This window comes from Myxocyprinus asiaticus, chromosome 28 (genome assembly GCF_019703515.2).
Source record: "Myxocyprinus asiaticus isolate MX2 ecotype Aquarium Trade chromosome 28, UBuf_Myxa_2, whole genome shotgun sequence".
In the NCBI taxonomy this organism is placed as follows: Eukaryota; Metazoa; Chordata; class Actinopteri; order Cypriniformes; family Catostomidae; genus Myxocyprinus; species Myxocyprinus asiaticus.
The window spans coordinates 5,231,318-5,303,406 of NC_059371.1; the positions used below are offsets into that span (position 1 = coordinate 5,231,318).

General features: G+C 39.9%; 1 protein-coding gene across 3 annotated transcripts; it reads right to left on the reverse strand.

The window, feature by feature from the left end:
• Positions 1-6,346: 6,346 nt before the first annotated feature.
• On the reverse strand, positions 6,347-54,326 carry LOC127418898 (cytoplasmic polyadenylation element-binding protein 2-like). Of its 3 annotated transcripts, XM_051659794.1 has the most exons (11): positions 51,326-54,326; positions 43,900-44,160; positions 25,413-25,503; positions 22,597-22,647; positions 17,028-17,051; positions 16,300-16,473; positions 14,930-15,019; positions 12,903-13,021; positions 11,809-11,923; positions 10,674-10,855; positions 6,347-10,278 (listed from the first exon to the last, which is right to left on the reverse strand). In XM_051659794.1, the coding sequence occupies exons 1-11, from the start codon at positions 52,181-52,183 to the stop codon at positions 10,051-10,053; spliced, it is 2,193 nt and encodes a 730-aa protein (XP_051515754.1). In that variant the 5' UTR covers positions 52,184-54,326; the 3' UTR covers positions 6,347-10,050. The 3 variants fall into 3 exon arrangements, with proteins under 3 accessions (XP_051515754.1, XP_051515755.1, XP_051515756.1); XM_051659795.1 differs by lacking the exon at positions 17,028-17,051; XM_051659796.1 differs by lacking the exons at positions 17,028-17,051; positions 22,597-22,647.
• Positions 54,327-72,089: the final 17,763 nt, after the last annotated feature.

A 72,089-nucleotide genomic window follows, 5' to 3' on the forward strand; every position in this document is an offset into this window, starting at 1 on the left:
TTGGTCACAAGAGTGACATATGTTGAAAAAATAATTGATTATCAGGAGTCTTCAGAAAGGGAATTATCTACTAATCTGCCGTGTCCAAAACAGACTTGGAATGCATTTTGGAAAAACTGGAATATCTTGAAAATATGAGCCGAAGGAACAATATACGAATTGTTGGAATTCCTGAGCATGAAGAGGGCAGAGATATGGTGAAATTCCTGGATGAGCTCTTCCCGAGTCTGCTCGACATAACATGCCATAAACTGGAAATCGAGTGAGCTCACAGAGTCCTGGCTCACAGATCTGCTGAGGGAGACAGGCCCCGATCAATTCTCGCCAAATTTCTGAGATCATCCGATAAAGATTTCATGTTGCACCAGGCGAGGAGCAAAGGAAAACTTTCTTGGAATAATCACAATATTTTCTTGTTCCCGGATTTTGCGAATTCGACAAGAGAGAAACGTAATCGGTTCAAGGAATGTAAAAAACTCTTACATCAACGGAAGATCGCTTTTGCACTGATGTTTCCGTGTGTTCTGTGAATAGACACCAAGGATGGCAGCAAAGTATTTTTATGCCCCAAAAAGGCACTGGCCTTCATATAAACTATGGGTGAGTAAATCATCAGGTGTTTCTTATGTGAGTGGACTGACTCACTGTTCAGTGTCTCGACTGTCTAAGGAAGCTGGGCGCCATTTTTTGTTTCTTTTTGCATTGGCTCCACCTAGCGGCTGGAGTTTGTTTTTGTGGCATGACATTCCAAGAAACATTTGCATTGACAGAAGATAGTTTTTACACTGAAGTTCCCGGCCAGATTGAGAATGCACACTATGGATGACTGCAAAATATCTACATGCTCACATAAAAGATGTCTTTTATAAAGTTGACGGACTGAGTAAGTCATGGTGTATTTTTTTACGTTGCCTCTGAGTGAATTTGACTCACTCAATACACACTTGATCATCTGAGGAACCGCAATGCCTGTTTTTTTATTTTTCGTACTGGTTCCGCCTAGCGGCTAGAGTTTGTTTTGTGGAATAACACTGCTTCGGGACAGTGTTGTGGATGAATCTGTTCATTCTTTGTGCTTATGCCTCCTGTTGGCTGGAGTTTGTTTTGTGGAGTATTTTTAAGATTTATTCTAGAATATATATATATATATATATATATATATATATATATATATATATATCTAAGTCGCTCATTTCATCTGTTGTTGATTGCTCAATTGGAAACATTTTAGTCTCAGATCACGCCCTGGTGAGTTTAGAGGTGTTGCCACACACAGAGAAAAAGAAATCATATAGCTGGCACTTTAATGTATCCCTTTTGCAAAATCCTGATTTCCAACAAATGTTAAAGACCGAAATCAGTGTTTATTTGGAGACAAACTGGTCCTCAGTATCCTCTGTGGGCATGGTTTGGGAGGCACTTAAGGCTGTTCTTAGGGATCGGATCATACAGTATGCCTCATTCATCAAAAAATCTAAAGCACAAGAACTTGTGGAGTTGGAAGGGAATATTAAAAGTGCCGAAGCAGAGCTGAAGCGCCGAATGTCATCTGATGGCCTCAGAGAATTGACCTGACTGAAATATAGATATAATACTATTTTGTCACAGAAGGTGGAGTTTTGGTTATTCAGGGCAAGACGGGGGACAAAGCAGGGGAGCTTTTGGCTAGATATATAAAGCAAAGAGAGTCTTTTTCTACCATTCCCTCAGTAAAATCTGCTGGTGGTGATTTTTTTTACCTCGGCCATTGATATTAATAATGCTTTTAAAGAATTCTATCTTGATCTCTATAGTTCCACGTCTTCGTCTACTGATGAAGATATTAGAAACTTTGTGGAACCATTAGAACTCCCTAAATTGACAACTGAGCAAAACAATTCTCTTGATTCCGAGATAAACTTGGAGGACCTTGATGAGGTAATTAAGGCCTTGCCTGCAGGCAAGGCTCCCGGGCCAGACGGCTTTGCCGCTGAATTTTGTAGATCTTATTCAACAGAACTGGCTCCTCTTTTGTTAGAAGTTTATACAGAATCATTAAAGAATGGAAGCTTCCCCCAACCATGACACAAGCCCGGATAAGTCTGATTCTTAAAAAGGACAAAGATCCAAGCGAATGTAAGAGTTACCGTCCAATTTCCCTGATCCAGCTAGATGTAAAAATGTTGGCAAAAATTTTGGCTAACCGATTAAGTAAAGTTATGACATCTCTTATACATATAGATCAGGTGGGGTTTATTCAGGGCCACAGCTCTTCTGATAACATCAGGCGTCTAATCAATATCATGTGGTCAGTGTCAAATGATCAGACTCCGATCGCTGCCATCTCACTTGACGCCAAAAATGCGTTTGATATGGTAGAATGGGATTATCTTATTAAGATTTTGGAAATATACGGGTTCGGGAATACTTTTATTGGATGTATTAAGTTACTTTATAGACACCCAGTAGTGGCAGTACAAACAAATGGATTAATTTCAGATTATTTAACTCTGGATAGGGGCACCCGGCAGGGTTGCCCTCTTTCCCCATTATTGTTCTGTCTTGCCCTGGAACAATTAGCAGCCGCGATAAGAAAAGAGGATGATTTTCCAGGGGTGATGGCGAGAGGAGTGGCGCATAAGCTTTTGCTTTACGCAGATGATATTTTATTATTCATCTCTGACCCCACTAGATCTATGCCGTGCCTCCACAGAATTATCAATTCCTTTTCTAAATTTTCGGGATGCAGAGTTAATTGGTCTAAATCCGAAGCTTTATCTCTGACTGCTTACTGCCCAGTAACGGCTTTTCAGCCGGACGCCTTCCAGTGGCCCAAACAGGGCATTAAGTATTTGGACATTTTATTCCCAGAAAATTTATGTGATTTAGTTAGAGTTAATTTTGAGCCTTTACTAAAAAGATTTTCGAGTGATGTGGGCAGGTGGGCTTCATTACATTTATCGATGATTGGGAAGGTTAATGTTATTAAAATTAACTGCATTCCAAAATTTAACTACCTGCTGCAGTCTCTCCCTGTATATGTTCCCCTCTCTTATTTCAAACAATTTGATACATAGTGAAGTCCTTAATTTGGAATGGTAAGCGTCCCAGGTTACATTACAATAAGTTACATAGGCCGAATGACAAAGGTGGGCTAGGCCTACCCAAGATTTTTTTCTATTATTATGCATTCGGTCTCAGACATTTGGCCCATTGGTCGCTCCCACCTGAGAGAGCCCCTCCCTGGTTCTATATTGAACAGGAAGTTCTTGCCCCTATTTCGCCATTGCAAAGCCTTTCGATCAAACTAATTGGAGAAGTTAAGTCACACCCCGTTATCTCGCATCTGTACCTGGTTTGGAGGAAAGTGTCCAGAGTGTTTAATTCTGACATTTATTTAAGTGTTGCCTCAAGCATATGGCTGAACCCAAAATTACTCATGAATAATTCCCCTTTCTGTTAGTCAGAGTGGATTGGGAGGGGGGTTACTACACTCGGTCACCTATATGAGAGTGGAGTACTGAGATCTTTTGATAATTTGGTTCAACATTTTAAGATTCCTAGATCCCAGTTCTTTAGGTATTTACAGCTGCGCCACTTGCTCTGTACTATTTTTGGGAGTAGTGTACACCCCCCTAAAGCAGCAGATACTCTGGAAATGGTGATTACTGCTTTTGGGAAAGGTCATGAAGCATCAGTGTATTACTCCCTGTTGAGTCAGATTCTGGGGGATGGAGCTTCATCTTCTCTCAAGAGATTATGTGAGAAGGATTTAAATCTGGTATTGGAGGAGGGAGTGTGGGCCAGGATCCTAAAAAGCATAAAGTCTGCATCTAGAGATGCAAGGGTCTGTCTGATGCAATTTGAGATTTTGCATCGGTTCTACTGGACCCCCTCTAGATTGTATAGGTTGGGTCTTAAAGACACACCCACCTGCTGGCAGTGCCAATCAGAAGACGGGGACACAATACATGTATTTTGGGGATGTGTGAAGATCCAAGAATTTTGGTTGAGGGTTCAGAACTTTACGAGTAAGGCGTTGAACACTGAACTTTTATTTAGCCCCAGACTCTGTATCCTGGGTGATGGGATGGCTCTGGACATGGGGGACAGTTATTTAAAAAATTGGGTCCTAGCCAGAGTCATGATTGGTAAAAAAATCATCCTCAGGGGATGGAAGTCGGCTGGGGCACCGTCATTTAGGGAATGGTGTGGGGAGATGGGCGAGGTGGCGGCATTTGAGGAGATGTTTTTTAGAAGGCTGGGAAAATGCGATTTGTTCGTCAGGAAGTGTGTGGGGGGGGGGGGGGGGGGGTTATTTGGCTTTTTTGGATGGTTCTCAGGGAATATCTGTGGAGAGGGATTTGTAGTTTAGTTGGGTATGTGTTTTATTGATTTTGTTTGAATGTATATCTTGTTTTTTTATGTATTGTTTTGTATTTATTTTATTTTATTTTGATGATCTAATTGTTGGTGACCACAGTACTGCATGTTTGTGTTTGTATGTTTTATTTGTATGGAATCAATAAAATTGTTAATAAAAAACATGCTTTCATCAGTGAAATTTACCGCTGACCCCGTAGCATCCCCTTGCGGCCCCCTGCGTGTCTGAAAACTCACGTCCTCCAGAGGGTGATTGGGGAAAGCCGTATCCTCTATAGAGTCGCTTTCAAATCTCAGGATGTTTTTGTCTTATTGGAGATATTTTCACACTAAAAAGTATAACTGTGCACATGTAAAAAATGCATGGTGTTGTACCTGATACACCTAAATGGAAATCCACTCCAGTGATCTTTAAAAAAGAAAAAAAAAAAAATCACTGGCCAGTAATCACAAACTTTCCAGCGCTGAGAAAAGTAACATGTACCATGTGTTGCCACTGTCTACGTGCTGTTTCAGATATTTAAGAGCTCCTTGGTTTCAGCAGCAGTCTGGACAATCACTGCAACATGATCTTAATTTACAACTGAATGATGACACTGAGAAACTTTAGCATTTGAATAGAAAATGTGGGGGTTTCCTAAACTTTGGCCATATTTACGTCGCAGGGATTGATTTTTTTTATTTATTTATTTTTATTTGGAATGCCCAATTCCCAGTGCACTCTAGGTCCTCATGGTGGCGTAGTGACTTGCCTCAATCCAGGTGGCGGAGGACGAATCTCAGTTACCTCCGTGTCTGAGACTGTCAATCCATGCATTTTATCACATGGCTTGTTGAGTGCGTTACCGTGGAGACATAGTGCATGTGGAGGCTTCACGCTATTCTCTGCAGCATCCACACACAACTCACCACACATCCCACCCAGAGCAAGAACCACATTGTAGGGACCACAAGGAGGTTAACCCAACATGACTCTACCGTCCCTAGCAACCGAACCAATTTGGTTGCTTAGGAGAGCTGGCTGGAGTCACTTAGCACGCCCTGGATTCGAACTCCTGACTCCAAGGGTGGTAGTCAGCATCTTTACTCGCTGAGCTACCCAGGCCCCAGCAGGGATTGATTTTTTAATTAAAACGGACAAATTAATTTTTTCTTTTTGTTGTATGAAGGTCACATTAAAACTGTCTTAGAAACTTTTAAGCATGTCTTAATCCTCGTTTTACCCTTGTCACTGACACCGATTTTCAAACATAATTTAAATCCATTATACAATATTGTTACATTATAACTTAGAGAGAATTAATCCCTTTCAATATTTGTGAAAATTAATGAGAATATTATAACTGTATATTTACAGTTGTTGTGGCATCATTTACACCATGAAGCAACAATTTTGCCCAATTAACCTTTTCTCAAAAGTTAATACTATATACTTAGTTACCAAGGAGACAACAGTGTTAGTGAAGAGCATACTTCAGATGAAATGAGACAAGTGGTGATATGTGGAGAAAACAACGAAAAATTACTTAAAAGTCTTCTTACAAAATTTCCAGTCAAGCTGCAATTTTGTCAAACTATGCAAAGTGGAAGTGTGGAAATATAATTTCATTGTATTTAGGATACATTAGATGCTAGCTATGAAATCAGCCTTAACAAGAAAAGCAGTGAGAAACTCTTTTACCACAGGATGCTATTAAACATAAATACAAAATTTGAGATATGGTGGAAATGACATTATGGTGAAAATGTTCATGGCAAAAATGACAGAATTCCCCTGTGATTCATGTATGTTCACTGATGGACACTGAATAAACTAGTGAGAGTGTGAAAAGCGTTTTTATAAAAGTTTATTTTCTAAAAGTCCACATGACCAAAGGTAAAGCAGGGCCCAAGTATCAAACAAGCAGGCAAACTGTAAAGCACACTGCACTCACTATATATACCTCAGTCAAAAAGAATACAAATAAAACAGCTGAGACGCAGCTTGTGTCTGAACAGAATGGGTCTTTATTCAGGGAATGAAAGAAAAAGATTGTAATCAACACCCCATTTAAATACAAAACAAATCAAAATAAAGAACAACATGATATTCAGTTTGCATATCAAAGAGCCATTCAGTAATAATTACAGTCGGAACACTTCATAAACCACTTGTGTGAATCTATACACAAACTTGATTTAGAAACTAGAACATTAACAATTTTACAAAGATTTTAGCTTTAAAAATAATTCGAATCGAAATAATATTTTAGCAGTTAGCATCATAAAATTATATATTCATAAATTTCCACATAAAAATACAAAATAATATTAATGACATATAATATGAAAAATTATCCCAAATATTTTGCCACTATCAGAGTAAAATAAAAACAAAAACAAACAAAAAAGAAATAGAAATATGCATGAAAAAGTTTCTCCTTTTGTTAGCAAAACACTATCCAAAATAACTACAATCATTTACATCAGTACAAAGATATCTGGATTTAAAAATAGTTGCAATGAAAAAAAGGGGTTTCATCTTTTCTGACAGTAAAAAATGACACTGTGAATCAGAAATTTGCAAAATATGCAATGAAAAAAATAAATCTGCATTAAAAAGGTATACACTGCAATTCTTACTTTTTTATACAAACATTAGAAACAGTATTGCACGTCACAACACAGATTCGAGGTTAGTAAGCCTTTCAAAATGTGTTATATTCAAGTTTCTGAGTATCAGTGAGGGGAGGGCTGATACCCCTCCATTTAAACGGGGAAAGTCTCAAGTGTTTTCCATGAACATAGTAGAACCCTCAATGTTTCCTTCCTTCAAATAAAATAAACGACCAACTTAAACAGTAATCAAATCCATGTGTGCTAAGCAATAATACATAAATAGATTCATTTACACGTAACTGCACGGGTGTTTCAAGAAAAACAGGGTTTTACGTCTTTCATGTCGACACGACCATAAATACGTTGGGAAATAAAGTGAGTGTCAGACCTTTATGGAAATAGAAAAATAAAATTTAAATAGTCAAATAAATACGATTTGTTTTTTAAAAAATGACGATTACGAAAACCCACACATACATGTACAAAGCAACAATGTTGAACACAGAAAACAGAACACAGTACTCATCACGAGACAGGTGTTAAAAGGTGTAGATGACAAACAATATAGCGGCCATCTTGTTCAGAACAAGATCATCACACAACATTTTTTGTCATTTTGATGGGATAATGATTCACGTATTCCACACGTCGTGGCGTTGACAAGGTCCCAGAAACACCTTCGCTATTTCATCCGATTACACGTTAGATTACCTATATCATTTAAACAGACTCTGGGTCCAGCGTCTTACACAATACATCAAATAAGTTACTATGTAAAAAATAAAGATATTTAAATTATCCGATAGACTTAAAATAGGTTGTAATTCTTCAAGAGTGAAAGAGTGAACAAAAAAAAAACATGATGTGATACAAAACAAAAGAGATTTTTGTTTTGCGTTCGAGTCCAAACGTCGTTGGCGGGCCGGACTGCTTGGGAAAGTGGGATTGCTTTTCTCAGTGAAGAAAGGAGAGGAGAGAGGGGATACACAAGGGTAGTGCATCACGTCCTAGAAAGTGATTCAAGATTTGAAAGTCTGGGAATAGCCGACGTCAAGAAATAAATACTTAAAAATACAAATATGCAATAAATAAAACATACAATCTCAGCTCACTGTTGACACTTGAAAGGTTAAATTACACATCCGAACCGATTTCTTCGGATATATAGAGTGCAAAAAAGAATGCAAGAGCAGACAGACAAATAGAAATAGCAGTACAGTACCAAATGACTGGTTTCGGCACCAGCATCCATTGCTTCTGTATAGATTGTCCAAAAGACTGATCAAACACAGAGAATCCTCTGATTCCTCTGAAAACGAATCTCAATACGGACGTTACGCTACAAAACTATTCTACGAAAACCTGACAAAAGGGTTCCTTTTGGAAAATCTCTCTCCTCTCTTTTCTCCGTTCATGTCTATTCCTAGTATTTACCGATAATTGTTTGTCCAGAGAATCTACTAAACGTACGACTAAGCTTGGCCCACACACAGACAATTGTCACAATTACGATTTCGTCTAGAACCTTTTGCATGAATTCCTATATCTACGTAAATAGACGACAACAAGAGTGTAGAATGTGCCTTCTACATTCTTTTTCCACGACAGAACACGTCGCTCGAGTGACTATCTTAATAAGAGGGGCGGTGGAGGGGGGCGGTGTTCAGGGGTGTACAGGAAGGGCAAAGTTTAAATGTCGATAAACCGAAGGGAAACCTCAATTCATAACTAGACTCACACGGCACGAAGACAAGACACAAAAACCACAGGACAGCACACCGTCTCTTGACTAATTATCGAGTTACAAAATGGCAGAACTCACTACTCTAAAAACTAACGTAATTTCTCTCGTAATAAGTTCGTAAAGGAATCATCACAACAATGCATGCAAATGTTTTTTTACGAATGATTTTACACTGTTTGTTTTACTTTCGTTATTATTTATTATCTTATATCTAAGAGTCTGACCTTTTTTGCCTCATGCTACATAAATTCCTCTGTTTATCGTTAATATGCATCATGTTTTGTTTGTTTTTTATCTTTTCTTTTATGTGCTCTTAACTTTTACACTGCATGCAAATGATGTACAACCACAAACATGCACGCAAGTTTTCACATTCTGTGTTTCCATGGCGACGATCAGCCATGCCTTTTTGAGATGGTACAGACTTCACTTCTGTTTGCGAAATCACCATTGGCATCACAATGGCATCACACAGAACACCTACACTATCTATTCGGTATATCCTATATAGCAGCAAAGCTTCTATAGCTTGTGATTAAATTGCAAGAGTAGAGCAATAACAAGCCAGATTTAATATTCTGAGGTATTATCTTTTTTTTTGCCAGTGGAAAATGGAAAGTCTCAGTAATTAATTATTGAATCATTCCTATTCCTGCTAAGAGCACATTGGAGCACATCGAAACAAAAGAAGAGGGGAAAATATGATGTTTTTTAAATTTTTATTTTAATTATTCCGCGGCAGAAATGTCTCTTTTTCAGGCCGCATGTTTTGCTACCTTTGGTTCGAGAAACAGGCCAGGCATCAGAGATTAGGTTATCAATGTTTTTCCAGAGACAACTGCCCACTTTGCCCACTGGAGGGGGGGGTGGGATTTAGCAGCAGACAAACACACAGACAAACAAATGAACGAACAGAACGGACAGGCTGCCCCCCCGCCCCAAGCGAAAACATTCTCGTTTCTACTTTTTAAATCTCACATATAAAAATAATTTGAAAAAAACTACAAAAATTAATCTCTTTTTTTCTTAATCTCCTTTTAAAAAAACATGAAAGTACCACAAAAACGCTGTTCTGAGCCTGAGATGTGCATGGAGGGAGAAGAAAGAAGTGGTTTGGTGAAATAAACTGAGGCTTGTAGTGTTTCTGGCTGCTACAAAAGATAAAGATATATTTTTATATTTATAGTCATATATAATCTCTATATACTGTATATGGTCACATAAGTCTATACTGACAGCTTGGGTTTAAGGGCCAACAAACAAAGCAACTCTTTTTCCACTGCAGACATGTTGTTTCTGTGACGTCTTGCATGCTAGCATTCTTGGCTCTCCCTGAATTCCAATCTTTAGTTCCATCGGAAGTGGATCTGGCGAGGACGGTCGGCTCCCTCTTTCACGAGCGGCTTGTGGAATTCGCGGCCGGCACGGGAGTGGATGTTCGCCCAACAGAACTCGCAGTAATACTGCAGGCAGGTGACGTTAGCGCAAAAGAACGGGGCAAACTTTCCGCCGCAACGTGCACCCTGACATTCGTCACATAGCTGGTCGTCCAACACGTACGGTTTCACCTCCACCTGCATCACAGAAATAAACCAAACGTGGTTATCCTTTGTTCATTTCTACTTTGTTAAAGACAAGTAAATACAGTCATAGATAAACAGCACATCAATGCCGACAATATCATATAATTCGTTTAAAATGATTTGTGTGGATATTAAATTGACTCTAACACAGCTCTCTCTGTTGTAATGCCTGAAATAATAATAAACGTATACCCTACAACTGAACATCATTATATGATCCCAAGATTTTTAGGATGTAAGAAAATATGGTTTGATGAATAATCCAAAAGTGATATCAGCCACAATTTTCAACATCTCTCGAAATAGATATGTTATTCTGAACACTCGTTTCCCTGTCAATCCAAGTGTTATTCCCAAACAAAAACAAGTTTAATATGTCTGGTTACCCGTTTGTCGATGTCTCCATGCTGCAGCTGGACGAAACGGGCGCTGATGGCAGCGATGTAGCTCTGCTGATTGGAGAAGGCCACACGCCCCGCCCCCTTTGGGTACTTCAGTTCTGGATCAGTGTCAATACCTGCGTAACACACCCCACCATACAAGCGGTCCATGATGATGGCCAGCTCCACTGCAGAGCGGGACACAATTAAACAAATTCAGGTCTATTTCCAAAAAGAATGTATACATTAGTAAATTAAAATATATTTAATAATAAATAAAACATTTATTAATTTTACATCTAAAAAGTAATTATAACCAAAAAAAAATCTACTTCCTAAAAGAACATTCATTAAAACATATACATTTGTAATAGAGTCCCACAGACACCCTATACCAACCCCCACCCCTAAACCTAACCCTAACCTTCCCTTACAAAAATAAGCATGGTTTTACTACAGTAACCAAAGTATCATCATGATATTTTGTATTAAAATCATAGTAACCACACAATTAAACATGGTTACTATATTAACACCATATTACTATAGTGACACCATGATTAATTGCATTAAATCTATGGCTTCCAACAAAAAACATGGTTACTCCAATATTACTGTAGTAAAACCATGGTTAATTTTACTCAGATCAAACCTTTCTCGCAATTCGCGGACCATCACCATGACCAAATCACTGCAAGGAAATCAACTTTTATATACATTTTTATTTATTATTATAAGTAGTATTAAAGGAAATATTAAGAGTGGAGACAGGAAACAGGATGGGACAACTGGGAAAAAAGGCGGAATCAAACTCGGGTCGCCTGAATGAAAAGGCACATCCACACCATCTTTACACCCCACGCCACTGCAGCGACACTAGGGACGCAGTTTGTCTTTCATTTCTGTGTTTCCACCAGACTATTGGAGTTCAAATAGCCACGCTGTGTGGCAGGTGCTGTTTACACCTAGTGCAAATAGTCACTCCGTATTAAAATACCTTGTACTTTTTAGAACTTGTTACAAAAACACAACTACTCTCACATGGTTTTGTTTATTAGCATAGTTTCACAAGGCTGTCCATGGTTATCTCTCATTTCAAACAAAAGCACAACAAAAATGTGTAGTTGAGTCATTGACATACCTGCTCTGAGTGGACGTGGCACTCCTCCGACAAAGATGGTCTTGCGAGGGTCCAGCGGCTGAGATCCGTCCATCACAAAATCACTGTCACTCAGATTCCATGGACGAATCTGGACCTGATCCGACATATAAAACAGTGTACACAACAACAGAAAAAAGAAAGAAAGAAGTCTTATTTTCAATATAGTGCCACATAAAGTAGTATGTCATGTATCCAAGGCAACAAAATATTTTTATGGCAAATATAGTGATGGCATGTGTTAGATATGTTGATGTTACACGTAGGCAGGAGAGACAGTATGAACATACATGCAGATTATAATGTGGTGTTCTCTATTCTGAAGTGCTGAGGATCTATCCACACGAAGTGCAAATTTGGGCGATTTTCTCAAGCAATAAGCTGTGAGAGGCTGTGTGTTACAGCGATTGCGCCAAATTGCTAAAAATAGGCTTCATTTTCTATATGCAAAATATAATGTCTTATTTGTTTCTTTTCATTTTAGAGTAAAATATGACCAGGACATTTTCTTGACAGGTTGAGAGAGATTTTTTTTCTGTTTTGAATTTCAAATATATTAAAGTCTTTCTCTAATCTGTAGCTCTCAAATCAAACATGCCAGTAGACACATTATGTCAGTTTCTATGTCACTGATGTTTGGCCATAAGACACGCAAAAACCAATGTTGTTCGCCATCAGTGGTGTCGAAAAATGTTGTCATCCATATGGTTTTGAAGTCCAGCTTGGAGTTTCAGCAGAAGGGAAGATCTTCAGTGAATAACTTAAACATCGTTATTTTCCTCACATAATGCAATCATGTGATTATCTTATGAATGCAGGACACAAGCTATGTTGACCACATTTATGACACTTTTAAGGTGCTTTTTTGTCATTTTGAAGCTTGGCAGTCACAGTCCACATTCAGTTTCAATATATGGAAAAGAGCAGCCAGGATACTCTTCAAAAATTCACATTTTGTGTTCCACAGAAGTGAGAAAGTCATGTGACTTTGGAACCGATTTGAGCGTGAGTAAATAATGACAGAATTTACATTTCTGGGTGAAACATTCCTTTAATGTGTTTGTATTTGGACTTACAGGCTTGTCTTTGATGGTGGGGCTTGACACACACAGGTAGAGTTTCCCATCCTCCTCCAAACAGGCTTCAATCAGGGCCTGAACTGAGGTCTCCTCTTGAAACAGGAGGAAGGCGTAACCTAGACAACAGAGTACACAACACAGTCAAAGCTGTAACCATGACAACCTGAGCTTTGTGTAACACATAGGATGTGGTTCTGAGAAGATGATGTATTGAAAGGAATAAAATTAAGGCAACACTGTATCCAGAGGTGATTCTCTGAACTAGTCAATCAATCAGTTTGAAACAAATAATAATAAAAAATAAAAATAAAGGCATTTTGCCCAGAGGCACCCTTAATTTCTCACCCTGTACTACAGGTGCATCTCAATAAATTAGAATGTCGTGGAAAAGTTCATTTATTTCAGTAATTCAACTCAAATTGTGAAACTCGTGTATTAAATAAATTCAATGCACACAGACTGAAGTAGTTTAAGTCTTTGGTTCTTTTAATTGCGATGATTTTGGCTCACATTTAACAAAAACCCACCAATTCACTATCTCAAAAAATTAGAATATGGTGACATGCCAATCAGCTAATCAACTCAAAACACCTGCAAAGGTTTCCTGAGCCTTCAAAATGGTCTCTCAGTTTGGTTCACTAGGCTACACAATCATGTGGGAGACTGTTGATCTGACAGTTGTCCAGAAGACAATCATTGACACCCTTCACAAGGAGGGTAAACCACAAACATTCATTGCCAAAGAAGCTGGCTGTTCACAGAGTGCTGTATCCAAGCATGTTAACAGAAAGTTGAGTGGAAGGAAAAGGTGTGGAAGAAAAAGATGCACAACCAACCAAGAGAACTGCAGCCTTATGATTGTCAAGCAAAATCGATTCAAGAATTTGGGTGAACTTTACAAGGAATGGACTGAGGCTGGGGTCAAGGCATCAAGAGCCACCACACACAGACGTGTCAAGGAATTTGGCTACAGTTGTCATATTCCTCTTGTTAAGCCACTCCTGAACCACAGACAACGTCAGAGGCATCTTACCTGGGCTAAGGAGAAGAAGAACTGGACTGTTGCCCAGTGGTCCAAAGTCCTCTTTTCAGATGAGAGCAAGTTTTGTATTTCATTTGGAAACCAAGGTCCTAGAGTCTGGAGGAAGGGTGGAGAAGCTCATAGCCAAGCTTCATAGCTTCAAGTTGCTTGAAGTCCAGTGTTAAGTTTCCACATTCTGTGATGATTTGAGGTGCAATGTCATCTGCTGGTGTTGGTCCATTGTGTTTTTTGAAAACCAAAGTCACTGCACCCGTTTACCAAGAAATTTTGGAGCACTTCATGCTTCCTTCTGCTGACCAGCTTTTTAAAGATGCTGATTTCATTTTCCAGCAGGATTTGGCACCTGCCCACACTGCCAAAAGCACCAAAAGTTGGTTAAATGACCATAGTGTTGGTGTGCTTGACTGGCCAGCAAACTCACCAGACCTGAACCCCATAGAGAATCTATGGGGTATTGTCAAGAGGAAAATGAGAAACAAGAGACCAAAAAATGCAGATGAGCTGAAGGCCACTGTCAAAGAAACCTGGGCTTCCATACCACCTCAGCAGTGCCACAAACTGATCACCTCCATGCCACGCCGAATTGAAGCAGTAATTAAAGCAAAAGGAGCCCCTACCAAGTATTGAATACATATACAGTAAATGAACATACTTTCCAGAAGGCCAACAATTCACTAAAAATGTTTTTTTTATTGGTCTTATGATGTATTCTAATTTTTTGAGATAGTGAATTGGTGGGTTTTTGTTAAATGTGAGCCAAAATCATCGCAATTAAAAGAACCAAAGACTTAAACTACTTCAGTCTGTGTGCATTGAATTTATTTAATACACGAGTTTCACAATTTGAGTTGAATTACTGAAATAAATGAACTTTTCCACGACATTCTAATTTATTGAGATGCACCTGTATATATAATGATGGGTCTGACTGATGTTACATTATGTACAGAAAGATGTAATGTGCTTTATATTTATAAAGTACCTTTAGGAGGAAAGTAAGACTTGCTCTCAGCTTTGTGTGGCCAATCAACAATCAGGTGACCAAAGCGTCTAAAACTGCTTGTGATTTCATCTGTGAGGAAGACCAGACAGTGAGAGAGTCAGAGAGAGACATTTGCAGGAACTGCTGCAGATATTCTTTCATCCAGGAAACATGAAGATTTTAATACAGAAAGACAGTACAATTAAAAATGGCACAATTATTTTCCATTGGTTCAGCCTGACCCTGATCACTAAGCAAGACCTATGCATCAATATCTGCAGTTGAAGTTTATTGAGAGATAATGAGTTCAAGTTCTGCTCTCAGCAGATCTTCACTCAGCTGAGGTTTTAGGTTTCTGTGCTATCAAGTTTTGGATCCTTTACAATCTCATATCACAACCCAAAGGAAAATGCTCAGAGGTTGCTATATCATGGCTCAGAAGGCTTAATTGAATGATCTGTTATATGCAGTGCTGACTAGAAACAGATTACATGCAATCTGGATTATGTAATCAGATTACAAAATCAAGTACTTGTAATCAGATTACATTACATTTAAAATACTCATAATCGGATTAGTTACTTTTTATGGATTACATGACTGCATATTAACTAGGCAATGGGAGTTAATTGTTCATAATTATTTATCCCCTAATTCATCTTAAAAAAAAAAAAAAAGACTACTTTTTTTCTCAACAGCCTAATACTGATATACTGTATGTTAAATACATTTTTTTCTTCCTCTTTGTATTTTTATGTCAAAATGGTACAAGACTATCCTACTTGAAGGCAAGTGACATAAAGAAAAAGAGTTAGGTCAGACATAAGAAAAAAGTAATCAGATTACTTAAAACATGTAATCCAAAAGATTACATTGCCAGTTACTATTTCAGTCATGTAATTTGTAATCAACAAGATTAAAATCTAGAAGCAATCTACCCAGCACTGATTATGTTTCATTTAAGTATCAATTTTGTCTCAGATTTTTCTTCATAACTTCCTTAAAAGAAATATATAAAGAATAAAGTATAAAAACAAGTGTTGACATACAGTAAACGTATAGAGATCTAAAATGGATTCTGAGAGTATAGCTCAGATAATTAGTATTGAAAGAATTTAATGAGAAATGTTTGAGCTCATTTTAATTTCTCTTATTTTTAATTGCAGACTTGGCAAATCTGAGCACAGTTTGAGACAGAAACGAGAACACTACAGGAGACAAGTGGGACATTACACATCTTTTTCTCATGAGAAAAAATCTGAGAAGCATTTAATCTCATTGCTGTCTAGGAGACATCATTTAGATTTCATTTCCGAAAAAAAAAAAAAAAAAATTTTTTATTTTTATGTTTTATACTCTCTCAAACGTACCTTCATCAATGTCTGGGGGTAGGCCGCCAACAAACACTTTGCGGGAGAACCTCTCGATGCGTTCCCCGTTCTGATGGGGGTAACAGTGAGGAGACCCCAGGACTCCCGGGATACCCTGGTTGCCGTGGCTGTCGTCAAGGAGACCGTCGTCAATGGGGAAGAGGGAGGAGCGTCCTGTGGAAAAATTAATGATAGGTGAGGTGACATCCTTAAACACACACACACAGGCCACATTTACACCTGGTAGTAACAAGCGTCTCACATGTACTGTATCTCCTGTGACCACTGATGATCTGATTTCAGGAGAGGGTGTCTAACTTTGTGACTTCATACATCACTCACTAGTACATCAGTTTATCGGCATGTTGATTTCAGGCACAGCTGTGTATGTACACTGAATTATGGGTACTTCCTAATTTTAAAGGTTAAAACTCTGGTGCATTGAATATATGTTACATTAGTTGGCAGTTTTTATGCATTGTCTAAGTAGCATCAGAACACAAAATGCACTGAACTCAAATTACTCCTGTATTTAGTACTGACCACTTGTTATCAGATCGCACATGACCTGATGCTCTATTAAACTAAAATAAATATTTGCTAGTGATCAATAATGTCACAGGGAAATGTCGCACAGCTTTTGAGTAAGCATACACACACATACACAGTACACATATGCGTAGAATTTTGCCATGCCAACACGTATAGCTGTACAAAGTGAAATTTACCTCGTCGTCTCCCATAGCTCCTGGCTGCATGTGAACAAAAACAATACAGAAATCTGTGAAACAACTGACTGAATGCTTTACCTTCAAGTATACATAGATAAATGTTTATTTATGTTGATGTCTCTGCCCCGTTGAAATATTCAGTAGTCTATTGCTGGTCACCATGGTGCTAAAAAAATCACGTACATGCGTTGGGATATTCTAAATCAGTGGTTCTCAACCTTTTTTGGATGAACGCCCCCCTCCTTCATTTCCTTACCCCAATGCCAATGGATGCAGATGTAAATTTACTGGTCTGAACAACAGTAAGACAATCTATAACATCTTTAAAAATTAAAGTGTTAACACCTAATTTATGTTGCTACATTATTCTGACAGTGTGACTGAGATGAAACTCCTTTCATCAGGTTCTTATTGATTCAAATTCTGTCCTCTCTTGGAATTTCTGAAGGCAAACAAAACCAGTTATATTTTCTGACACTAAAAAAAAATATATTTTAGCCCATTTTTTAAGATTTAGAATTTCGATTTCATCTTTCAAAAATGTAGTGTATTTGGCATTTGCCCTTATGAAATTTGAAATTTATTTAGTTATTTTTTAGTTTTAACAGTGATATTTGTAACAAGACCATAGTAAACACATGGAAGGATGGATCTTCTTCACTACCATGGTTAGATGTAACATGAACTCTATAAAACAAACTATGGCATTTTTGTAATTATAAACAGTAGGCCTACCCTAAATACATTTAAAAAACAATAAATATAAAATATTAACATTTATAAGTTGTAACAAAAATTCCCCTAATGATAGCCTATTACAAATTTAATAGAGCTGAAGTATTGATATGATACTATTTATTCTGAATCTATTTCTACCTAAAGTACAGTTAGTGTTCCTATAGTAAATTCAAGAGTGGTGATGTAGAATTCTGTGCTGAATTCAAATGGTTTCGGCGTCTCGTGTCGTGCTTCTCACTGGTTCTCACTGCGCTGTAATAATCAGCGGTGCACATTTAAAAGCTCGAGACCAGTCTGCGAGTAAAAACGCACCTGCTTTGCGCTCGTGCTGCTCTGTCTATTGAGCCGTATCCATCTACAGAGCCATACAGGTGCATTAGCGGAGGTTGTGACTCCACCTCTCTATTTGATGCTGCTAAACCAGATACTTCACATGCGTCACTAGACTTCAGAATCAGATGAACCGCGGTACAAATGCTTACAAACCCGTATAATAGAGAACTGGTATATTACAAGTCTAGATAAACGTTTTTGTGCAAAGAGAAACTTGAATATAGATTTGATTAATATGACTGATAAACGCCCCCCATTTGTAACCTAACACCCCCCACTCTACTAACTTGCTCTCAGTGCCCCCTGGCATCCTTTGAACGCCCCCGTTGAGAACCCCAATTGTAAATCAATCTGGATTAAGAAATGTTTTAGTGTTTGCAATCTGTGTCGCTAAAACGTTACCTGTTGGATGTTAGAACAACAATCAAGCCAGCTACGAAGAAAGTATTTGTGTGCGTTTATTACAAAATGATGGTAATCTCCATAAAGAACACAGATAAATCGCACTGTGAATTCAGAGAGAGGAGGTCGAAAGTTCTGCTGCCGAAATCGGTCTGCGCTTACTGAAAATAAACCACTGACCCCAGTGGCTGAAGCTGGAAGTGTTGTTGAATTGATATGTCCACAGAGTGGCACCAAAAGCGAGTTGTATTTTTAGAAATAAATTATGTTATACAGTCAACAGAAATACATATAATATTTTATGAACCCTAACACAGACCCCAAACCTAAACCTAACTGTCAGTGGAGTGAAAATGTAATTTTAGAGCGAAAATGCAACCTCCAAATCGTGCTCACCATTGTTTATGTGAACACCGTTACTTCCTGGTTTCCATAGGGCCTGAGGTTGGTCGTGCAACATGCTATCAGCAGCGCTAAGCGGAAAGGTGATATTGGTTGAACTGATGAAAATATTTGATGGCGGATGGTGCTTGTCAGTGAATTTCCAGATTGGGGTCAATTATTAAGCGATAAGCGATACATAAATTTCCATTGTGATCATGTTGGAAAACAGAAAGATGGTGCTGTTGATATCTGAAAACTTCGAGCATTCTTTACCAAATTTTCTGTTGCTTGTAATTTGTTTCTTTGCTTTCTTACTAAATGTTTACGTGAAAATGTACCTAAATTACGTAGCGATGTTTCCTGAGTTAAGAAATACTGGGAGGTTACATGGCATTGTTTTAATGTCAGTTGTTAAATAAATGTGTCCAACAGCATATTAGTCCAGAATCCTGATCACTGGTTCTGGCATCGAAAACTGAAATTGTGGTATTGTGACAACCCTAGTTAATATACAGATTAACTCTTATAATGGCGGTTTGTCTCGTCTATACATGTGTTCTTACTGGGTCTGCTGGTTCCCAGTTTTAAATTATGGTGTGCTGGTTTGCCAACTTAACTTGCCTACTCAAACTTCCTAGCCAGCAAGATCACATTGGTCTTCATCAGAAAGTCAGTGCTGGTCGATCAGCGTAACCAGTAAAGATTTTACTAGTTCTGCTGGTTTACCAACTACATCAGCACTGAACCAGCCCTTTATCAGCATACACCAGTCTGGTCTTTTTAGCAGGGTGAAGGTACAATATGAGGTTTTGCTCATATGAGGATTTTAAAATGCTCCCCATGTGTCACGCCCAATAAACATAACTCACAACACACGTTTCAATGAATCGCCTGACCAACATCACTGAATACTCTTAAACATCATGTGATCTACACTTACGCATGTCTGCTCGCTCATGTGACCCAAACCAGCTCCACAACCCAGTTAAACAACACAAGACAACAGTCATGTTGTTATTTCGGTTTGATCACAGTCATAATGCTAGGTTTTGTGTTTTTTAGCACATTGCTATGCAGTTGCTAGGGCATTGCTAGGTAGCTAAGAGCCCACCCACAAGTCTCTATGGTACTCTGGTCTCTAGATATGACTCGCACCTCTCTTTCAGTATAATTTTGGGATTTTTTGCCAGTTTTTTGCCCACCAGGCAAAAATCATTTGGAAAAGTAATAGCACACCCCACATGCCACAGGATTTAAAGTAGCATGTTCATAGCACAAACGGTGCAGGACGGGTGAAGTTTATTACAAAGGGTCAGGGGTTTGTTCAAATCTCTAAACCTAAATATGAGCGAATAGTGATGCTTCACCACAAATTAAAGAGACAAAGCACACAAAACAAAGTCTTTAAGCTTATATTTCTAAGGGCAAGTCTGTTCTTATTCTCTCTAAATACACAAGAATGAAACAAATAAAGAGTGCACTCTGTTGTGATCCGTTTATCCACAAAGAAAAGCAACAACAGCTGTTACTGAAGTGAATCTCAGCCTAGCCGATGACAACAAGCAAGAATTCAGACATGCTGGCTAAAATGAGCCTCCTGCCCTCCTGGCAGATGCTCCATCTATGCGAAGTGAGCTGATTGGTCAGCCCAGGATACCTTAACCAGTCCAGCGTCAGATGCAATTGCAAAACTGCTGAGAGTTTTGAAGAGACAACAGTAGAAATCCTAATCATTTAAGTTTCAGATAGGTGACATCATAATGGAATTTCAGATGGAACATTGGATGGAAATCTTGGAACATTTTTAATGGAACTTTTTTTGAGGATAGTTCAAACTGCCACAACAAACGGCATAATTCAAACATTCTAAAGCTGGCTGTTGGATTTATAATGTTGGGAAACTGCCATTTTCACACAGGCCCAAAAAGCAACAACAGGGTTAACAACACACTGATCCAACACAACCCAACAACCATTGGAATTTAGTGTTTGCTGGTGTTTTAGGCCAGTGTGAACAAGCCTTAAAAATGTTGAAATTTTATTATGATTTCATACATCATAAATAGCCAAGATATTTTATTCGTCAAAGCCCAAATATTCAATAAACATAAACTTTGCACAAATCTGCCTGCTGATATTGGATGATTAATAAAAAAAAATTGTCAAGTTAGAGTTATTAATTATGTTAGTACACATTATATCCTCAAAATTCCCATATTTGAAAATACAAAATGTACATTATGGATTTACTGAAGAAAAAAAAACAGATTTATTCAACATTAAAATCACAATATGATTTTTATTAAAGTGTATGTTGTTTTCTTAATGTACAAAATCACTAGAAATGTATATAAACTGATATCAGACAGCCTATCTTCATTCCGTTTTCCCAGTCACAGATTAGTTTCTAAGGATGAAGTAAAATAGTTCACACAAAAATGAAAATTGTCATTATTTATTCACCCCCATGTCGTTCCAAACCCATATGCTGTTTATATTTAAAGGAATAGTTCACCCAAAAATTTACTTACCCTGATGCCATCTCATGTGTATGACTGTCTTTCTTTAGCAGAACACAAATAAACATTTTTAGAAGAAGACAGAGCTCTGTAAGGTCCTCATAATGGAAGTAAACGGGTGCCAGGACTTTGACTGTCCAAATGTCACATTTAGGCACGATGCGTGACATAAGTGCATTGGTGAGTTCACGCGAGAATTCAGAAGTGGCACTTATTTACAACAGAAGAACGAATGTCATGTGAGAGTTCGGCTATTTCAAACCGCATCAGAGCCATGGAAGGAAGCGATGATTTAAAGTTAAAAACGTTTTAATTATGGACTTGTTTCTTACATAAACCTATCGATTAGCTTCAGAAGACATTCACTGATTGACTGGAGTCGCATGGATTATGTTTTTGCTGCCTAAATGTGACTTTTGGACCATCAAAGTGCTGGCACCTGTACATTTCCATTATAAGGACCTGACAGAGCTATATCTTCTTCTAAAAATCTTTATTTGTGCTCTGCTGAAGAAAGACAGTCATACACATCTGGGATGGCATCAGGGTAAGTCAATAATGAGAGAATTTTCATTTTTGGGTGAACTACTAATATTCACATGCTGCTGTTTTCCATACAATGAAAAGAGACAATGACCATGTGCTGTCAAGTTTTGTAAAGCACAAAAAAGCACCATAATAGTTGTCCATTTTACTTGTGGACTATAGCCAAAGTCTTCTGAAGTCATACGATAGCTTTGTTTGAAGAACAGATCCAAATTTAAGTCATTTTCATGGATAATTTAACTTTCACAGCAGTTCTCAAATCTCATTTAAACTTGCATTCAATACAAACATTGCACCTTTAAACCAGTCACTGCAGGTTTGATGTCACGGACACCAAAAGACAACGCAACATGCCTGTTTGGAAGTGCGGAAACCAAAATGAGATTTGAGAGGTGGAGGAAAATGACCTATATTTCATTCTGTTTCTCACACAAAACTATCATTTGACTTCAGAAGATTTGGAATATGGCACACGAGTTAAAATTAACTACTTATATGAGACTTTTATGAGACAGCCAATGGTAACTGTTGTATGGAATAAATTCTCTTTTGGAGTGACAGGTATATGGCTTTCAGTTTTGGGTGAACTATTCCTTTAAGAACAGAAGAGAAACAGAAAGACTAAAGCTCGCTGTCATAATTACCATTGAGCATGAGTAGGCCGTCAACACCTGGGTGGGGACATCCCACACGGCCTGAACACGAGACAGAGAGAGAGAAAGAGAGAGAGAGAGAGAGAGAGAGAGAGAGAGAGAGAAAGAGAGAGAACAGTATGAAACATGAGCATAGCTATGCCTGGTCCTCCAGTTCCTTAACCAGAGTTCTTGGTTATGTCTTGGTTATGTTCCAAAAGCCTACATAGGCAGCATTTTAAGGCATCATAGGCACACTCCAGAGACAAAGGTTGTTCCAAAAGCATGATTATGCTGACATCTATGATACCTCCCTAATGGAAAATCCAGATTAAGCTGGTAGCTGTGTTTTGGAACATGGTAGCTGGTTTCTAGCTGGTCATTACCTGGTCCAAGTTGGGAGACCAGCGTAAACCAGCTACCAGCTTTTTATACCAGCTTAAGTTGTCCAAGCCTGAGTGTTGTTCTCCAGTATCTGTGTTTAATATTTCAAAAGCACGGAGTTGTTTTCTGTTTTGCTTCAGCTGGAGTCAGCACGTTCCCCGATGCGGGCTACCACGACCACTTGTGATGATCCATTAACTCTGCAATCGCTTACTTGGCATGTTACTGAGAAGTGGTTTGCTCAGCACATCTTGCACAAACTGTTTATTTAAGAGCATTATGGCATGTCACAAAAGCTAAGCACATCAACTGAGCTGGTAGCTTAGCTACCCTGCAACTAGCAAAACATTTAGATAGAATTTTGATGGTTTCGTATTGCCCTCCATTGCTGTTAAAGTCAATATGAAACAGCATTTGTGGCCATTTAACTTCAATAATGTAGTATATTTTTCAGAGTGAAACAGGATATTCAATGTAAAAGAATGTAGGGCAGGGCATGATTTTATCCATCACGATTTAATTGGAAAAATGGGTGTTCCATACCAGAATGGAGCCAGACCGGAATGTGAGTTCACAGTGAATCCTCTACTGAAACACCAGCAACACCCACTTTTGAAGGGTTTAAAAACAGAATATTTAATGATAAATAATCAGCCTGATCTCATGAAAATTACATGACCGTGGTGACATTTTTGCAAAATGACATAACATGGTTCATTACATGTATAGCGGCAGGTCCAAGGTGAAATGTCAACATTGTGGCGAGTTAAATGTTCCCCAGACAGGTTTTTAAGGTTAATGATCTGTCGAGTTTTAAATCAACAAAACCGACCTCCCTCCCCTAAAACTTAAACCTAAACCTTACTGATAGTGACAGAAAAAGCAAATGCGTAATTTTGTGGTGCTTCTATGACACTTTCAGCTCACGTGTCGACTTGCGTGCTCTTCAGGACTCGTACCCTGCTCCTTTACATCGCAAGTGCAACGATCTTTCAGTTGAGTTACCGCACAATTTAATCATGATCGTACAAGCTTGTAAATGTAGTTGGTTATGTTACGCAAACATTAAAATGTATCGCTTAGCAAGTCATGCACTGTAGTAAAAGTGTTTTGATGTCATGAGATAGCATTGCGTGCGGAACAAGGCGAAAATTAAGTGTTATAATCTGCCGTTTAACTCGTGATTTGTGTGAAAGTGAATCAAAGATGTTGTAGCACATGAAATCATGTTGCAAAAATGTAGGTATACATGATTCTATGCCCAGGTTGGAAATAATGTAGACAAGTTGCAAGACATTTTTAACCATCTGGATTTGATTAGATTGTGAAAAATAAGCTGTGATATTATTGGTAAATATTATTTTTCCCTGCCTGCATGGCCTTGGTGACATCAGCCGAAAAGGAAAGTCGTTTCAGTGGCGAAGCAAGTAATTACATTTTGGTGACCAAGAGAAAAAAAATTTCCCTGTAGAACAACATGCACCAATGAACTGTGCATAATAAGACCAGGAAAGTGTCTTTAGAAAGTAAATGGGGTCCATTTTGATTTCATGTTGACTTTAAAGAAGCGACTGTGGAAACCGTTGCGACATCCCCTCGTTCATTCTCTTCTGTCCTTTAGCTGTCACACACAGAGTGGCAGAGTATGTCCTGTGCTAAATATAGTCCATACCCACACCCTTCTCTCTCACCCTCTCTCTTTAGTGAGTGTCGCCTCATGTGTCCGCTCCATCTGCTCCAGCAGGCTGAGCGAGAAGCTCCGGTGAGAGAGAGAGAGACTGCAGCACAGTGCCACACCCAGCACTCATGGCTCTGCCCTGCTATGACTGAAAGACTGGGCATTACACTGGCATTCTACACTAATTTTCAACGTACAGAATGTTCTTTTGGGTCCAAATAAAGCAAAAAGCTACAGTAGGCTGAGCACTACCGTGATTTTACCACAGTTAAGTGGATCCGATAGGCCCAACATGGAATGTGCCTAAAACACTTAATGTGGAACAGCATTCACAACTGATTTAACTTCAATAATCTGATGATTCTGAGTGAAATAGGATATTCAATGATAAAGAATATCCTTTGAGAATTGATAGGATCATGAAAAGCAGGCATTCCACAATCTCAAAACAGCCAAATATAGGCAGATTTATCAGTCTGGCGACACATCTGTGCAATACAACAGCTCATCCAATCCGATTTTAGAACTGAAACCATCCATTTTATAAGCTCTCCATCACAAAGCATGACAGTCAGACAAGAGCCCAATAAATATATAATCTTTAAAATCTATAGAAAATGCAGGATGTTTTGACCCTGTAACCATCATAATATGATAAATTGAGAAATCTGTTGTCTATTTATTCAATGTACATGAATTCTCTCTTCAAAAGCCTTATAATACTGTTACCATGACGATGGTGCTATGAGCAAGAAATGGATCTTACCCTTCAAAGGGTCCTGCTCTGCCCTCATGATGTCAATCAGGGAACTCTCAAGCGAGTGCATGTTCAGACTATCGTACATCCTGGACCGATCCTGAGATCAAGACAGAAAGAGAGACAGGGGAGATAGACAACATGTCAATATGTGCAATACAGATCAGTGCAGCTAGTGTCAAGTCACACATGTTCATTAAACAGTTGCACCACTATATATGTAGCAGTTTAGGGCAAAAACATGCAGCTTATTCACTAACCACTAGCAATACAGTTTAACAAGGCATTAAATGCGCTGAAATACCTCTGCGCCATGGCTTTTTCAATTAGGAATGCCCCAGTTGATCGGCCAATGATCATTCTCATTCAATACTTGTTTTAGATCTGTGATTAAGATTCTTTTTTAGTGCGAACACACCTTTCAATGCATATTATGGCTTTGATACACTCACTACTTCTTCGTTCTTTTCTCAAAGTTAAAAAGAATTTTGAAACAGTCGATCAACATTCCATTTGCGAACATTAAGACACACCGCTGGGGGAGGCGTTTAGAGGAGCATTTATATATGAGGATGCTCAAGTTTACATGTAAAACATCAACTAATATGACATTAAAATGTGTTATCAATGACTTCATTCCTCATTCTATGAGTAGAATTCACACAAAATCAGTAACAGAAGCTGTTTTAACTACTGTGATGATTGAAAGTAATATATATGCAGTATATAATGTGTAATTTGTCTGGTTTACATTCTGCATTCATAGCACTAATGCTAACATGCTATACACAGCCATAATATGCTCTGGCGGTTACAATTTTTTTTTTTTAATACTTCCTTTATTGAGTTTTAACAGCAATTACAATCAACACACCACCAAAATTCAAATCCTTCCCTAATCCACTCAGCCACGGCATAAAAAAAAAAAAAAAAACAATAAATAAAAAAAACCTCAAAGCCACATAACCTTGAGTCAACACAGATTCCAGAGTTGTCAGTACTAACAGTTAAGAATTCAAGTGTCCCATGCTTGTTCAGTCCATAAATTGTCGTTTAACGCGGAAGGCTTGTCAGCAGCTGGGAAACATCTGGCGGTTACTATGTTATTGTAATTTGTGATGAATTTTGTGAAAAGAATCCACATGAGATCAAGAGGGTAAAATGAGAGTAAAAGAACCTGTTTGGACTGCTCGATGATGATTGTGTAATTTGTAAAGTTTATATTCTGCATTCATGGTGCTAATGCTAATGCTAACACACTATCCATGGTCATAATATGCACGGGTTACCCTCTGTTACTGTATTTCATGATGAATTTTGAGAAAATACACATAAGATCATGAAAACATTTTTTATACTTGTTTTTAAAGAAGGATATCAATACAATGGCATGGACCAATGGCAGTATGAAGGTTTTTAACAGCCAGCACAAAGTTTTCATGCTGGCAAGCAGTTTTGAACCACTGCAATGAACTCAAAAACACCTGTTTTTGGCCAGATTTTGTTTTAAATTAATTCACCTTCAATCTTTCTTTGATTTTTTGCTATAAGTATATTGGCACCAGTGCATGCGAATCAACAATGCTATCAGTGGGAACAATTCATTCTTTTTTAATTCCCAACACACTGTGGCGATCCAGCATCAGGCAGTTACAGGATTATAAGAAGTGGCAGTTCTAGATCATTTTAACTGGGGGGCCAGGCTGGGGCCAGGTGTGCTTGTAGGGGGGCATTTGCAGTTTACTTTTAAAATGATAGTTCACCCAAAAATGAAAATTCTCTCATCATTTACTCACCCTCATGATGTCCCAGATGTGTATGAATTTCTTTCTTCACCAGAACACATTTGAAGAAAAATAGAAAAATATCTTAGTTCAGTAAGTCCTTAAAATGCAAGTGAATGGTGATTTTTCTTTTGAAGCTCCAAAAATCACAGACAGTCAGCATAAACATCATCCATATGACTCCAGTGGTTAAATTAATGTCTTGAAAAGCTATACAATTGCTTTTGGTGCGAAAAAGATAAATATTTAAGTACTTTTTTAACTCTAAAACATGCTTCCGGTCAGCAGTGGAGCAGCGCTGTTTACAAGTGAGTAGGAGGAACACTGTACAGAAGCTGCATAGGTTTTGGTTTAGATCTGTATTTGAATCTGTTTGTTTACTCACAATACTGTGTTTGTGTGCTTATCCTGGATGTCTCAACCGAGTGGAGAATGTGAGATTACATCTGTATCATGGCAATGTGAATACGTCACACGAGAGACTGTGTGATCTCCACCCTCTTGTGAAGCTTACCGGTAGCGATGGTTTATAGTTAAAAAGAACTTAAATAGTCTATTGATATTTTTTTTAACTATCTGAGCTTCAAAAGTCTGATCACCATCTACTTGCATTATAAGGACCTACTGAGCTGAGATATTTTTCTATTTTTATTCAAATGTGTTCTGGTGAAGAAAGTCATACATATCATGAGGGTGAGTAATTAATGAGAGAATTTTCATTTTTGGGTGAACTGCCCATTTAATGCCCTCTTGTACATGTATTTAACAACATTTGCTATTTTTTGTAATTAACAATTTTTTATTGATTCATATATACATGACAAAGAAAAACCCAACACATATACAGGTAATCAACATTTTATATTCAAACCCCACTAATACAATCCCACCCTGACCCCCAATGAACACCCCTGTGGTCCCACATAATAAAACACACACAACCCCAAAACAATATAATAAACATACATAATTAAACTAAACTTCATTCTCCACATCCCCTCTATGAGAGTCCCCCCCCCAAAAAAAACTAATAATTGCCCCACTTTTTAACAAACAAGTCCCTAAACCCCAGCCTTCTACTTACCACTTCCTCAAATGCAGCCACCCTCCCCATTTCCACACACCACTCCTTAAAAGAGGGCACTCCATTCGACCTCCAACCCCTTAATGGGGCTGCCGTTCATGAGACTGGTCAGAACCCAATTTTTAATGTGATAATCCCCTAAATTTCAGACCGCCCCATCACCCAAAATACAGAGTCTGGGACAAAGTAAAACTTGAGTGCTCAAAACATCACACATACAACTCTGAACTTTCAACCAAAATTCTTGAATCTAAGCACATCCCCAAAAAACATGGATTGTGAACATTTGCTATTTTAATATTTTCTGTAATAGTGCTATTTCTGAAGACAACCAAACATATACCAACCAAAATTTAGTTAAGAACAATAATGAAAATTGATGAACAAAAAGGCTCATTACAAATGTTGGTATCAATACACCATAACGTTTGAGGTTTGTCCACAAACTTTAAGTCATTTGGTTCTTTAGAATGACAAACGCGATAAAATGATTTGAGTAAAATGAATGACACATCAAGATTTAAGGTTAGAATTTACGCAGTATAAGGAACATTTACAGGTCTTTTAAATGTTCACCATTCATTTTAAGATTGTGCCCATTTTTTAGCAGATTCTTTACTTAGTTCATTTAAAATAGTCCTGCAGTGTAACAAATACATTTTTAAAAGTACAAATAGTGTTCCATGTAATGCTTATTACTCTGATGTCATAAATGCTGCTAATATAATAATTATACAAAAATAATTTAAATGCTATTGAAAGTTTAAAGATCACACCACATGACATGCTAACTTCCCAAAATTATTTTTGTGTCAGCTACCCCTTAAACTAAAAAGTGTGTAGCTAATGATCATATCAGCTGTACTATTCAATGCAAAACAAAATTAATGGTGGTGAATGTTTGACAAAATTACCTCATATTACTATATGTTATTAATTAGTATATGTTGTTTCATAAATAGCAAACATGCACATATAAAAATATGTCCTTTTCCTTAAAACAATGAATGTTTCCCTAAAGAGCTGTTCAGGTTGCAGTCCAAAAACCCGGAAGACTGGCCATAGGTTCCCTCTGGATTTTCCTATAAGTTTTTATAAAGGCAGTTTTGGATTTATAAGTAAAATATGGTCTGTGATAAACATAACTTGAACTTTGGTTACCTGGAAGTGGACGTGGGCATCTAATACATGGGCGTTTTGTTCTACAAAATAAATTACACACAGTCCTACTGTATTGAATTGAGACATATTTAATTTTTTGACGGCTTCAAAATTCACGTTTCAGTAAATGCAGTGCCCCCATGTCAATAAGCCTGCAATAACGCCCCCCTTCCAGTGTACTAATACATGAACACAAGGAATTGTATGTTTTCCGAGCTACAGTATGTTATTTTAAGCAGGAATAGAGTGTGTTTGTGTAGGCTGCCAGCGTGCTCACCGCTGAATCCCTAGAATAGTGCGGCAGCTGGAATTCTGAGTCACGCTCACAATTCAAACCCTCCGGAATGTTGTTTGTATAACTGTCATGAGTGGAATTAACCAGACAGGTTCATTCAAGGCATTTCTGCCTGAACGTATGGCCAAATCGCCTCGGATTACTGCTGTTTTTAGGCAGAATTAAACAAATGGCTTTGTGAGAGTTTAACATTTGCATGTTAAATATTGTTGCTGTTCAGCTGGGTTTACAAGAAAATCTCTCTTCTATCCTGTTAAAGGGCTCTCCCATCTCCCTTTCGTAACACCTGTCATAACAACATTCCAAGGATATCTGTGTTATTACTGCAAAAAGGAAAGTGAACATAAATACATCCAGACTCTCCAGACCTGAATGTGCACATCGCATGAAACACATTCTGAAAAAGCAAAGCAAAAACCAGATTTTTGATAACTTTGATAACTTAAAATTAAATATCACATTGACGTAAGTATTCAGACTCTTACCTCAGTACTTAGTTGAAGCACCTTTGGCAGCGATTACAGCCTCAAGTCTTTTTGGCTATGATGCGACAAGCTTTGAACACCTGGATTTGGGGATCTTCTGCCATTCTTCTCTGCAGATCCTCTCAAGTGCTGTCAGGTTGGATGGGGACTGTCGGTGGATAGCCATTTTCAGGTCTCTCCAGAGATGTTCAATTGGGTTCAAGTCCGGGCTCTGGCTGGGCCACTCAAGGACGTTCACAGAGTTGTCCCTAAGCCACTCTTGCATTGTTTTGGCTGTGTTCTTAGGGTCATTGTCCAGTCTGAGGTCCTGAGCGCTCTGGACCAAGTTTTTATTAAGGATATTGCTGTATTTTGCTGCGTTCCGCTTTCCTTCAACCCTGACTAGTCCCCCAGTCCCTGCCGCTGAAAAACACCCCCACAGCGTGATGCTACCACCACCAAACTTCACTGTTGGGATGGTTTTGCGCTGATGATGAGCGGTGCCTGGTTTCCTCTAGACATGACGCTTGGAATTGAGACCAAACAGATAAATCTTTGTTTCATCAGGCAAGATAATCTTGTTTCTCACAGACTGAGAGTCATTTAGGTGCTTTTTTGCAAATTTCAAGCGGGCTTTCATGTATCTTGCACTGAGGAGAGGCTTCCGTCTGGCCACTCTGCCAAAAAGCCCAGATTGGTGGAGTGTTGCAGTGATGGTTGTCCTTCTGCATGTTTCTTCCATCTCCACACATGATCTCTGGAGCTCAAATAGAGTGACCATCGGGTTCTTGGTCACCTCTCTTACCAAGGCCCTTCTCCCATGATTGCTCAGTTTGGCCAGGCGGCCAGCTCTAGGAAGAGTCCTGGTTGTTCCAAAATTCTTCCATTTAAGAATTATGGAGGCCACTGTGCTCTTGGGAACCTTCAATGCAGCCAAAAATTTTTTTGTGCCTTGACACAATCCTGTCTCTGAGCTCTGTAGGCAGGTCCTTTGACCTCATGGCTTGGTTTTTGCTCTGATATGCTTTTTCAGCTGTGAGACCTTATATAGACAGGTGTGTGCCTTTCCAAATCATGTCCAATCAATTGAATTTTCCACAGGTGGACTCCAATCAAAAAGTAGACACATCTCAATGATGATCCAGAGAAATGGGGTGCACCTGAGCTAAACTTCAAGTGTCATAGCAAAGGGTTTGAATACTTATGTCAATGTGATATTTCAGTTTTTTCTTTTTAATAAATTTGCAAAGTTATCAAAAATCTGGTTTTTGCTTTGTCATTATGGGGTATAGAGTGTAGATTAATGTGGAAACAAAATTATTTAAAGCATTTTAGCATAAGGCTGCAACATAAAATGTGAAGAAAAAAAAATGAAGGGGTCTGAATACTTTCTGAATGCACTGTATGCTAGAGCTACCCTGAGTGACACATATATATGTAGCCTAATGTGGTTTGGAAGCACACAGGACGCTCACTGCGTCACGTACAAATGCCTCAATTCAGAGCAGTCATGGCCATCTGCCTCCCGCAGGTAGAGCAGGTTTTATAAAGCAGAGATTTGTTTATCATTCTTGCTCTGTTTACAGCATCCAGTCGTATTCACAGGCCCTAACACCAGAGCTTACACACAGTGCAGGCTGGGAAGGTGCTATCATGCTAAATATAGCTTCAGCAACATTGCCAAAAATAGTGTCTGAAAAGCAGCTTGGTTCTCCAGTCAGGGACATGAGGCTTGAAGATACACTGACACGCTACAGAGTCCTCTGTTATTATTCCACAACACCAAAAAACAGTTTTTTAAAGTTAATGTTTTTATTTACTAGATAACGTTTATTGTAGGGTTACAAATTTAATTACTGTTCTTGATCCATTAAATTACTAATGGCAATCGACAAGCGATTTATCGTTAACAACTCTAGTTTATTGTGACATTTAATGAACTCCAGTCATAGTCTCCTTCCCCATTTGTACTTTTCTCCACCCTCCATTTGTAAATTTCGATAATGTTCAAATTATAGCAATACTGCTACAATGTTCAAATTCAAAAGGTCAAATTGTTGGAATCCCTTTATAATCTCTTTCCCTCCTCTCTCTGTCCTTTCTTCTTCTTCCATTTCTTAAGTTTGAGAATTCAATCAGGATTTTGTTAACATTGAAATTGAAAGGTTGAAACATTTATTGTGACTTTTAACTAGATTAATTAGAAATAAGTCTTTTATTAGTTGTATTCTATCTCTGTCCTTTTCTTCTCCTACCATTTCTCAAATTCAGACGTCATTAAAAAAAAAAAAGAGTCTTTATAGTCCGTTTCTCATATTCAATTCTCCAAATTGAAGAATTTAAAACGAAATTGTGTGATGGACTCAATTTATAGCCATACGCCTTCTTCTTCTCCTTCCATTTTTCACATTAGAACATTATTTAAAAAAGTTCAAATTCAAAAGTTCAAACATTTATTGTGAAAGGTCTGTGTACCTTCTGGTCATTCAATTTTATTTTTAGAAAGAGAAACTAATAAATGAAAAGCAAATTTTGTTTTTATTATCTTTCATTATTCTAAAATTGAAAAACGGAAAAACAATTAATTGTTCCTTTCCTCCTTTACTGCGAGGAATAGAAAATCGCAGAAAGAACAAAACAGAAAAATGTTTGATTTTTCTACACTACATTAGGCTACAATGAAAGTTAGTACTGGCACATAGGCAAAGCATGCTCGTGTTGCTCCTCCCCCTCCCTTTTTTAACAGATAACAACTGCAATAATGCCATTAAGTGTGCTCTTGAGACCTCCGTTCATTGTATGCAATGTCATATAATAGTCCAAATATGTTCCCATTCTGTCGAAGCAGGGAAAAGAACTCCTCTATGGAATGAGCTCTCGCTTAAAATAGTTTATTTTCAATAGTAGCCTATTGTTATCTTCTTCGTTGTCTTTGTATGGTCACACCTGGACTAGCCATCGGGAGCACTGGGGCATTTTCCAGTGAACCATCACCGGTCGAGTAGTGTCGGACGAAACGGCGTCACCCGATTAAAATCGTTCTATGCATTCCTGGCGCAAGAGCAGAACGGGACAAGTCTCTCTCACATGAGCAGTGCTGACAAACCTGTTCTGTGCTCACACCATTATGTCCAGTAGTAAACACAGCGTGAGTTGTGCAACCCATTTGAATTCGACATTGAATTAACTATTATAAACCTGTATATATGAACCTTAAAGGCTCCGTGCTGAAGCTTGTTGAAACCATATTAAAGAGTCCCTACATTCTAAACTGCAGTGAAGAGGTGAACAGGAAAACAGCATCCTATAGAAATTTACCTTGCACTTACTATACTAACACTAACTGTACAAACTATGGTGTTTTAACAGATATGTTGTTATTATTAGAATAATATTAAATATAGTATATTAGGGGAATATAAGTAACTTTTATCAAGGTTGTTTTTATAGTTTCTGTGTTTACGATATTGTTTTTCAATACATCTAAATACATCTGTGTCAGAGTTTTTGCGTTAATGTTATATTTTGGCCACTAGAGGCCCTCACTGTGTTTCATTTCAGTTTCCCGCCATTGTATCATGTGTTATTGTTTTCACATGTGCCTCGTTCTGGGCTGTGTATTTAAGCTGATCACTTCCTTTTGTTTCTTTGCTTGGTTATTGATGTTCCTAGCCAGTTGCTGCCGTAAGTCTGCTCTAGTTCTAAGTACTAAACTTTGAAAGCCTTTTGGATTGTTTTTTCCCTGTGTTTATTTTTGCTGTTTTTTGGTGTCTTTTTCCTGAGTTCTTTGGAGATTATTTTTTCCTCCTTTTGGATCCTTTTTGGACTAAAGATTTTTCTGTTTTGTGGTTGTCAGTAAGAAATTGCTTTTTGTACCCTTTTTGCTATTTTTGTTAATAAACTCTTCTGTGTCTCAGTGGTGGAAATTAAGACTCTTGTGCCAGAGACCCAAGTTTGAATCCTGGCTCTGACAGAATAACCAAGCCACATTATGAACCCAGAGGTGCCTAATGCTCAGGAACTCCTGGCCACAATTGCTCAGCAGGAGTCCACAATCCAATGCCATGAGTCAGCACTAGTTCAGCAGGAGACTGTGATGGCTAAACACTCACAAGTGCTGTCTGATCTCATGATTTCTGTCCATCAGATCCGGACCAGCTGCTCTCTACTTCAGCTACTGCTTCTACTGCTGCCTTGGTACCCCTTCTGGATTCTCGAGTGCTCTCTCCTCTGAGTGAACCTTGCCTACCTCCACCACAACATTTCTCAGGTGATCCCAGTGCATGTGATGGGTTCCTGACTCAATGCTCTCTCACATTTGAATTACAACCATCTTCCTTCCCCTCAGATTGGGCCAAGATCGCATATGTTATCACCCTCCTTTCTGGCAAGGCTCTTTCTTGGGCAACAGCGGTCTGGAAGGCACAGGCACCCTTCTGTTCAAGTTATTCTGTGTTTGAAAAGGAGTTCAAGCGAGTCTTTGACCACCCCCTCAGTGGCCGGCAAGCCTCTAAGAGACTTCTCACCCTCCGACAAGATAATGGCAGCGCAGCTGAATATGCCATACAGTTTCGGACAGTTGCAGCAGGGAGCGGCTGGAATGACGAGGCCCTCATGGTGTGTTTCCTGAATGGTCTGTCTGAGGCAATCAAGGATGATATGGCTACCAGAGAACCTGCTCGTGATCTCGAGACCCTCATGGATCAAGCAATCTGGCTGGATAATCGCCTGAGGGAGAGAAGACTGAACCGGCCATCTGTTTCCACATTGTCTGCCAGTCCAGCACTTGCTCAAATGCTACCAGTGCCCCACAAGTCCTCGGAACCCATGCAATTGGGAAGGACTAGGCTTTCCCCATCAGAACGAGACCGTCGCATGAGAGAGCGCTGTTGTCTATATTGTGGATTGTATGGTCATTTTTGCTCCACCTGCCCCGAGCTTTCGGGAAACGCCCAGTCCCATACAGGCAAGGAAGGACTGTAATGGGAGTTACACGCACAGCTTCACCTTCCAACTCTGGATTGTTCCTTCCCATCACACTCACTTGGGGAGATCAAAAACACCAACTCCAGGCATTGATTGATTCTGGTGCTGCCGGGAATTTCATGGATATTTCCTTTGCCAAAAGTCTCCAGATTCCTATTAATTCCCTTCCTGCCCCCCAACTGCGACAGCCTTGGATGGAAGACCGTTAGCTCCAGGGAAAATAACCCACCTCACCTCTCTCCTTTGTCTCGTCACTTACCAGCACCAGGAGAGAATGTGCTTTCATCTTATACAGACTCCAGAGTTCCCTATTATCCTCGGTCACCCCTGGCTCCTCCAGCATAACCCATACTTTGACTGGTCCACTGGCGCTGTTCTCAGTTGGGGTCCCACCTGTCAGACTACATGCTTGGCCCAGAACTCCCCTGATCTTGTTCTCGAGTCCCAAGAAGCCCTAGATCTGTCTCAAGTCCCTGCTCAGTACCACCACTTCAAAGCAGTGTTCAGCAAAAGGAAGGCCACCTCCTTACCTCCTCATCGCCCCTATGATTGCGCCATTGAGCTGCTCCCAGGAACCTGTCCCCCCAGAGGTCATATATTCTCTTTGTCTCCCCCCGAACGTACTGCTATAGACAAATACATTAACGAATCCCTTGCGGCAGGTATCATCCAACCATCCACTTCCCCTGCTGGAGCTGGATTTTTTTTCGTTGGGAAGAAGGATGGTGGACTCCGGCCATGTATTGATTACAGGGGCCTTAATAAGATCACTATTCGAAACCGCTATCCCTTGCCGCTAATGGCCACTGCTTTCGAAATTCTGCAAGAAGCCTCCATCTTCACTAAGCTTGACTTGCGCAATGCCTACCATCTTGTGCGCATCAGACAAGGAGATGAATGGAAGACCACCTTCAACACGCCCACTGGGCACTATGAGTGTTTAGTTAAGTCCTTCGGTCTCACTAATGCTCCTGCAGTATTTCAAGCTCTCATCAATGATGTTCTCAGAGACATGCGCAACCAATTTGTGTTTGTCTACTTGGATGATATCCTCATCTTCTCGAGTTCCCTCCAAGAGCATGTAAAACACGTCAGTAAGGTTCTCAGACGTCTTCTTGATAACCATCTTTATGTTAAACCTGAGAAATGTGAGTTCCATGTGACCAAAGTTCAGTTCCTGGGGTTCATTATCAAGCCTGGCCAGATACAAATGGACCCTCAAAAGGTTCAAGCAGTTGTGGATTGGCCCTCCCCCTCGTCGGTAAAGGAAGTACAGCGTTTCCTTCACTTCGCCAATTTTTATCGCAAGTTCATCCGGAACTTCAGTACTGTGGCAGCTCCTTTTTCTGCCCTCACCAAGGGGAACACAACCAGCTTTAATTGGGGACATGAAGCAGAGTTGGCCTTCAGCAAACTCAAAAGCCATTTTACCTCTGCACCTATTCTCATTCTCCCTAACCCAGGTAAACCCTTCATCGTGGAGGTCGATGCTTTGGACGTAGGGGTTGGAGCTGTGCTGTCCCAAAGGGGGGAGGACAACAAGTTGCATCCATGTGCATTCCTTTCCCACCGCCTTACACCGACTGAGATGAACTATCATGTAGGGGATCGGGAGTTACTGGCAATTAAGCTAGCGCTTGAAGAGTGGAGGCATTGGCTTGAGGGGGCCAAACACCCATTCCAAGTATTCACGGACCACAAAAATCTGGAATACATTCAGCAGGCAAAGCGACTCAAGCCCCGCCAGGCACGTTGGTCCTTATTCTTCAACCGATTCAAGTTCATCTTATCCTACCACCCCGGCTCTAAGAACCTAAAACCTGATGCTTTGTCCCGAGTATATGTAAACACTCCTCAGGAAGATTCTATTGCATCGATTATCCCCAGTTCCAAGATAATAGCTCCTATCAGGTGGGATCTGGAAAATACTGTAAAACAAGCCCAAGCCCGAGAACCTGACCCAGGAGGGGGGCCAACCCACTGCTTGTTTGTCCCTAAAGCTGTCCGCTCCCAGAACCTCCAGTGGGGACACTCCTCTCGTCTCACTTGTCATCCTGGTACCTCTCACACTCTTGAGTTCCTCCAAAGACGATTTTGGTGGCCAACTATCAAGGAGGATGTGACAACATTTGTAAATGCATGTCCCACATGCAACCAAAGTAAGGTCCCTCACCGTTCTCCTCAGGGGCTATTGCATCCTCTCTCCATACCTCATAGACCTTGGTCTCATCTTTCCATGGATTTTATCACTGGACTTCTGCTATCACAAGGCAACACCACTATCATGGTCATAGTTGATAGATTCTCCAAGGCCACCCGATTTATTCCTCTGCCCAAACTACCCACCGCTAAAGAAACTGCTGAATTGGTTATAAACCACGTCTTCCGAGTCTTTGGCATCCCACAAGACATCGTCTCTGATCGAGGACCCCAATTTTCTGGCGGGCATTTTGTCAATCTCTGGGGGCTACAGTGAGTCTATCTTCTGGATTCCACCCGGAGTCCAATGGGCAAACGGAGAGGCTTAACCAAGATCTTGAGACTACACTGAGTTGTATGGCAGCTAACAACCCATCCTCTTGGTCTTCCTTCATCATGTGGGCAGAATACGCTCACAATACCCTTCGGTCCTCTGCTACAGGCATGTCCCCTTTCGAGTGCCAGTTGGGATACACCCCTCCACTATTCCCTGAGCAAGAAGTGGAGGTTGCAGTTCCCTCTGCTCAACAGTTCGTTAAACGTTGCCGCCAGACATGGAAAAAAGCCCGACTCAAGCTCTTGAAGGTCTCTCAGCAGTATCAGCACCAGGCCAATCACAGACGCAGACCTGCCCCCACTCTGCGCCCCGGCCAAAGAGTCTGGCTCTCCACTAAGAACATTCCCTTGCGGGTGGAATCCCGTAAACTTTCCCAGAGGTTCATTGGCCCCTTCAAGATTGCCAGGAAAGTAAACCCAGTTACTTATCGTTTATACTTGCCTAAGTCTTTGAAGATAAATCCCACTTTTCATGTCTCACTGTTAAAACCTGTTTTGTCTTCTCCTTTTCTTGCGACAGGTAAACCTCCCCCTCCTCATATCATTGGTGGCCAGCCAGCTTACACAGTCCACAGAATACTGGATGCCCGTCGAGTACGTGGGTCCCGGCAGTATCTTGTGGACTGGGAAGGCTACTGAGGAGCGCTCCTGGGTTCCTGCCAAGGACATCTTGGACCCCAAACTAATTCAAGAATTTCATGCTCGCAAGTCCAGTCGTCCGGGAGGGAACGTCAGGAGCCGTTCCTAGAGGGAGGGGTCCTGTCAGAGTTTTTGCTTTAATGTTATATTTTGGCCACTAGAGGCCCTCATTGTGTTTCATTTCAGTTTCCCGCAATTGTATCATGTGTTATTGTTTTCACATGTGCCTCGTTCTGGGCTGTGTATTTAAGCTGATCACTTCCTTTTGTTTCTTTGCTTGGTTATTGATGTTCCTAGCCAGTTGCTGCCGTAAGTCTGCTCTAGTTCTAAGTACTAAACTTTGAAAGCCTTTTGGATTGTTTTATTCCCTGTGTTTATTTTTGCTGTTTTTTTGGTGTCTTTTTCCTGAGTTCTTTGGAGATTATTTTTTCTTCCTTTTGGATCCTTTTTGGACTAAAGATTTTTCTGTTTTGTGGTTGTCAGTAAGAAATTGCTTTTTGTACCCTTTTTGCTATTTTTGTTAAACTCTTCTGAGTTCATTTAAGAATGCGTCTGACGATTGGGTTCCACTCCCTTCTGTGGCTCAGTGGTAGAAATTAAGACTCTTGCACCAGAGACCCAAGTTCAAATCCCGGCTCTGATAATCTAACCATTGTAATGAGGTGTATGGTTTTTGCTGTGATTACCATGATATTACAAATAACACTGTTTTTTTGTCTTCACAAAGGCAACTACAAAGTGGAGGGAAAAAAGCACTTTTAATGTAATAACGCAAACAAAGCCTAACACCGTGCAGATTTCTGACGTGGTGCTGCGTCGATTGCCACCTCGATCAGCTGCTGTGTGCCGTCTCTCTGCTATTGAAAATGAATGGAACACCATGTGTAGGATATCCTTTGTAAAAATTTCATTAGGTCACTTCATGTTCAGAAGTTTAACCCTTTTTAAAGTGACTGAAAAGGAAATGATTCACACTGAAATAACCGAGACAATAAGATGATAAGCTGCTGTTTTCTTTAAGAAAAGAAGAGAAGAGCGTGTACAGTCGGCGTAAAACCAACGCATCCATATCAGCACCAAAGGAATTGAACGGCGACAGATCAAACAAAAACATAGACATAGTTATCAATTAGACTATGTAAAGAAAACGAATTGACTGTTCCACAGAGATCAGATATAGCTGGCAAACTGCACATACACTGATGCAATTACTTAGCTGTTATTAACATAATACAAGTTCAAATATTACATTCAATATATAAATGTTGGACTGCCTTTTTAGTATTTTTCCCTTTCTGTCCTTTTCTTCTTCAAGCATTATTTTGTTAACATTGAAATTGAAAGATTGAAACATTTATTGTTAAATTTAATTAAGTCTCTTTATAGTCGTATTCCATCTCTGTCCATTTCGTCACATTCCATTTCTCGAATTCAAACATTATTTCAATAACATTCAAACTTGAAAGTTTGAACGTTTATTGTGAAATGTAATATATACATTTACAATTGTTTTAATTAATATGTAAAATAGTCTTTATAGTCCCATTGTCCCTTTTCTTTTCCATGTTTCTCATATTTGTTTGAATTCAAACGTTCAAAACATTCGAAATGTGATTCTACAACGTTCAGATTCAAAAGGTCAAAATGTTTGACTCCCTTTAAAGTCTCTTTCCCTTTCTGTCCTTTTCTTCTCCCTCCATTTCTCAAAATAGAACAGACTTGAAAACATTTGAATTTGAAAGTTAGAAGCATAGTCTATTAGTCTGTAAAGCAACACTCTATCTCTGTCCTTTCCTCCTCCCTACATTACAATCTCTTTTTTTCTCTTTCCAGAACATGACTCACTAGATCTCTAGAATAAAAAGCAAACACAAAGCAGGAAGGAGAGGACAGAGGAAAGGCGCGTGGAATGTGAAGAATTCCAAACGGCACTCTGTTTATGGAAATTAACAATGTGGTTGATACCAGTACAGTCGGACCTGTTTCCTGAGAGAGAAGTAAGTGATGAAGACAAGAGCACACTCATCTCAGGTTCCTCGGTTCAGTTCTGTTAGACTGGTGCTAAGGACCCTTTAAAGGAGTTAATAGTGATGTGCCAAAGATGATCTGGTCTGAAAATGAAGTATGAACTAAGAATATCTTCTTAGTCACCCTGTACATTATTCAAAAGAGTGCTTTCACAATACACACTATTTCCAGTGTGAACAACCACAGCTCTGATGATAAAACAGTGGGGCAGGACTATCTGTTTATTGACCAATATTTGCAGTATAATAGATAATCCATATACAGTCTAATGAGTTTTATTTTTATTTTGGGGTGAAAAAGGACCAGGACATGTTTGTTTTTTTGTATTTTTTGTTTTTTTTTAAAAAGTTCTCTGCGATTCCCCCAGGGGCAGTTCTAAAGGGGTGGGGGTGCACTGGGTGGGGCCAGTGCCCCTGTGTCAATAAGTCTGGCCACCTCAGTGCCCCCCACTAAATTTGGAGTGCTAGAATGGTTAGAGGGTTTGCTTATTGTCCTTCACATTTAGACTTCTGTGACCAACAGACAGGGTGAAAATTTACTTTTAAGTTTGATATTCGTTACATATTTGCCAACGGTGCGTAAGGGATCGTCTAAAAAATCGCTGAACATCGCTGGCGTCCAAGCATTCATTTAGTTGACTTGCATATTCTATCATAACAAACACCCTGTTATAATAAAGAACATTCCACTTTCTAAAGATATTATGTATAACTTAGTCTACATGTCAAATGAATGAATACTTGGACATCGCCAATGTTTCAGCGCTGTGGGCGTAATGTTGAGACGGTTCCTTACGTACGCTAGGCAGGCAATGACACGCATTTGTATCTTGGCATAATTCTGCAACAAGCCTTGAGTGTTTTGAGTACAATGTTTAATGTCTCTGTGATATAGTTACAGACTCTTTAACCTAATTGTACAAGTGATATCTTTGCATTCTGGAAGCATTGGTTGAAGTTTCACCATTAGTTCAGCATTTTTGGACCTGACAGGTCCTGCCTCAGTTCTTCTAAATGTGCGTTCTACGTGCTGGTTTGGGAAACCAAACATGACAGTTTTCATCATAATAAGAAAAAAGTTAATTAAGATTACTTTAATAGCGCTATTTCCCCACATTATAATGACTAATTGTGTTCTGTATTGTGGAGATTTTCTGCCAGATTGAATGCATTAAGCCCAACTCACTTACACATATGGCCTGTTTAAGGTAGCGGTGGCCGACACCTGTGAATAGAGGTTTAAACCTCACCTAAAACTACCCCATTTGAAATGAGCGGGTGACACACCCCTCCTTCAGGTGCAACCGGTCAGTGAAATCCAAAAGACAGGGTGTATTCAAGTAAAGTGCAGTGATTCAAATGTAAATGACTGGCTTTTTCATCTCTTCTAAAAAAACAATAGGGCTACTCGGCAAAAACTTGCTACTCTTCCATCCTTTCCCCCATCCATTTTTCTGGCTATATAAAAATAAACAACATCATGAATATCGCAATGATTTTAAAGCACTTTTTATTTGGCTGGTTGAATATTAATAATACATTTGTGATACTTTTGTTGGCAAATTAAAATCAAGCAACATCATGAATATTGCGTTGTTAGATGAGTTACCCAAGCCTCCTGGTTTCCCAACTCCTGAGTATGAGACCGTTAAGACAGAAATGTTTTTATAGCGTCTTTGATTTACATTTTTGTAGCACAAATGACAATAGAGGCAGCGATTCAAGAATTTGTTTGTGTCATCACTAAAAATTTTAACAAAAAAAGCTCACGTGGCACTAATATGTATTGCTTTGTTATTTATACTGTGTATTGGTGCTTATAAATGAAAATGGTTAAATATCAAATAGCATTCTTCATTTAGTGTTCATTTAGTGAAAAGCAGTGTGGAAAACATGCTTAAAATGAGATATTTACTGTTTTAGCTCTAAACTGGCCACAATGGTTGTTTGGTTGAAATGACTGTTGTTCCTTTGATTAAAAAAAAAGAAAAAAAATCACTATTTAAGCCAATTCAGAGCATATACATAAATATTAAGATTTTTTTTAACTATATCACCTAGCCCTAGTATCAGGCCTGGATCTTGACAGTTAAAAATGTAATATCACTCAATATTTTCGTGTACTGTTTTGGTTGAAATGTCTTTACCTGCAATGGGTTTTTCTAAAGTAGTTAGATTCTAAAGTAGTAGTCACTCTGACACCGTTTTACTGGGTGAGTAATCGCTCCAAATGATTTAGCACGTGAGTCAGCTGTCAGAATGATACAACCTGAACCGCGAACGTACCCATTAAGACCTTTGTGCTAACCCATTTGAACAATTCATTGAAAAGAACCGATTCAAACTACTGATTAAAATGAATCGGACATCTCTACTCCTTCTGATACCGGATAGAGAAGGCTACATGCTGAAAGTTTACTGACTTGCGAGTAATATTTACAAATCCATTTTTATTGCTATTTCTGCTATTGATTGATTTTATTGCCATATTTATGAGTTATGGTTTTGTTAACTGACAAAAAAAAAAAAAAAAGAAAAAAAAAGTGAGGTCAAGAATCGAACCCGGGTCTCTGGCACGCAGATCGAAAATTCTTCCACTGACTATACAGCCACAATTGAAATAAAACGTAACTCTCATATTAATCATTTACGTCTATGCAGTATGACTTATTTTAAATTGCGGTTCAGAATCACGTGAGGAAATTATGCCGGCCGAAATAAAATGAGAATGCATTTCAATTAATTCTTTTGGTTGCGCTTGGTGGGAGGCAGAGGAACATTTTTTTGGGGGGGGGGGGGGGGCAAAGCCCTCCCCTTCACCCCCCTAGATCCGGCCCTGCCTAATATTATGAGATCTTAGAAAACCAAACTCTATATCATTTTCCTCACAAATTAGATTTCACTTTAGTATATTTCATAGTTTCAGATAGCACTCTAACAGGAAACTAAACTGATATAATTACTTTTACCCAAAAACACTGAAACTAGACAAACTAATTTCTGTTGATGCCTAAACTCTACAAACATTGATGAAAGTGGTGCTCTACTGAATAGCTTATTTTTGTCCACAACTGCGTTCAGCCTCTGAGAAAACACCCAAGACAAACAATAACGAGGCGAGAGGATAGGTTCCTTCAGGATGAAACCACCAAAAACCCTCAGTGACCTCAGTGTGACTCACTGCTTATCTTGGAGCGTCCTCTTGAACAAAAATGTGCTCAACACGCATGTGAATCACATACATCCATACACACATTCATCTATGAACACATTAAAGATGGGCATGAGAGTTCATAAGAGACATTTGCAAATGTTTAACTTGGTATGCGCATATCATTTCAAAAGTGTGATATAAGATGGTGAAAACAGCAAGACATAATACAATGCGTCTAATGAATACGCTGGCAATTTCATAAATAGTGCAGGTGGAGCTCGCTCTATCACCTCCCTGTCCAACGACAAGCATTTTTTTTAATTGAGTCAAAATGACCAAAATGCACATCCCTAGAACACACACATACCTGCAGGGGCAGCAGTGTGTTGCTGTTGTTGTCGGTACGGAACATATTTTCTTCGATCCAGGACTTTGGTCCCAGGGAGCCAGCGGAGCGGGGAAATTTCGGCGGAGCGATGATGTTGCTGGAGAAAGGTTTCTTCATGGGAGATATTGAGCCGGGTACACCCATGCCACCCCCACGCCGGTGGTCTCTACCCCAGGACATCCCGCCAGAGTTCCAGCCGCCGCCCTGGTGGTTACCCCATGGAGACTGCTTCATCATGGGCTACAAACAGACAGGAAGTATTGTTAGTCCTAAAACAAACTCTATCCCAAAATAAACACCAATAGAACTCTGAGGCAAACCAGAGGTGGATTTCAGATGTTCAGCGATTTCCTTCTTGTCACATAATTACATAGTTTCAATGCAAATCAATATTTTATGTCCGTGTATTTGTTTAATTGGTTAGTGGCCATGTAATAAGCGGGATAATGTACAGTCAGTCGGTTGTTATCGCAAAATAAACCCCTTCAGGCTGATACAAGACTTCCACTTCGCGTTGGGGTCCTGATCACCCTGTTGGGTTTATTTTGCGATAACAACCGGCTGACTGTACATTATCACTTATTATTCCTTCCTGTTCCCCTGTGGCTGGCGCTGGAGAATTCTACAGTTAGAACGGCTTGTTTTTACAGTATAAAAGCGGCCTCTAGAAGTGACAATACCCTTCATATGGTGAATATATAGGCTATAAAAAGCTTAATTTGTTTAATGCAGAGCATTGTACCAGGTCCAAGTCTCCAACATTTAAAAATAAGAGTCCCAGGTGTGTTTCAGACATGTTTATAGTTAAAAGTCCTGCGTTTTGCGCCAAATTTTGGGGGGTTATTATTGGGATTTTTGTTACACAATAAACTGCATTTGGGATTTTGTTCATTTTGGACTCTTGTAGCCTCTTTGTCTGTGCCCATCATAGTAAGGAAAGAATAAGATTTGTTTTTAAACATTCTGTTAATCGATTTTAAAAACTGTCAGCTGATAAATCGGCTATCGGCCTTTCCCATGTTAGTTATCGCTATCGGCCAAATCCACTATTGATCGATTTCTATTCAAAGCCAACAAATATGGACTAAAAGCCACAAAACCCTATTGTGATCTCATGGGAGTCTTTTATTGTGCCGCATTATTTCTACATTACTGCAAGCCCTTTTGACATTTCACCGGATATGAGGATATGAATTATAGATATCAACTACTAGTTAAAATGCAATTTGCTGATATCAGTAATGGAAATACTATTAGTGAAAGTGCTAATTCTTGATATCAGTAATTATTACATTTGCACTTGTAAAAATGTTAATTCTTGATTTAAAAAATACCGTCATTAAAAACATAATTCTTGATATCTGTAACTGTATTTTCAATAATAGAATTTCACAGTGATCTTTCATTCACTCAGTTCAGTTCAAAATGCAATAACAGATATCTATAATTAATTTCTTACTAGTTATACTCGTAAATGCATATCAGCTATGTACTTCTTACTAGTAAAATAATCAACTATCAATAATTATATTTTTACTAGTGCAAATTACAACTAATAAAATGTTATTTTTTGATAACTGTAAATGAATTTTAACATCAGAATTTCAAATATCTGGAAATGTATTTTAGATTTCATTAAATTGAAAAGTAATTAAAAATGTCTTAAAAGGCTTTCTTACTAGTTACAATCACATTACAGATATCAGAAATTAACATTGCCACTATTTTGCATTTTTACAAGTTGTAATTCAATGGTGATATCAGATATGGACATTTGGTCTAGTAACAGTGTACAGTAATTATTGATATAAAAAATTATCAGTTTTACTAGAAAGAAGTGCATACAGTAGCCCATATGTATATTTGGATTTCCAACTAGTATGAAATTACTTATAGATATCTGTGTTTTGAACAACATTATTATGTTTTTTACTAGTTTTTGATTTCAAGAATGGATATTTCTGTGAGTAATTTTTCATATCAACAATGAACATTTTAACTAGTGCAAATGTAATTACTGATCTCAAGAATTAGCATTTTAACAAGTGATAATTGAAATGTAGATATCTATAATTCATATCTTGCACATTATTAAATGCCGAAAGGGCTTGCCATACTACATAAGTTAAGCAATGCGTGTATGTGGAAATTTGAGTGAGAGTGACTGCCGTAATCATCCATATGTGAGTGTGTTACTTTGAACGTGGCCAGGCTTGGCTCTGCTGTACAAATAAGAAGATTTAAAGCTTTACATCTAACATTCCACATCCTGTGTACACACTGGTAGCAACAACACACACTGTCTTTATCTTGGAATAAAAGACACACATGCAAATGCACTCTTTTTAAAGCGTAAACGCCAAACAATGACAAAAAGTCAAACAGGATGAGCACACTGTTGTATTCATCATTAGTGTCTGTGTCTATATTGCATTGTATGTACAATGCTCCCTTAAATGTGTGCCACACCCATCACCATGATGTCTTTGGTATGTAATTGGGTAATGGCTTTAGCTTGATTGTGTGTGGGTGCCAGACTGTTTGCATGTACAATCTGGTTGAGATTTTAAGGGACCTTGAGAGATAATGATAGTTGATGGTGTCTAGACACTGGGAAAGATGGTGTTGCATGTTATCACAATTGCAGCATGATGTAAACCACAACCCCACACAAAAAGCTCGACTCCTAGACTTAAGGCATTTTTATAATCCCATGCTAAAAGACACTGGCTTTGTTCAGAAGTAGCATACTACTCTTACAGTATTTTTGCAGCATACAGTATGTAGGAGAGACTGGGGCTAGTTGTCACACTGGAAATTTCTCACAAGGGCTTTACAGTATCTCAGTAAGATTTGAGACAAAATGTGTGTTTTCTCTAGCGGTGGTTTTGTATATTGGTTACGTAGTTTAAAACGCTCTTAAATTGGAATATTTTTGTGATTTTTATCCTGTTCTATCATGCTAATTTCCCTTTTTAATAACTTTTATGAAACTTCAACAAACATTTTTCAATTATACAATGCTTAACAGATGATTAAAACTGCAACTCTGCTCATATCCACCATTGAAAGCTGCTGCTGAAAAGTACCTGCAAGCGCAGTTGTCGCCCATGTGACGTCATGGTAATTTATTTCACATATAGGGCCACTCCTAAAGTCATGTGACCATCTCCCCCTCCTCCTCTACCTCACCCCCACATGACCAAACACAAACGCAGCAAGATGCCGAGGCCTAAAACTCAACCACCACTAGAAACTGAGATATTACCTGCAATGACATAATTATACGGTGTCTCGTGTCCATCTCGGTTTTTTCGGTTGGGACAAAAACCGTGTTTCCTACAGAATTTTGTTTTGCTGCAGAGAAGCTGCAAAACTGTCGTCACTGATTCAAACCAATAATTCATTTGTTTTGTGAGTCTTTTTAAGTGATTCATAAATGGCCAGCTCTTAGGGATGGGAATCGAAAGAAATGTAATGATTCCGGTTCCAATTCTGATTCCTCTTAAAGATTCCAGTTCCTTAACGGTCCCAGTAACGATTCATTAATTTTCCGTTTTCAGGAAGAATAATTTGGAAATAAGAGATTACATTTTTATTACATTTACTGCTTTCTGCACACTGTTGCCAAATGATCATTTCAAATCAAATGTACAAACTCAGAAATACATTTAAATCTATTCTTGTAAAAGGTGTGTTTACAGACTTTTTAGAGGCATAAATGTAATACATTAATTAATTCTAAAAAATTTTTAAAGGTGCACTCTTCAAAAGGGTATACTCCTAAATGAATTGTCATTTTGAAACATGCATAAAATCATAAGCACTCACAAGAGATGAGGACTCTAGTCATATCAGTAACCTTATCCACAATATTCTCAGTGAGTCCACTGTATTTCGCAAGGTGGGCGGAATTTCCGGTTTGCTAGCGGAAGTGCGATTGGTTGGCGTTTTGTGTGTAGCTGGTCTCTGCTTGCTTGCGTGTAATGTGGTTACATTCTTGCTTTTAAATGTTGTAAGATGTCTTATAAATTTCTCGGACCATGTGTGCAGTTAATGGTTATCCTAATAATCAAGCGAAACTAAAGTTTTATCTAAAACAGCAATGTTATGATCAGAAACCACTCGCAAAGCGCTCCAGTCCCAGATGCTGCTTCTTCCATCGGCTGCCTACAGAAGGATTGACTTAGGAACATCTGTTTGAAAAAGCTTTGGAATAATTTGTTTGTGTGCTCTTTTCACTTTATTGGCAAGAAGTCAACAGCCGGGATTACTTATGTTATCCACCGTTACGGTCCGGCTGCGATAGATGTCCAGAAACTGAGCGCAATGAATTACATAAAGAGAGCATTATTGTGCTAACAGGTGTTAACTGTTTTCATGCTGTGATGCTAAATGTATAAATTCTACAGTGGAAGACCATAATTATTAGATGACACATGTACAGTTACATTAGTGAGATGTTTTATCACATTTGAAATTAATTGTATTATGATTTTCCTCTTTCCTGCATTTTTCCTGCCTGCAATTCACATTGACTTTGCAGAATGTGCATGTCTTCCCTTAAGGGGGACGTTAATTCAGTATCAATTACATTTATTTGTACAGTTAGTGCTTTTAATAATACTTACTGTTTTATAGTTGCTTTACAGAGGACATTGAACTTTGGTGTACAATGTTTTAATGTATGTCCAAATAAATATGTTTATTTGAATTGCATGTAGTTCTTTTTGTATGGTACAGTTTATTGTGTGGCTGCTAATACATCATTATTTCCTACACAAGGACAATAAATTAAATCTATCATCAGGATCAGTTGTTCAGTCAACACTAAAATATTTCATGTAGGTTATAGCATTTAGATATGGATATTATGTATGTAAACTAACAATTATAAACCTAGATTGAGCTTACTACACAGTCATCTCCCACAACTGCAGCATGACAGTATCATCGCATAAGTCCTGCAATACACGAGCATCCTGCTGTCTAGACCTCCCCTGTATCTGCAGTAAGTACATAATCTCGGTACAACAAACTCTTCAGGTTCTGACTAGACTCATTATATGCTTTAAAATAAACAGAATTATCTTAAGTTCTCAAAACATGTTCAACTTTACAGCTGTGAAGGCGCTAATAGGCTACATCACTTTTCAGGTTAGTCTGCTCAGGTTCTTCCATCGATGGATAAAGACTCAACAAAATAACTAAAATGCTTCTATTTGTGATATTTGGCCATCCTCCTCAAACCTATAATTAATAACATATAGGTGGGGAATAACAATATCGCCTCGCTAAAATTCTGTGATCATTTCTGTCATTTTTAATGCTGCGTTAGTACATAACATACTGATTGTTTACGCTTAACCGGAAGTTCCGCCCACATCACCCTGTTATGCGTGCAGCCAGCGAAGATATTACACAATTAAAGGATATGTTTTTTATTTATTGTCTTTGTATAATTTCGGTGCAACTTTGTCTTTTTGTCTCATCACATCAAATTCAGCTACATGCCCAAACTTGGGTAAAATGGGCTATAATTTGTTTTGCAGTAACGCTGTAGATTCAGCATAGCGGCACAGCGCCACAACTTAATATCGATGCAGAGAGCACTGTGATAAATCTGCAAATAGAAAATCTCAGAAATAAAATATAAAGACATAGTGGCTTGTACTAAAATAGCCAACATATATATTAGTTAAAGTTATATGTATTAGCATAAGCATATTAGTGAAATGCCTGTGAAGGTTTAACTGCAGATTACAATAATAACAGCTTTCGCAAACAATGCAGCAGTTTAGCAAGGTGATGACATCTCTGGCCTCTAAGCCCTCAATACCTGATTTCACTAAGTGTCCTAAAGGTCGTGACATTTCTGGAATGTCACATGAAGCCCTTGAACAATATAACGGTGGCTCGTGCTTGATGGGCCTGTGTCTGCTGCGAGAAAATTTGACTGTAGTAAGAATAGCATACTACTACTCATACTATTTCTGCAGAATGAAAATTGTGCACAGTTCGATCATTTTTCGTATAGGCCTGAATAGAACACATGGATGACGAGTGCGTACTGCATGAAATAAACGTATCCTGCAATGCGCTTAACTTGACATTCCATTTCAAATTTGACAAATCAACTACAATAAATATCATTGTGATTTTTACCATCTCTATTTTTACTCCTTTGATCATAATACCAATTGTTAAGACATTTTTACACAAAATTATGATTCAAAAATGCTAAACTTTTATTCCTGTCACACTCTATCATGTGACATCAATGTAGTTCTTTTTTACTATTTCTACTATGTGAAATGTGGCAACACTTAACATGAATGTTTCATTTGTTAAGAGTTTATAAAGGAGTTTGTTAATGACTAACATGATAAATCATATATGTGCAGCTAGAGCAACATGCAAAATACTTTCCTGCAATATTTCCCAAAATAGTGAGCACTTTAACTTACATGTTATAAATGTTTAATTAATACACTTATTCATCCTTATATTAATCAAAAACATAAAATGCCCTAATTCATGATTCAACAAGTCCTCTTTTCAGGTTTTCATACCTATTCACAGATTATGATAATGCCTGGTGCATAACACCATACTGAACTTTATGTACATATGTTTTAAATGTTGACAACTCCTTAATAAACGCTTCACAGGTGTCCACTTTACATTGTTACATATGTTGAATAAGTGTTATTAAGCATTTATAACATATAAAGTAAAATGGCTCAATTTTTGGCAGGTATTACATGAAAGTCACCCTTTTAAGGATGTTGTTATAACAACATATTAATGATTAATAATGCATTCGTAAATGAATTATTAGTCTTTAATTAACCCCTTTATAATCAAGGGAATGATAATGTATGGTTAACTGAAATGTTTAGTGCTGCATAAAGCATACTGTTTGAGATGTTCATTTTAAAAACCTAGTAAGCAGTATACTGTATACTGTGTAGTATGCAGTAAGCAGTGGGCTAGTAATTAATTCCGAACACAGCCTATGCCTATAAGTAATTTTAAGGGAGAATCCTGATTATATATGTGTGTGTGTGTGTGTGTGTGTGTGTGTGTGTGTGTGTGTGTGTAGTTAAAGTATTTATATTCTATTTCCTTCCGTTTGGTCTGGAATAAGTTGACGCACTGGCAGGCCGTATTTGTTTTCAACGCACAGACGTCAAGTCACAGTGCCACCATTGAGCGCTGCAACAGTGTAGCGGTGCATTATGACGCAACATTTCAAGGCCGCGATAGCGTCACAATGACAGTTTAACAACTGCTTAATTCATCCTTAAGCATCGTCTGAAATACAGTTATTAATAGAAGGCTATAGGTTTTGTTTGATTCTATGAGTGTAAAGGAGATTGATTCATTGAGGTGGTTCGCTCACCTGGTGGTGGTTATAGTTGTTCCGCTGCTGCAGAAAGGCGCCCTGCTGCGGGGGCATCTGCGGGCTGACCGGGGACCGGCGGCTCTGCGGCTGCTGAGGGGGCACGTTCATCTGGGGAGAGAAGCTACTGCTGAAGCCCTGCACTGGGCACGGATTGGGCGAAAAGCTTTGGAAGAAGCCGGGGTTGATAGAGGACGGGATGCCATGGAAGAAGTTGTCAGGTTCGGTGGCGGGTATCGGGTTTATTGCGTTGGCGGAACTGGAGACGGGTGGAGGCGGGGAGTTCGTCTGAACGGACCACGGCGTTCCGAAACCGGGCAGGGTGGGGGAAGCCGAGCCACCGCCGCCGCCCCCGGGGATCTGCATCTCCTGATGGGGGAGGTTCGCAAAAGCGGATCCGAGCATGTTATTGCCACCGGTTCCATTTGCGTTGGTGATATGGTGGGCGCTGGGTGACTCCATTTGGATCCTGACCTTATTGGGATTCACGGGCGATGGCGCATTGGTATCGAGGCCCGCGGATGAGTAGGACTGTTGCGGCTGCGGCGGCTCAGCCTGCTGATGTATGTCCCGGTCGTGCTGAAGGTCACCGACTGTCTGCGCTTGACCTAGAGCGGAGAAATGGCTCAGATCGTGATCGGCGCTGCTGCTGCTGCTGCTGGTCTCGCTGGACTGAGAGGCTGTCAACCCCGCAGGCTCATCCTGCATGTTGCGCTGATGTGACGGGAATAGAGGGGATACCAGAGGCGAGCCGCAGGGGCGCACCGGAGAATAGGGTGTGAACGCGCCTCCACCGAACAGTGTCGTGCCGCTGCTGATGTTCGCTGTCTGCAACAAGCCGAACCCGTAATCACCCATTTATTTGCGTCCGGAAAAAACGCCAGCTTTCGTATTCCCAGGCCCTGTCAAGAACAATACGAGAATGCACAGTGTCCTGGAACTTCCTATAGCCTGTTTGGAGCGAGAGAGGAGGAGCTTTCGGTCGAGTCGGTCGCCTTTTTATTCTCTATATATATTTGCGCTCGCATTTAATCGTCTGCGGCTTTTTTTTTTTTTTTAGCCGTTCTACCTGTCCGTCCGACCGACCGCGCATCCCCCTCTTCGCGTTACCGGCTGATCTGCTGCTGCGGCAGAGGATTAAAACTCCTGCATGCGCGTCACTGCCGCGTCATAAGCATGCGTGACCCCGCCTGTTCTAGAGCCGCAGAGAGAGCCGCAATGTGCGCGTCACTCACTCATTCATTATTCAGGAGGTGCAGCAGCAGCACAGCAGACCAGTCCGGCCTGAATGCTGAGCTTTGTCACTCTCGGAAATATGGCAGCTGTTTTGTCAACGGCTCATTCTGGTGTTTTGCTGCCCTTTCAGCTGTAGCCTTTAACTATATATTTTTAGAAGAGGTAGGACGAATGGAGCATGCATGCGTGTATATACACCAGTAATGCTCAGAACCCAGACAAAATTATGAATATCGGCATATCATATTACCTATGCAGGCTCTTACTAAAAATAATCATGGTTTTATGTATTTAGTACTGTAGTAAAACCATGGTTAACTGTAATAAAGGATTGTTTCTTTTTCTCAGTCATGGATAGTGATATGGAAAAAAAAAAATTCTTAAGAGTACACCTTTAATACACACCATTTGGATTACATCATCACATGGCAGTGCAGTATTGACCTGTTTCATGTGACATCACTGTGTGACCGCCCCATGTTTGTGACCAAAATTCCATATACCTTCAATGTGCTATGCTGTGGGATGTGACAAAAGCGTTCTTCAGGAGTTAAACGCAGCTCTTACATTCATACAGACAAGATCATCACAGGTGTTTTGTAATACTGTGACCAAATCAGACCTGAAAACAACACAAACCATTTGTAAGGTCTGAATGAGAGATGTTTATGGTAACCTACTGGTGGCCGTGTGTACTTATCAGTCACACATCAGACCCGCCGGCCTACGGAGAGGAATCGTGGATAAAATACATGTAAATGTCTATGAAAGTCCAATATAATTGGCTATAATTGTGCTGTCTTCAGACACGTATGAAATATTCCTGGGACTTGCCATGGATCAAAAGCTATTTTTGATGTTATTCTTGATATCGTTTCACGGGTATTTGTCCATTCACCACCATTGTTTCCTACCGCTGATGGTCACAAATATGGCGACTGCGCGGAAAAAGTGACGTCATTGAAACAGGTCAATATTCTGTAGCAGGGACTGAAAACATTCCAAGGAACAAAAACAATGAATTTATTTTTATTTTATTTTTTTATTTTTTTGCTGAACGTAACCTAAAACGGGTACGAAGTCCTTTTCAATTGTTCCAGAGTGAAAATGTTCATTTTAAATGTTGGTAACCGGTCAATAACTGGTTAATTTCGCTCTGATACATTATTTTTGTTTTTGTTTTGTTGTTGTTGTTTTGTATGTGTGTTTTTTTTATGAAACCAACATCTAAATGTTTTTTCACAGTACACTTTCAGAGTACACCACTTCCTGTAGCCCTGAAAAATTAGGCTTCTCTCTTTTAAGTAGAACATGATAAGCATTTGCTTTCATTCTGAAGGAAACAGCTGCATCACACATTTCTTTGCCTTAATGCATGTTGTGGATGATGCCTTCTGTGACATGCTGAAGAACTTTAAGACAACTATATATAATCACAAAAAAAAAAAAAAAAAAAAAAAAAAAAAAAAGTGCGTGTCACAGATGTTTCCAAGTCTTCACTGAATTATTGTTAGATATGATGCATTAAAACAGATTTGGTGTTGCCAGGTTCTGACTGAGAAGCAGATCTGTAATTAAAACAAATAATAAAAATACAATTATTAAATAATTATTAAATGTTTAAAGTAAAATAATTTGGCCTGCATAATATGTCGTTTAGTCCAAACACGCCCAAGCAGTGTGTGCATGCATTCGGGAGAGAGAGATTTGGGCTATTAATGGATTTTAGATGGCCAGATGTATTTTAATTTGAAATATTTGAAATATTTTTGGGCACACATTTAATGTTAATAATACATTTACTGAAAAGACGTTACTTTATATAGGCTACTGTATACTTTGCTTGGTATGACTTCTATGCATATAATTCCCACACATGAAGGAAAATATTTCATTGCTTATTTTCACTTATTTTGGGTGAGGCAAGTATATTTTGAGCTTGTTTTTTTATTTCAGTCCCTTTTTTCTTGCAATTGGTATATCACCTAGTACAGTAGAGTACTGTCATAAAAAAAGAACATTATTAACTGTTCTTTCATTTCATTCTAACCGGTTACAATAGGAAAGGAGGCAGCGGAATGCCAGAACAGGAACAAAAAAAGCGTTTCTGTTCAGAACAAACCAAAAGAAAAACAAAAAATGTTTAGTCCCAGATACATAGTAAGTAGTGCGGTATAAAGAGTATTGTACAATGTATTATATAGCATACAGTATATACTCTAATATATATTCGGCATACATTTAGTATGTAGCATAGTATAGAGTGAAGTATATTCTATAATAAAGTCTAGGTTATATTGAAGCATTTATAGTTGTATATTATGCAATACACTATATGGTGTTGTATAAAGTGTATAGCATATGTAATGCATTTGATGAGGTATGCACTTTTCGGCCAGTAAAACAGTACGTTCTGTAGGTATGCATGGGAGTAGTATGATTAGATTCTGGACATACTTCATATGGGAACGTGGACATTGTCATGTGACGTAAATACTGTATATGATGTAATAACAACAACCGTGTAAATAATTAAATTTGGTCTTGTTAAACAAGCACTATTTAAGCACAAGGGACAACTTTCTTGTTATATAGAGCACATACAGTTGTAAAGAGCCGTCCTAATTGCCGTTTGTTTGTTTTTTAAATCCAGCATTCTGACATCTCAGCTCCTGAGAGATTATGCGATCATAAAGTGTCCAGTGAATGCGCACTTGAGAATCTCACTGGAAATAGTAGGTCATCCGGGTATTTCTCGCTTACTGTTTTATTAATACTGAGGATTTGAACATACTACTCTATTAGCATACTGTTACTGTATGTAGTACATTGTGTGTAGCGTAGTATATAGTGTAGTATATTCTCTATATACAGTCTAGGTTATACTGAAACATTTATAGTTGTAAATTGTGTATTACATAGTATGTAGTGAGGTATAAAGTGTATAGTATATAATGTATAGTGTATGTATTATAGTATGTAGCGTAGTATATAGTGTAGTATATTCTATACATAAAGTAGGTTATATTGAAGCATTTATAGTTGTATATACTGTAGTGTAGTACATAGTATGTAGTGTGATATAAACTGTACAGTATACACTGTATGATATAGTGCAGTCTATACAATACTCTACTGTACAGTATGTAGTGTGGAATGAAGTATATAGTATACAATGTATAATATAGAAGGTATGTATCCTGAAAATAAATGGTATTTAGCTAGTATATTCGATATAGTCTAGGTTCTACTAAAGCATTTAGAATATAGTGTATAGTTGTATATAAATTAGTACATCGAATGTACACCAAAGTACAATGGTTTTCCATGTGATACCATGACTGTAACATGATAACAACACAGTACTTTTATGTGAGGGTACAGAGTATATGTAGACTAGTTTATACTGTATTATTCAGTGTAATGCATAGTATGTAGTGTAGTATAGTGCAGTTCCAAAGCACTATGCTATTACAAACGCATTTTGGACATGTACAATGGTACATGGTATGTAAGTCCCTGGGTGTACCAAGTAAATACCATTTAATAACGGAACTGAAGTAATCATTTAGTACCATAGTAAATAGTATCAAAGTATTCCATCTGATTCCATCACTGCATCATTTTTCTGTGAGGGTGTACAGTGTAGTTTATGGTGCAGTATATGTAGTGTAGTGTATTGTATATACTCTAGTATACAGTGTATAATATGAGAGAGAGGAGACAAGTGAATATGTGATGTGCGACCTCCCAATGCGCAGTGACACTGGATGCTAAAAATATCTCATTAAAATGCAACTGGGCATCAAGGAGATTAATTCCTTATGCATGCTTAAACAGCATCCTCATGCTTCTAACGAGGGGGCATTATTGTGTCTCCCTAGTCTTTGTCCACCTTTTAAAGCATCTGATCACATTTGACAGCTGCTCCTGTTTGTACCGCCCACATCAAACATGGCATTTGTTTTAACCACTTACACTTTAGCCCCTCTCCCTCTATTTCTCTCAGCTGGGGTCTCCATAGCCCTGATTAATAATGGAAGCTTTTACAAGACGTGCATGGAGGGGAGTGTGTTACTCTATTACTCAGCACAATCGATTCAAATCAAATCAAATCAAATCACTTTTATTGTCACACAGCCATATACACAAGTGCAATGGTGTGTGAAATTCTTGGGTGCAGTTCCGATCAACATAGCAGTCATGACAGTGATGAGACATATACCAATTTCCAATAAACATCAAATTAACACAACACAATTTAAAATCTAATATACACAATAATTACAACACAACATACAAATAATAACATACACTGTACAGTATACAATACACACAATATAGATACACATTATTCAATAAAAATAAAGTATATATAGTATATATAGAATGTACAGTAGGTTGTATTGTACTGTATTGACATTCAGGCTGTCGGCTGATAGTAAGTTGTTAAGAGAGAATATAATATAATAATAATATAATTTATGACAGTCCGGTGTGAGATATAAGAGTAATAAAGTGCAGTGCTGATGTATTGATCGTGGGAGATCAAGAGTTCAAAAGTCTGATTGCTTGGGGGAAGAAGCTATCATGGAGTCGGCTGGTGCGGGTCCTGATGCTGCGATACCGCCTGCCTGATGGTAGCAGTGAGAACAGCCCATGGCTCGGGTGGCTGGAGTCTCTGATGATCCTCCGAGCTTTTTTCACACACCGCCTGGTATATATGTCCTGGAGGGAGGGAAGCTCACCTCCGATGATGTGTCTGGCAGTTCATACCACCCTTTGCAGTGCTTTGCGGTTGTGGGCTGTGCTATTGCCGTACCAGACGGAGATGCAGCCAGTCAGGATGCTCTCTACAGTGCAGGTGTAGAACAGTGTGAGGATGTGGTGGTTCATTACAAACTTCCTCAGCCATCTCAGGAAGAAGAGGCGCTGATGAGCCTTCTTCACAACGACTTCAGAAGCTGCTGACTCTCTCCACTGGTCCTCCATTGATGGTGATGGGACTGTGTTCTCTGTCTTTTCTTCTAAAGTCCACCACAAGCTCCTTTGTCTTACTGACGTTGAGGGAGAGGTTGTGCTCCTGACATCAGTGTGTCAGTGTGTGCACCTCCTCTCTGTAGGCTGTTTCATCATTGTCAGTGATCAGACCTACCACCGTCATGTCATCAGCAAACTTAATGATGGCATTAGAGCTATGTGTTGCTACACAGTCATGTGTGTACAAGGAATACAAGAGTGGGCTGAGAACACAGCCCTGTGGGGCTCCAGTGTTGAGGGTCAGTGATGAGGAGATGTTGCTGCCTATTCTAACCACCTGGTGTCTGCTTGACAGGAAGTCCAGGATCCAGCTGCACAGCGAGCTGTTTAAGCCCAGAGCCCGGAGTTTCTCATCAAGCTTGGAGGGCACTATGGTGTTGAATGCTGAGCTGTAGTCTACAAACAACATTCTCACATAAGTGTTCTTTTTTTCCAGGTGGGAGAGAGCAGTGTGTATTGTAGATGCAATGACATCATCAGTGCAGGGGTTGTTGTGGTTAGCAAACTGCAATGGGTCTAGAGAGAGAGGCAGCACAGAGCAGATGTAATCTCTGATTAGTCTCTCAAAGCATTTGCTGATGATGGGGGTCAGAACAACATGACACCAGTCATTTAAGCAAGTGATTTTTGATTGCTTTGGAACAGGTACAATGGTGGACGTTTTAAAGCATGTGGGGACTACAGACAAAGAGAGGGAAAGGTTGAAAATATCCGTAAATACACCAGCCAGCTGGTTCGCGCACGCTCTGATGACGTGGCCCGGAATGCCGTCTGGACCCGCGGCTTTGCGGATATTCACCCGTCGGAAGGATCGGGTTACATCCGCTATAGAGACGGAGAGTGAACTAACCTCTGTAGCTTCGGCCGCGAGAGCTCTCTCCATGAGGGCAGTGTTATTTCCCTCAAAACGAGCATAAAAAGTATTTAGCTCATCCGGGAGAGAGGCAGCGGTGTTCATGGCGGAGTTTTTATTCCCTTTAAAGTCCGTGATGATGTTAATTCCCTGCCACATGCTTCTAGAGTTGGTGGTGTTAAACTGTCCTTCCTGTTGTTCCTGTACTGGCGTTTTGCTGTTCTGCTGTTTTTTTTGGAGGGCATAACTGGCTTGTTTATGCTCCTCTGCATTCCCGGAATTAAAAGCAGAGGTCCGCACATTAAGTGCCGCGTGAACATCGCTATTAATCCATGGCTTCTCCCCCGCGGGTTCGATGGCTGAGTCTGGAATCTCCGCAGACATCCAAGTTTCTGTAAGGCAGATAATGCAGCAGTCTCTCGTCTCTCGTTGGAAAGAGATCCGCGCTTTCAGCTCGCAGAGCTTGTTATCCAGAGACTGAACATTTGTCAGTAGAATACTGGGTAGCGGGGGTCGATTTGCATGGCGTCTTACTCTGATGAGAATGCCGGCTCTGTTTCCCCTTTTCCTCCTGTGTTTCCACATCCGGGCTGCCCAGACAAAGGGCTCCGCTTGCGTGTTTGTAAACAGCGGGTCGGCATTGAGGAATTTGAAGTCCGGTTTACGGTGTGTAATTGCTGAACCAATGTCCAAAAGTGTTTGTCTGTCATAGACAATAAGGCAGACAACATCCAAGACAAAAACATAAGAATTGTAAACAAAACAAACAAAACACTACCATGTTGTGTCAGAGCTCGCAACGCAGCAGCCATACTCGGCGCCATCTTGAGTCCTTATTTCTGGTAATATCAAAGTCATTTAAAGCACAATTTCCTTTCAAAATTCCCATACATTTTCTACTCCTCCATTGATTTGATCACATCAGAATAACAGTGTGGACAGATTAATCATAATCATTGATCTTAAGCCAGTCAGAATGGATTCATGCCTTCACCTCAATGCAAAGACTATGTAATGGTTGCAGATCACAACTGATCCAAGTCTACGCACTCTGCCCACTCTGTTTCCTGAGGTTTTCCACACATGCAAAATGTGGTTCATGGCTAAAAGACAGACCCTGTGATTTGCAAAGGGACTTGTTGTGCTTCAATCACAAAGCATGCCATGTGCAAAATGCATTACATGAGATAAGATGACAACAAATGTGAGAGATCCTAAAACAAGTGCATTAAACCCTGCATGCTGGGAATAGTTCATCCAGAAAGGAAAATTTTGTCATTATTTAAACACCCTCATGTCATTACAAACACCCTATGACTTTTTTCTGAACACTTTATGGAGCTCTTTTCCATATGACAAACAACAACACCCATAGTGACCACATCTATCAAGCTCCAAAAATGGTGAAAACATACCATAAAAACACACCAAAGATGTTCCTTTTGTGTTCTATGAAAAAAATAAAAATAACAGCATAGGGGTTTGAAATGACATGAGGTTGAGTAAATAATGACCGAGTTGTTATTGTTGGGTGAAGTATTCCTTAAGTGGTTGCTGCAGTTAATAAATTGTGGAATAACCATTACCAGCAGCTGACAAAGAACAGCACTTTACATTAATGTTCCCATGGTTAGGTGTATATAAAGGGATTGATGATGATGATGATGATGATGATGAGGATGATGATGATGATTATTATTATTATTTACAAAGTCTACAGCTGTCACAGAGACAGGTGCGATATCTCAGGACACTTCATTCATATCTTTAAGGGAGTAGGAAAATTTTTTGCATACTTCTCCATGAAAAAAAATCACTTACTTTAAGGTAGCCTATTATTCAAGTGCATAGCACAAATGGTGCAGGATGACTTATCTGCCTAATTTTAATACCTAGCCCTCATGCACTGTTCGGTCATTTTTGACAGAAATCAATTTTGTTTCTTCAATAAAACTGGTTCCCCTTCTGTCACTCACTCGACGTTGTGTCGATGTAGTGACACTAGGGTCCGATCTTGAGAGCTAGAGACACCTTCGGATTTTTGAGATAAGGCCAATGAGAATTGGCGAGTAGAATTTGCATGCCACTCCCCCGACATATGGGTATAAAAGGGAGGCTGGAATGCGGATTCATTCAGATTTTTTTTCGGAGCCAAGTGGTTGTATTTCAGCGAGCTGAATACTACTACTGATCCATTCACCTCTTCAGAAGCATGTGCTGTTGGATATACGCCGCATTCCAGCGGTTTTCTCTCCACTCTGCACTCCACTGCAGACTACACCCCTGGGCGCTTCGACAGCACTTTAAAAGTTTATTTCTTCTAAAGAGTATATTTCCTCTATTAGAGCAGGCACAGTGACGTTGAACGTCTTTTTAAAGACACGTCTTTTTAAAGAAGCCCTTCCGTCTCTGTGCAGTTCCTGGATGTGGTCGTTACCTCTCCCCCTCTGACAGTCATGTGCCTGGGCCAAAATCACGTTGAGGAAGCGTTTGTGGATGGTTCATGTTCTCATTGCAGGAACATGACCATGGCAACGTTGCGGTCACGGCTTTCCTTCTTTCGAGGGAAAGCCACTTCAGCTGTCCACCTCCCTGGTCCTTCCTTCTACCTACGGGTATGAGGCCACCCTGGTTGATGTTGAAGGCGATTCAGGGCCTTCAATGGGTATGATTCTGCCGGGTAAACCCCCACGGACCGCCCACGCCCTGACACGCTCGTTTGCGCCCATCCAGTTCTGGGATGAGACAGGCAGCTCACCTCAGTGCCAGCCTAATGTCTCTTTCGGAGCTCGTGAGCCGGATGAGATGTCGATCACTGCATCGGAGAGTGCCTTGGTGATGTCGGATGCCGAGGACTCAACCGGGTTGCCGCCTTCGGGTGTGGCAGCCCAGTCTGAGGCTGACACAGAGCTGACCGCCATGCTTGCCCAGGCCGCCGCGAGTGTTGGGCTTGTGTGGAACCCTCTACCTGCCCCTGAGCACTCGTGGCTTGACGACTGGTTTCTGGGTTCGGCACGCTTGCGGCCACGTCCCCCTCTAGTCCCCTTCTTCCCGGAAGTGCACGATGAGCAGACGTGATCGTGGAGGGCACCTTTCGCTGCCCGAACCCGATTCTTCAGTTCGTCTGCTCTCACTACCCTCGACGGTGGGGCGGCCCCACCCCCAGGAACGTTGCATATGATCCTTCCGTTAGTGCCCCTTTCCCGGAGTTTGGACACATGGCTATCGCTTTCCAACCCGTTGCACTGGCTGGCCAGAACCATCCGACTCGGCTATGCGATTCAATTCACCAGGCACCCGCCCCGGTTCCATGGCATTCTCTTCACGTTAGTGAAGGACGAGAGTGCTGCCGTCCTGCGGGCGGAGATCGCGGTCCTCCTACAGAAGGGCGCGATAGAGATTTTACAGCCCTTACTTCATCGTTCCCAAAAAGGGCGGTGGATTGTGGCCAATCTTGGACCTACGAGTTCTGAACCGGGCCTTGCACAGACTCCCATTCAAAAGCACATTTTGACGTGCATCCGGCATCAAGATTGGTTCGTGGCGGTAGACCTGAAGGACGCGTACTTTCACGTCTCGATTTTACCTCAACACAGACCGCTCTCGTCGCATGTTGCAACTCGCCCGTCACCTCCTCCTCTGGAGTCAACCGCGACTCAGGTCGCTGCGGGTCACTCATATACCTGGCAACCTCAACGCCACAGCAGATGCTCTGTCGCGGCAGGTGACGCTCAGGGGAGAGTGGAGACTCCACCCCCAGGTGGTCCAGCTGATTTGGAGTCGATTCGGCAAGGCACAGGTAGACCTGTTCGCCTCCCGGGAATCCTCCCACTGCCCGCTCTGGTATGCCCTGACGGGAGCTCCCCTAGGTACAGACGTGCTGGCACACAGCTGGCACACAGCTGGCCCCAGAGGCTGCGCAAATACGCATTCCCCCCAGTGAGCCTACTTGCACAGGTTTTGTGCTAGGTCAGGGAGGACGAGGAGCAGGTCATTCTCGTGGCTCCATATTGGCCCACCCAGACCTGGTTCTTGGACCTCACACCCCTCGCGACAGCACCTCCCTGGCAAATTCCTCTGAGGAAGGACCTTCTTTCTCAGGGATAGGGCACCCTCTGGCACCCACGCCCAGACCCAGGTTGAAACCTCCTAGGCCGTGCCTCTTTCCCACATGGGACCTCTCCATGGTCCTTTTAGGCCTACGGAGAGCCCCGTTCAAGCCCCTAGAGTCAATCGAGTTAAAGGCCATCTCATTGAAGACCACTCTCCTGACCGCGCTCACTTCCATCAAGAGGGTCGGGGACCTGCAAGCGTTCTCTGTCAGGGAAGAGTGCCTAGAGTTCGGTCCGGAAGACTCTCACGTGATCCTGAGACCCCGACTGGGCTATGTGCCCAAGGTTCCCATGACCCCTTTTAGGGATCAGTTGGTGAGCCTGCAAGCGCTGCCCCTGGAGGAGCTTTAGACGCTCTGAGCAGCTCTTTGTCTGCTTCGACAGACAGTGGAAAGGGAACGCTGTCTCCAAACAGAGGCTTGCCCACTGGATCGTGGACTCCATCGCTTTGGCCTACCAGACCCAGTCCGTGTCTGCCCTCTTGTGGGTTCGAGCACACTCCACAAGGAGTTTGGCATCCTCGTGGACACTGGCCAATGGCACCTCTCTAGCAGAAATCTGTAGAGCTGCGGGCTGGGCAACACCCAATACCTTCACAAGATTTTACAATCTCTGGGTTGAGCCGGTTTTGTCCCGTGTTCTTTCAGGTACAAACAGGTAAGTTTCGTTACTTGGGGCAGCTGGCCGGGTGTACCGCTTGTGTATAGCGCCTTTCCCCTCCACGAGGTGAAGCCGTGCGCTCTTCTTTCCCATGCGTGTTCACAACCTGTGAACCCTGGATGTCCTTCCTCCTAGCCCTCTGGCTCACGAATTCAGCAGAGGAATTCATAGTCGGACCCAATACGTGTGCTAACATGCCCTGTACTGGGGTAAGTTCTCCACAGGTCTTGGTTACCCCGGTTACCTCCTGTGATATATCTTCTGTGGTACGTTCTCCCTTTTTCAGTAGACCCGTGTCTCCCTTGGCAGAGCCCTCTCTGCCCCGGTCGCTGCGTTTGTAGAGCTCCTCTCCTACGAAGGGCAGGACCTACCGCCATGCCTCTTCCATGTGCAGCCTTAGGCCCATATGATGTATTTGCCACTTTTTTTTTACCCTCCCCTTCAGGGCAGGGTGTGGCCTCCACGGGGTCTTTTCCCCCTGAAAGAATAGGAACGGAAAAGAACGCCTTCCCCGGTGCATTTTATGAGCATTTAAAGGCCCCAGTCAAATTTAATTTTCTGTGGAGAGAAAAACTGTTCCATTACTAGATACATCTCCTTCACCCCCAAGGGTTGTTGGGAATTACATGACATTTTGGGGCATCTGGGGAGGCTACATGAAGTCCGAGTGCATCTGTTCTTACGCTCACAGTAGCTTGCCTACACCTGCATCGGCAGTTCACGTAACATAGTTCAGCCATTGTGGCATTTCGTATAGGGACCCCTAGTGTCACTACATCGACACAACGTCGAGGAACTACACCGCTGTAATGGCCAGGACCTTGTATCGGCTCCTCAGTGCAAAAACCTGAATGAATACGCATTCCAACCTCCCTTTTATACCCGAATGTCGGGGGGAGTGGCATGCAAATTCTACTCGCCAATTCTCATTGGCCTTTTCTCAAAGATCTGAAGGTGTCTCGGGCTCTCAAGATCGACCCCTAGTGTCAGGTTCCATCCACTCACATCTTTTTACAGAGGTGCCGACGCACCTGGAAAGCCGCCAGAGAAGCCCTGTTGCGGACTGGCACTCATGTTAACATTTACATTTATTCATTTAGCAGATGCTTTTATCCAAAGTGACTTACAAAAGAGGAACACATAAGCAAATCATTTTAAGGAGACAGTGGTATGAAAAGTGCCGTATTACAAAGTTTCACTAGCATCAGAATAGTATTCTAAACAGAATAAGTGCAACAGGAATTGTTTTATTTTTTTTTTAATGACTGGTTAAACGCTCATGGAAAAGATGTGTTTTTAGTCATTTTTTGAAGACAGAGAGTGAGTCAGCTTCACGGATGGAGTTGGGATGGTTGTTCCATCAACATGGTATGATGAAGCTGAAAGTCCGGGAAAGTATTTTGGTGCCTCTTTGTGTTGGTACAACAAGGCGACGTTCCTTAGCCGACCGCAGGCTTCTAGTGGGTGCGTAGCTCTGCATAAATTATTTTAGGTATGCTGGAGCAGACCCAATGACTGTTCTGTATGCCAGCATCAGAACCTTGAATTTGATACGTGCATCAACCGGCAGCCAGTGGAGAAAGACAAGGAGTGGTGTAACATGCGTTCAGGCCTGCAATGAGAGCGTTACAGTAGTCCAGTCTAGTTATGACAAGTGACTGTACAAGCAGTTGTGTGGCATGTTCAGAGAGGAAGGGTCTTATCTTCCTGATATCGTAGAGTGTAAATCTACATGATCTTGCGGTCTTTGAGATGTGGTCTGTGAAATTTAGTCTGTTGTCAATGGTTTCCTCTAGATTTCTGACCAATTTGGAAGGCATTACTGTAGTTGCACCCAGCTGCACGGTGAAGTTGTGTTCAACAGCAGGGTTGGCAGGAAAGACAAGGAGTTCAGCCTTGGCAGGGTTGAGTTGCAGGTGGTGCTCCTACATCCAGGCCAAGATGTCTGCCAGTCAGGCAGAAATTCGAGCAGTCACTGTGGTGTCGTTGGGCTGGAAAGACAAGTAGAGTTGTGTGTCATCAGCGTAGCAGTGGTAAGAGAAACCATGTGTCTGAATGATGGGTCCCAGTAATGTTGTGTATATAGAGAAGAGAAGTGGCCCAAGCACTGATCCCTGAGGTACCCCAGTAAGTAGCTGATGAGGCTTGGATACATCACCTCTCCAGGCTACCTTGAAGGACCTACCTGAGAGATAGGAGTTAAACCAGTCAAGCTCAGTTCCTGTGATGCCCAGCGAGGAGAGGGTAGAGAGTAAGATCTGATGGTTGACTGTGTCAAAGGCTGCAAAAGGTCCAGCAGAATCAGGATGGATGATCTGGATTCAGCTTTCGCCTGTCTCAGCGACTCAGTGACAGACAGCAGGGCAGTCTCGGTGGAGTGTCCACTTTTGAAACCTGACTGATTGTCATCCGGCAGCTTGTTCTGTGAGAGATAGGCAGAGATTTGATTGAACACTGCGCTTTCAAGTGTTTTTGCCATGAATGGGATGAGAGAGACCGGTCTGTAGTGTTCTATTTGGGTGAGGTTAAGAGCGGGTTTCTTCAGCAGCAGGGTTACTCGAGCCTGCTTGAATGTAGTGGGAAAAGAGTTAAGAGGTCAGTAGACTGACACTGGTCTAAACCCCCGATTTACGTGTGCGGGCAGAAGGTTTGGCTGTCCTCCCAGGACATTCTACTCCATCTTCCCTCACGTAAGCTGGGTCCCAAATTCATCGGACCATTTCCCATCACCAAGGTTATTAGTCCGGTGGCGGTCTGAATCAAACTACCTCCTCACCTCCGTTGTGTTCACCCCGACTTTCACGTATCAAAAATTAAACCCGTTTTTTGTTCCAATTTGCATACCTATCTACTTGATGGGGAAAGACAGAAACCTCAAAAATGATTAGTCAAGACTACAAACAAAGATCATATTTCAAATCAACAGTAAAATCTGACATCAATGGTAGGCTATCACAAATATGTGCTTTTTCTGAAATCTGAAAATAGCCTGCCCGATAAGCAAGACAACTGTCTATCTAAATATAGATTTACATGCACTACAATTAAATGTAAGTGACAGCATGAACGAGAGAGAGGAAAATTAGCCCTGTTCTAAAACCTAGTGAGCTGCTTTCCTAGACAGCATTGTAAGGCATCATTGGCACAGTCCCAGTACAAAGGCTGCTACAAAAGGCATACATCTAAATTATGCTGCATTCTAAGATAGCTTCTTTAGGCATGTATCCTTCGCAAAGAAGACAATCCAAAATTCATAGAAAAAAATAATTGGACCAGTCTGGAGAAGTGTTGACATATTTCATTCAATACCGAAATGTATAAAAAAAAAAATAGTTCAGTCTATACACAATGGACTATTAAACCCAATATTTGTGTGCCATGTGTTTTTATTAGGGCTGTCAATCGCTAAAAAAGGTAATTACATGGTGTCCCGATTAATTAATCACAATTTAATCGCATATATACATTTTTGCTAAGAAAGCCCCTCAAATAACAATAATTCAATATATAATGATGAAATAATTATAAATAGTTATCTTATATACATATATATCAAATATATAAAATATTATAAAAAATAATCAGATATTTAAAATGCATTACATTATTGTGGCAGAGGAGTTAAGCATTGATAAGACAATACAAAAAGCAGCATTAGAAGCCAATGTAATGTTTATTTGCATATTATTGAACATAAGCCAATCATTGGCATCATTAGTTCATAGCAATCCATTTTGCAAGTGAATCTGTCAGTTAAAAGGGGGGAAATTGGGGAGAGCTTTCGGTGGCTCAGCCATTTAGGGGGGCCCAAGAGATATAGTTCAGCTACATACGCCTGCTGGAGATTGCACGCGCTTATTGCTTGCGACAAATACCGGCACTCAAACATATACCACACGCATCTCTCGCATGTCATTGGCTCTTTTACCTGTAAGGTGGGACTTTCTATATCTGTTGGCCATTTGGCATTCCAGTTCTCCCATTCATTTTAATATTATTGGCCTGTCTCTGTTAAATAGTCTGTGGTATCATTTTGTCAGGGTTGGGGAGTAATGGAATACATGTAACGGGATTACGTATTTAATATACAAAATATAAATAACTGTATTCCACTACAGTTACAATTTAAATAATTGGTAATTAGAAAACATTTACATTCAAAAAGTATTTTAATTACTGAAGAGATTACTTTGCATTTTATTGTCATTTGTTTCATTTAATATTTAGTCCTTTTCAGATGGAAAGCATTTATACATATAAATGATGTGATCCAAAGTGCATTTGAACAGCGGTGAAACACTTTCTTATGATGTGTTACATTCATACGAGCAGACAGAGAAGTAAGTTTGAAGTAAGTTTGGAGCAGAAGAAACAGAAATAAACCTTTATGCTAAGCTTTACGCTAAGCTAAAATGCAATTTCTAGCTATTTTACATGCACGTTACCAGACACGGTCATATTTGTTTATCAAGAAAATTCATCTTGGATCATAATTTCTTTTTTTCTAGTAAGACCTTTGATATTAGGGCAAAAATTGTATTCTTGATAATAATGTTTATATTGTTTTCCTGTAAAAATATCTAAAAATCCTGAAAACAAGATCAATTTGATTGATCTTGTTTTAGAAACAACACTGCATAAGATATTTAGGTTTTTCAGAAAATGTATTTTTAACATGTGTATTTTGTCTTACTGTACTGGCAGAGTTTTTATAGTCAAAACAAGTGAAAAAATCTACCACTGCTGAAGAAGTAATCCAAAGTATTTAGAATACGTTACTGACCTTGAGTAATCTAACAGAATATGTTACAAATGACATTTTACAGCATGTATTCTGTAATCTGTAGTGGAATACATTTCAAAAGTAACCCTCCAGACCCTGCATATTGTTAGCCTAGAAATAGGCTAACATCAAACTCTATTTAAATCAACTGGCAATTCACGTGTGTGCTTCATGTGAGGAACGTTAAAGAAATATTACAGGTTCAATACAAATTGAGCTCAATCTACAGCATTTTTGGGATATTACAGCTCAAATAATACACAAGTTTTCACAGAAGAATTTATATAAGGGCTTTTATAAAATTATAAGCTTCACATTTCTGCCTTTAAATGCTATTGATTGAGCTTAACTTGTATTGAACCCGGAATATTCCTTTAATTGTGTTGAGGTTTCATTTCACTTAAGATGTTCCACACTATATGTTTTTGGTTGAAAATGCATTGATTTTGCTATATTTATGACTCTCAACCACACTGTAACAGTGTTTTCCTCCACAGAGACTTTCAAAGCCACACATTTTAGAGAATGATGACATTAATTTACTATCAAAATTAAAGCAAAGTTCTGGGTACAATAGAAATTAATAAAAAATCTGGGTTACAGTGAGGCACTTACAATGGGAGTGAAAAGGACCAGTCCATAAATGCTAAAATACACATTGTTTCAAAAGTATAGTCACAAGATGTAAACGTAACATGTATTTTTGTGATTTTAATGTTATAAAATCGTTTACTAACCTTATCTGTGTAAATGTATATCCAATATTTCAACTTTGTTGTCATGACAATGAAACCTTGTAATACCGATATTGAATAACTTTATCACACTAAAATCATGTTAACACGTTTAAGGTTTATGTTTTGTGGCCATACTTCTGAAACGATGTCTGGACTGGCCCTATAAATTTCCATTGTAAGTGCCTCCTATAGCCATTTTTTTGTGATAATCAGCATTATGCCACAAATGCTGTTGATTGATTGAGCTTAACTTGTATTGAACACAGAATATTTATTTAAATGGATAAGTATGGATGTGGCCTTAGAAGGCAGCTGCCTATGTAGGCAGTAGACATCACTAGGTTTTGGGAAGCAGCTGTGTGCTCATCATCAGATTGAGGTGTCATATTCAGTTTCGTGGCAGCTGAAACTCTCAGACACACACACACATACAACCCCCATTCTGTTTAAGAAGGGTGGCTATACATTGAGAAAGGGACAGCAGCTGGCAGCTTGCCTATTATAAGTGCCCTCCCCCCGCAACTACAGACACACACTCTCAACCCTACCCAGAAATTACACACACTAATCACAGCCAATGATTGCTCAGCACCGGCCAGGGCCACCATACCTGCCCTTAAATTGGGAGAACTGCCCCATATGGGCAGCTGAAAAGGAGCACGATGAAGATGTGTGTGTGTTTGTGTGTGTGTATGTGTGTGTGTGTGTGTTAGGCCTCAAGAGAATACACAGTGTCATCTTTGCTGTTATCAGCTGATGATTATTCCTCATTTTAAACGATACAGCTTAGCTGGTCCAGTATGAATTCCCCATTTCATATTTCATTGTCAAACAATGAGAGAAGCTCGTTCACAGTGGCGCGAGTTCATGCGAGAACTTTCATTTATTTAGCACTAAAAACAATGCAAGTTCTTGTGTGAAAATGCAAACCACAAGCTTCTCTCAGATTAGTCATGGAATGGCAACTGGCCCAAAATTTTTTGCTGCAAAATGATTTAAACTGCAGGTTGTTTCTCACCAAAACCTATTGTATGTCTTAAGAAGACATGGCATATGATGTACATGTCACGTGGTCTACTTTCATGATACTTTTAGGCAAGGGTGTAGCCAGGAAATTACTTTTGGATGGGCCTCGGTTAAAATGGATGGGCCAAGTTTTTGGCCCAATTTGTATTTATTTATTTTTACCAAATTTTCCTTAACAACAGAGAAGCAGTGCATTCAAACAGTTCTTTCACACTTTCAGAAATCAGAATTCATGCATTTTTTTATGTTCTGGGTGGGCCTAATTTGGGTGGTCCCAGATCCACCACAGCCCACCCTTGTATACGCCACTGCTTTTAGGCAGGGCCAGTTTAATACTCCTTAGTGCCTCTGCGCATGAACACATACTATATATTTACTTTTAAGTTCTCTCAATCATTTTCCAAATGTAAAGTGTGTGAGATATACTGTATTTGTTTGGCGATATTAACCGTCATATACGAGAATTTACTTGCTGGTAACTATTTGGCTAACTAACTAATCTGACATGGAGTAAAAGAAAAGAAACCAAAACTTCAGTAGGAAAGAGTTGGTGTGTATTATATGTAGCTAGTATCATAATGTTGTAATGCTTCATATTTTAAACAAACCAATAAATTCATTAAAAATGTTATCCTTTGGGATTTAAGATATGAATTTAGGCTATCCTAACTTTGGGTCCAATACAAGTTTTAAGCTCTATCGACATTTGTGACATAATATTGATTACCACATAAAATAATTTTGACTCGTTCCTCCTTTTCTTAAAAAAGCAAAAATCTGGGTTACAGTGAGGCACAATGGAAGTGAATGGGGCCATCCGTAAAGGTTAAAATACTCACTGTTTCAAAAGTACAGACACACAAGGAGTCGCATGGCACCATGTGAGGGTCGGACATGTGAACGGCGAGCTCTGCGCACTTTGCTAGTTTTTAATACTTTTTGTGTCATAAACCAGTGAGATTCGATACACCCTGTTCCATAACTGTTCTATGAAGACAATATGTCAAAGAATTCAAAATCCTCGGGCTCTGGAGACATTAAAAGACACGTGCTCAAGCTGATACCCCTGACAGGGCCGCTGACCGGGGACTCAGTTTGGACAGTGCAGTGGGAGAGATTCAGCGTCAACTGTCGGCAAGCATGTCGGCAATACTGGCGAAGGTCGTTGCTGACTTGGAGGATCATGCTGTAATATGTTGTTCGATCACTGCCATGGAGACTAAATTCTCTGAGCTGGTTACAAGAGTGGGGGACATCGAGGAACAGATTGATTGTCTGGAGTCATTGGAGAGGGAATTAGCTGCTAACCCGCTAGCGACCAAGACAGACTTGGAGCGTGTTTGGGAAAAGTTGGAAGACCTTGAGAATCGTAACCGGCAAAACAACATCCGAATTGTTGGAATTCTTGAGAACGAAGAATGCCGAGATATGGTGAAATTCCTAGATGAGCTCTTCCCGAGTCTGCTTGACATAACAGGCCATAAGCTGGAAATCGAGTGAGCTCACAGAGTTCCAGCTCGGTGATCCGATGAGGGAGGCAGGCCCCGATCAATTCTGGCCAAATTTCTGAGATCATCCGATAAAGATCTCGTGTTTCACGAGGCAAGGAGTAAAGGAAGTCTTTCTTGGAAGAACCACAGCATTTTCTTGTTCCCAGACTTTGTGAATTCGACAAGAGAGAAATGTGATCAATTCAAGGAATGCAAGAAACTCTTACATCAATGGAAGGTCGCTTTTGCACTGATGTTCCCGGCCAAATTGAGAATAGATACTAAGGATGGCCTCAAAATATTTACATGGCCACAGCAAGCGATGTACTTCATAAAGTCAATGGAATGAGTAAGTCATTGTGTGATGCTCTCGATGCAGCTGAGTGGACCTGACTCACTGAACATTCATTTGACTGTCCAAGGAAACTGGGCAACTTCTTTGTTTCTTTTTGTGTTGGTTCTGCCTAGCATCTGGAGTTTGTTTTGTGGAATAACATTCCTTCGGGACAGTTTGTGGATGTGTCTGTACGTTCTTTGTGTTTATGCCTCCTATTGGATGGAGTTTGTTTTGTGGAATATGTCTTGTAAATCATTAGAGTGATTAGGGCATGTGTTACACTCATGTAACAGCCAAATGGGCCGGCTCACTGAACATTTGTTTGACTGCAAGGAAACTGAACGGCCTTTTTTTTTTTTTTTTTTTTTTTTTTTTTTTGCTGGTTCCGCTAGTGGATGGAGCTTGTTTTATGGAGGAACACACCTGTGGGACAGTTATGTGGATGAATCTACACGTTCTTTGTGCTTATGCCTCATATTAGTTTTAAGAG

What these genes read in the sequence shown, in the direction of transcription:
- LOC127418898 (XM_051659794.1), bottom strand. Translation starts at nt 52,183, where the DNA reads ATGGGTGATTACGGGTTCGGCTTGTTGCAGACAGCGAACATCAGCAGC. An exon ending in ACACACTGCTGCCCCTGCAG is followed by an intron (nt 25,504 to 43,899) that starts GTATGTGTGTGT and finishes TCTTGATCTCAG; the next exon opens with GATCGGTCCAGGATGTACGA. An exon ending in GCCACGTCCACTCAGAGCAG is followed by an intron (nt 10,856 to 11,808) that starts GTATGTCAATGA and finishes CCCGCTCTGCAG; the next exon opens with TGGAGCTGGCCATCATCATG.